This window comes from Crocuta crocuta, unplaced genomic scaffold (genome assembly GCF_008692635.1).
Source record: "Crocuta crocuta isolate KB4526 unplaced genomic scaffold, BGI_CrCroc_1.0 scaffold139, whole genome shotgun sequence".
In the NCBI taxonomy this organism is placed as follows: Eukaryota; Metazoa; Chordata; class Mammalia; order Carnivora; family Hyaenidae; genus Crocuta; species Crocuta crocuta.
In genome coordinates, this window is record NW_027533258.1 from 7617341 (window position 1) to 7687520 (window position 70180).

Genomic DNA, 70180 nt, shown 5'->3' on the forward strand with positions numbered 1-70180 from the left:
TCTGAATAAAACCTTTCTTTTAGCATCTCTTATTTTGTTTTTAAGCTTTTTATCTTGCAATAATTTTTTTAAAAAGTTAATGTTTATTTTTGAGAGAGAGAGAGACAGAGTGTGAGCAGGGGAGGGCAGAGAGAGAGGGAGACACAGAATCTGAAGCAGGTTTCAGGTTCTGAGCTGTCAGCACAGAGCCCTACATGGGGCAGGAGCTCACAGACTTCGAGATCATGACCTGAGCTGAAGTCGGACCCTTAACCCACTGAGCCACCCAGGCACTCCTGTCTTGCAATAATTTTAGATAAACAGAATGGTTATAAAAATGTCACAAAGCAGTTCCTGTGTACCTTTCACCTAGCTTCCGTTACTGTTAAAACATCATATAACCATGGCTCATTTAATCAAAACTAAGAAATTAAGATCGGTTCAGTACTGTTTTCTGAACTACAACTATATTTGGAATTCACTTAGTTTTTCATAGTGTTTTTATCTGTTTCAGGATCCAGTCCAAGATACCACTGTCTAACAGTATGAAAAGACTTAATTGTGGACAGATCTGAGCGTGGGTGGTATGAAGCCCTGAGCGTTCAAGGATGACTTAGATGTGGTCCAGCCACTGAGGAGCTCATGACAGGAAACAGACACAGAAGTGAGGGATTTCGCTGGATGAGTTCTCCCACGTCAGGGGGAAGATCAGGGTGCTCTGCGGGCCCAAGGAAGGGCCAGCCCCTCCTACAGACCACCAAGTACCAGCAAAGGGCCACAGACTGACCTTGGACGATGGAGAGAAATAGGGAGAATCTGGTCAGGGAGTGCCAGGGAACTGCTCTGGATTAGCATTTGATGTTCAGAAATTGTTTGCAAGAACTTGATATTTTAATGACTATGCCAGGCTTCTTAGGTTTGGTTTAGAAGTTTCTAGTAAGCCTTTAAAATATCACTTAAATCTGTTTTGGTTCTTCAGAGTCTCTTTTGAAGCCATGATACAAAGGATATGTTTAGATCTGGGAGAATTCGTAGGCTGTAGAATCTCAGCAGTAGGAAACCCGTGTTGATAGGCAGACCTGTGTATTTTATTGAGGAGATTTTCATATTCTAGTAAGAAATCGAGTTCCTTTAAGTTTCACAAAGAAAGAAAATAAGCCAGGAAACGTAGTGGCAGAGACCATTCTAGAATAACCAAGCTTTTGACTTTAGTTTGGAATTTCGCCTGCAATAATACTTGTTTTATTTTTTAAAAACCTATTATGAAACAGTTTTTAAAGTATTTCCAGAGGCACCTGGTGGCTCAGTGGGTTAAGTGTCTGTCCTTCGGTTTCGGCTCAGGTCATGATCGCACAGTTTGTGAGTTCAAGCCCCGCATCAGGATCTGTGCAGACAGTGTGGAGCCTGCTTGAGATTCTCTCTCTCCCTCCCTCTCTCTCTGCTCCTCCCCTGCTGGCACTCTCTCACTCTCAAATTAAATAAATAAACTTTAAAAAACTAAAGTATTTCTAAATCATTTGAGAGTATTTGCTGACATGGTGCCTCATCATCTCCAAATGCTCCCTCATGTACTGTTTACAGACAGGGACGTTCTCCACCGTAATCGTAATACAGCCACCAAATCAGAAAATTTACATCAACATGTTAACTACCATTCAGTCTTTAGACCGCATTCAAGTTTTCCAACCTGCTGTTCTTTATAGAAGAAGGTTCCGGTTCAGAACCATACCTTCGACCTACTCGTCTCTTTAGGCTCCTTCAATCTGTAGCAGTTTCTCCATCTTTATGGGACTTTGATGGCCTTGACAACTTTGACGGGTTACAGACCTGCCATGTCCCTTAGTTTGGGTTTGTGTGTGATTAGATTCGGGTCCTGTTCTTTCAGCAGGAACATCCAGAACTGCCGCTCTGTTGCATGGCGTCTAGTCTGGTAGCACGAGATTTTTTTTTGGTCCTGCTACTGATACTGTTCAGGTTGATTGTGTGTCTATCAGGCTTCTCTCCCGAAAGTGTAATTGATACGTATTTTGTGGGGTGTATTTACACGCATAAATACTCCTCCCAGCCCACATCAAACTCTCCATTTATTTATGTCCGCGTGGACTCGTGCTCTCCTACGTATTCAATGAACTGTAATCCATATTCTCCTTATTTTGATGCTCCGATGTCTCGGATTGGTCACTGGCAGTCTGAGCAAGCTCTTGTGCCTTTGGACGCGTCTCCAGGGTTCTTTGAATTCTGCCTTCAGTCTGACGGGACAAGATGTTTAGGCTTATCATGTACTTCCTCTGCCATGGCCCTGACACCTGCCATTTCTCCAAAAAGCCCTGTTTGCTTTAGTGGAGGATGATCCTTAGAAGTCAGGATAGGGGCTCGTTGCTGTGGGGTTGTGTCCGCTCCAGGGCCCTCTCGGTGGACAGAGCAAGAAAGCCCGGATGTAGTTATGTCTACATTTACTTCTGTGTGTGTAGAAGCCACACAGCCACAAGTTCACCCTCACACTTCCCGTTTCTGCACAGGATTACAGACTGCGTTCTGATTTTTTCTTCCTGTCTTTCTACCTCCGGCCGTGTGTAACTCTTAGCTTTAATATTCTTATTTATTTATTACTCCCTTGTATAGAACTGACGTCCCATCACTGCTGTCCACACCCCATTCAGACGCCCTCGGGACACTCAGGCGAAGATTCCTGGTGCCGGGCCACCCACCCTGCCCCACTTAGGCTCAGACAGCCCGCTCTGCGCCCCTGCGGCCCCTCCCAACCCCCATCATGGCCGCGCCTAATGACAGGACTGAACTATTCCAGAGAAGGAAGAAGGGTCTTTACCACTTTCTCAGAGTCCTCTCTACATACCATTCCATTCAATTTGATTTTGTTACGTTGTCCTAGGATTGTTTTTCTCAGAGGATTTTTTAAGCTTCTTGAAAATAGACCGTTTAGCACATTTTGTGCCCCCACAGTCATTAGTACCAGCATTTCAGTACCTGTGGTTTGGTTGACTTTTTTAACGTGAGCGTTTGTATCTCTTCCAGAGCTGGAGAAGGAACGGCAGCGAAGCTTGGGAAAGCCTCTCCTCGGGGGCCCGTTTTCCCTCACGACTCACACCGGAGAGCCCGTAACTGACCAGGACTACCTGGGTCAGTGGGTGTTGATTTATTTTGGTTTCACTCATTGCCCTGATATCTGCCCAGAAGAACTGGAAAAAATGATTCAAGTCGTGGATGAGATCGGTAAGGCACCACTAACTGTAAAAACGACTTTTCCGTGACGTCCTTCCCGTCACCACGCTTTTCACGTCCTCAGATTGCTTTTGGGCGGGTGTTGTAATTATCTGCTTTGTGAGAACATAAAGTTTCAGCATCAGGCCCGCTTGCTGCTTTGATTCCCGTGACCCCATTCTCTACCAGAGAGAGCTTGTTCTGATGCTGAATGTTAAACTGCTTAAAAATGTGGGTGAGGTCTGGTTTCCCATAGTGCTGTTCTGTGTCCCTTACTTGATTGTAGACGTCTGTCCCTGACACTGCCGGTGTCCGCGTGACGGACTAGAAAGTTGGCAGTCTGGCCTGTGCCGTGCCGTCCGCGGCATTGATTCGTCCCGGAGAGGAGGCAGGGTTCCGTCCTTAAGCTGGGTTGTTCGTGAGGATTCAGTCCTCACTAATAGTTCACCTTGCCCCTGAGATGTGGTAGGGGAACCCACAAACACTGCGTTGGATCAGGACACAAGATGCCCACGTGACGTGACTCCGGTTACCCGTGTGCAGCTGTGCAGGTACCCGGCAGGCCGTCTGACCCCGCCAGCGGTGCTCTGTGGGCCCGCCCTTCCTCCTCCTCCCCTCTCCAGGGTTTGGTGCCCCTGTTTCCCTAACGCCTTGCCATAGCACTGCCCACTCTGCTGTAACTGCCGGTGGTCGTTTTCTCCCCCGGAGCGTGAGGACTGACCAGTGGAACTTTCTTTCAGATGGTATTCCGACTCTGCCAAATTTAACTCCGCTTTTCATCACTATCGACCCAGAAAGGGACACCAAAGAAGCCATCGCCAAGTATGTGAAAGGTAGGTCTTGTTAATAATGCCTTCCATCTGTGTAGCTCTTAGAGTTTGTGAAAGATGGACTCCTTCGACCTTATGCGCCTGGTGGAATCGGGGGGACAGATGGTGTTATCGTCAGGTTCACAGGCGAACAAAAAAGGGGAGGCTCAGTTGTGACTGCGAATAAGCAAAGAAGAAACAAGTTTCTCAGTTCCCGATGCACAGCTCTGTGTATTTTGTCACAGGAAGGACCAGGCTTGGCCTCAGGTATCAACTAAGTTAACAGAACTTGAGAGGGAGGACACGTTGCTTCTGTTTATGCCTTTGTGTAAAATTAGGACCGACATACATCCTGGGAGTATGTACATTGGGAGATTAGCGACATTTTCTTTTTAGTGTTTGTTTATTTTTAGAGAGTGAGCAAGCAGGGGAGGGGCAGAGAAAGGGAAACACAGAATCCGAAGCAGGCTCCAGACTCCGAGCTGGCTGTCCTTACAGAGCCTGATGCAGGGCTCGAACCCACAAACCGTGAGATCATGACCTGAGCCGAAGTTGGACGCTTAACTGACTGAGCCACCAAGGTGCCCCGAAATCAATGAAATTATGAGATGTGAGCACAGTGTGAACTCCTACCCCGTATTTTATGAATCCAAAACATTTATTATGACAAGTACATTTATAACTTTTCATAGAAGAATCTCAATTGAAACATCACATCCAGTTAAAACCTATGAGAAGGCCGTTCTAAAGACCAGGTTCCCACGCGGCTGCCGGGAACCCACACCAAGCCTGGGGAGCACGGGCCGGAGCTGGAGCATGTCTCAGAACTGTATCTAAATATGTAAAAAACAACTAAATTAGGGGCACCTGGGTGGCTTAGTCAGTTAAGCGTCTGACTTTGGTTCAGGTCATGATCTCATGGTTCGTGGGTTCGAGCCCTGCGTCGGGCTCTGTGCTGACAGCTCAGAGCCTGGAGCCTGTTTCGGATTCTGTGTCTCCCTCTCTCTGACCCTCCCCTGTTCACGCTGTCTCTCTCTCTCAGAAATAAATAAAAATATTTAAAGTTAATTAATTAAAACAACTAAATTAATAAGCAATGTGACTTAAATAATTAGAATATATTCCTTCCAGATCATTACAAGAGGACTTCGAAAGGCTTTGACTTCCATGTTACAAAGAACTGGCTTTGGGTTTCAGTGATTTCCTGCTTTTAGCTTCATTGATGTCTGCTCCAGTTCTTTCCTTCTGCTCACTTTGGATGTAATTCTTCTAGCTTCCTAAGGAGGATATTAGATTCCTGATTTTAGGTCTGTCTTCTCCCATGAACAGACTCAGTGCCACAAATGCCCCTCAAAGCACTGCTTGGGCTGCGTCCCCCAAATTTTGATAAGTTGTGTCTTCCATTTTCACTTAGCTCGAAGTACTTTAAAAAAAATTTTTTTTAATGTTTTATTTATTTCTGAGAGAGACAGTGTGAGCAGGGGAGGGTCAGAGAGAGAGGGAGACAAGAATCCGAAGCAGGTTCCAGGCTCTGAGCTGTCAGCACAGAGCCCGATGCGACGCTCGAACCCACGAACCATGAGATCATGACCTGAGCCGAAGTCGGACGCTTAACCGACTGAGCCACCTGGGCACCCCTTAAAGTACTTTTAAATGTATCTTGAGCTTTCTTCTTTGACCCGTGTGTTATTCAGAAGTGTGTTTCATCTCCATGTGTCCTGGGATTTTCCAGTGATCTTTCTGTTTCGAGGTCAAGTCCACTGTGATCTGAGAGCACACGTATGGTCTCTGTCGTTTTAAATCTGTTAGGGTGTGTTTGATGGCCCGGAACGGCCTGTCTTGGTGAACGTGACTTCTTCATGACAGAGGAGAGTTTGCATTTGTTCTGTGTGCTTTTCTGTTCCTGTGAGTCACGAGGGAGGTTCCAGGATGCTCGGGGAGAAAGGGGCAGTGGAGACTCTTTATAACTGAGACTGGCGTCTGAAGTCAGGGTGTGGGGCGTGGTCTCGCTCGCTTCTCATTTTTCACCATCTCTCTCATTTTTTTATTTAGAATTTTCTCCCAAACTGGTTGGCTTGACTGGCACCAAAGAGGAGATCGACCAAGTGGCCAGAGCGTACAGGGTGTACTACAGTCCCGGCCCCCGGGATGAGGACGAAGATTACATCGTAAGTAGACGCTTGGGTGGCGCCGCAGGCCGGCGCTCAGGCCCCACACAGCTTGTGCCGTCCCGACAACGGGCCGCAGAAATGAGAGGAAAGCTGAGATCGTCACAAATTCCTCAGGAACTGGGAATATTTGAGAGGATGATAGAAGTATAATTTTTTTTAAGGATGCTGACTTGATGTGTAGTTACTGTCCTCATAATTGAATTTCTCATTTTCCTTTTTAGCGGCCCAGAAAATTACAGGAAAATATACAATGAGTAGGTATTTTAGATTCAGTAGAACATGGTACTTGGATACCATGTTGGAAATAAAGAGAAGTCATTGTTTGGGGCCAAAGCTTTATTTAAACTTAGAAATATAGGAGCCCTGGTGGCTCATGCGGTTGAGCGTCTGACTCTTGATTTTGACTCACGTCGTGATCCCAGGGCTGTGGGATCGAGCCCCGTGTCGGGCTCCACTGAACATGGAACTTGCTTAAGATTGTCTATTCCTCTCCCCAACTTGTACTCTCTTCCTCTCCGAAACAAAAATAATAATAATAATAATAATAATAAACAAAAAGCCCATTGTTCAGGTTTTCTGTGTCCCCAGTGAAGAGGCGCAAGGAGCAGTGTTAGGCCATGGGGAACTGCATTTTTGGAATGAGCAAGAGTTCTGAAAAGCAAGAGAAAAGATGGAAAGTTACAAGAAGGTGGACTTTCCATCAGGTTTATATTTATATGAACTGCTTGCTTTGCATAATTCCGTGTTTACTACTGGGTTTCTAATGATGAAGACCAGAAACACAGTTATTCCTATGCAGCTGTGTGCTCGCCGTCACTGCCCGCCGAGCCCTAGGAGAAAGTCCACGTCACCCGGTCCCCCTTACGTGGGCTTTCGCGGCAAAGCACCAAAGAGGGCATCGGCACCGCTCCACCCACCCGTTTTCTTTTCACACTGGACACCTTTTCCCGTCCGTTCATAGTTGGCCTTGCTGCTTAGTATTAGTTCAGTTCTTCCCCCTCAGCTGTCGTCCTCTGGCTTCTCTGGAACATTGGTCGGGCGGAGTGATTAATCACAGGAGCCTGTCTCCAAAACATGGTTTGGGTGGGATGCCCAGTTGTACTATCCACTGCCTTTCGTGTGGTCTTTAAAATACTCTGAAATGTTGGTTTAGCCTGCCTTGACCGTTTGGCCTGGAACTTGGCAAGAACACGTCATTTTCGTGCTGCCTGTAATCAGCAGTGACGGCCAGGCGCCTGCGAGATCATAGACACAGACACGCATTGGGCCGTGGAGGTTTGGATTCAGTCATGAGACAGTCATGTAGATAATCCAGAAAAGGAGTATTAACTTTTTCAATTTTAGAAATTAAAATGCAGATATTTAAGTCTTCTGGAGACTTCTTGGATATCCTAGACCTCATTTGGAGAAGTACTGGTCTACTGGCTTAAGAATTTGACCTTTGATAAGAACCAGTGAGTCGTACACTTGAAGCTAATGGAACGCTGTTAACTCCACTGAATTAATCATCATCGTGAAAAAGAACCAGTGAGTTCTTTGCTAAATCAACCAGTAGGGGGAGGCACTCTCCAGCTTGTTAGGTTTCTCGTTGGCGTGACTTCTGTCCCTTGAGGTCATAGATTTTCATCCTCAAAATGGTGTGGGAAACTTTAGTCAAGATTTAAGGACCTGCAGGGAGTGGGGGAATGCTTTCAGGGTCGAGATATGACAGAGTCAGGTTTTCTTAATCTCAGGCAGCAGCAGCAAAGGGGCGGCTTCTGGCTTGGGAGTGTCCGTGACATCTTCAGACTTACAGTACGTGTGAAATGGTGCTGGGGCACCTGGGTCGCTCAGTCGGTTAAGTGTCTGACTTCGGTTCAGGTCATGATCTCACGATTTGTGGGTTCGAGCCCCGCGTTGGGCTCTGTGCTGACAGCTGGGAGCCTGGAGCTGCTTCAGATTCTGTGTCTCCCTCTCTCTCTGCCCCTTCCCTGCTTGTGCTTTGTCTCTCTCTCTCTCTCTCTCTCTTTCTCTCAAAAATAAATGTTAAAAAAAAATTAAAGTAAAAAAGAAATGGGTGTGCCGAACATTTAGGGTCTATTGGAAGCTAAGTGCATACATCATCGCATTATATGTATATAATATTACATTCAAATGTAACTATTAAGTAGGAAGTATTTTTGAAAAACAATAGTGGCTTTCACACCCAAGAAAAGATGTGCAGTTCCACCCCTAATGAAAGAAGGTGAATTGAATAATGTAATGCCATTTTGTACCTGTTAGATCAGCAAAGGCCAGAAGTTGGAAATGTATTGTCGAAATCTAACTTGGGAAAAACGGGGCACACCGTTGGGAAGAAATCTGAAGCCACAATACTTCTGTGCATCGGTCAGAGGAGTTTACCTGATAGACCCTCTTCAGAGGCCCAAACTATCTGTCAGCATTTAAAATGGATACTGTTTGCTTCAGAGATTCTACCTTGAGGGACTCCCACACCTGTGCCCTACAGCGTCATCCGTATAGAGCAGCCAGGCAGCCACTTCGTAAAAGCCCCTCCGTGTGCACCAGTGGGGGACCGTGTCCCGCACCGCGTTAAATGAGAAAGCGCCTACGGGAGGTTGTTGCTTCTCTATAGAAAGAAGTGGGTAGGTATGTACACACGCTAACAAATGCGGACGGTTTTCTGTGGAAGAATCCAGAAGGGACTGGTGGCAGCAGCCCCCTCGAGGAAACCGGAGGGGCACCCTCGAGACCGGAGGGACCCCCACGAGTCTGGAAGGAGCGACAGGCTTCCCGGGTAGAAGTTTGCCCTGTATCCTTTTGCGCGTTTTTATGCGCGTCTGCTTAACCGTGGCAGAACCTAGGAAGTGTGCGCACGTGGCTGTAAGGCGCACCCACCTGGCTCTCGCGATGCTGCAACTTCCTCTCGGGCCTGTTTGGTTGTTTCTAAAGGAGTGGGATGCCTGGCTCGCTCGGGACGAAGGCGGCCCGTGACCAAGCCTGTCTGTGCACGTAGATCCCTGCGTCTGTCCCAGGACCTACTAGGGCCCTAAACTTGTGGGTCAGAAACATGACAGCTCGCTCTGCCCACAAGCCAGCCGGACGTTGAGACCTGACCACTCACAAGTTTGATACGTGCAGCCAGAACAGTATTCCGTCCTGTACCAGAAAGTAATTTCCAGGATAAGAACACTCGTAAAATAAATCCCCTGGAATTCTAGTTTTTTAAGGGAGTGAGAGAATCAAGTACAAGAAAGAAATAGAAAAACGGAAGCTGTAGATAGCATAGGCATGAAGTGCGAGCGGGGGACCCAGTTCTGACTCCACATCAGATGTGCGGGGAAACACGGACCCCTGTCCTGCTGCAGCGAAGTAGCCCAGGACACGTGGGCCCACCAGCTGTCTGAGCTCTTGGAGCACATTCTTTCCTCCTGTGCACGGGCAAGTGGCTCTCTCCATTTGCTCTGTTTACGAACGTGTGTATATAAAAAAGCAATAACCTCACAGACCTATAATGTGTGGCGGGTCTATTTGGGGGTGTCTCCGGTTCAGTATGTGTGATCACATTTCGGTCTTTCTTTTTGTCTTGCCAAATAGCAATCAAGCCTGCAGTAAATTCCAAGGGCTTCTTAAGCGCCAAGCCTTCTGCTCATTTAAAGTTGGATTAAGCGGAGGCATATAAATAAAAACTGTATGACTAATCCAAGCTTAGGTTAGAGCTAGGAATGTTTTCAGAACTTTGCCTGGAAAATAGATAATAAATGTCAGACTCCTAGGAGGGGCAGCATTTACGGCTCCTGAGAGGTCCCAGGTGATCTGCCTCGGATAGGATCATTCGGCAGAGTATATGCCACCTTCCTAGGGGAGAAGAACCCTTGTTTCCACGTTGCCATTTGAGTCACTAATATCAGGACTAAGTATTGTGCCAGAACGTATAAATCGTACACTTACAGTAGTGGTGGCTTTTCTGGATTCTTCTCGTATAGCATGGCAGGCAGCATTTGGAAGTAGTGAGGTACCCGGTTCTTCTGAAAGCAGCAGCCATTTTTTGGAAGTCGATTCTCAGTGATCATGTGGATGCGTATGTTATGGACAGAACCAGAAGAATCTCAGATTCTAGCTGATGTCTAAGGCAGTAATCACCGTAGAGTGCTGGTGGACAAAAGATTTTAGGTATCTGTCACCGTGAATTTATTAAAATAGGCTTAGACCCATTCTGTAAGCGATACTTGTTACAGAGGTTATTTAAGCATAATGTGAAGTTCTCTTCTGCAGCATGTAATCAGAAAAGTAAGCAGCTTATTTCAGTGATCTTTTTGTCCTTTCTCTCCCTCCCCCACCTTTTTCTCTGCAGGTGGATCATACAATAATAATGTACTTGGTTGGACCAGATGGTCAGTTTCTAGATTATTTTGGCCAGAACAAGAAGAATGCAGAAATCGCTGGTTCAATTGCTGCGCACATGAGGGAACACAGGAAGAAGAGGTAGCCTGAGCAGCGGTCCCCATGGAATGTTCTCTGGCCAAAGAGGAAAAAAGCTTTGTGTCCCACAGGAGTCAGCATCTACCTGTGTATAAAAATGCAACCGACAGAATGGCTTTCATACCACAAGAACATCTGTATTTTGGACATTACGGGTCCAATACAAATGGGTGTTTTGTTACCCTTAGGTTCAGCCAAGATCGATTGTTGGAACCGGAAAGATGACAACCAAATAGTCGCTTGAGACCAGAGGACCAAGTTACCGTGAAGCCTTGGGGGAGGGGGAACCTCAGGAGAGACTCGACGGGTGCATTTCCCCACATCAGCGGAGCAGCGCTGCTGCCTCTCTGGTGTCCTGGACCCGCGTCACCCGGGTCGTGGGACGGAGTCTCCAGGAAGAGTGTGATTCCCACAGTGCCCTTGCTTTCGTCTTCGAGTTCTTGGTGGCTGATGACAGTCAAATTAAAATCAGGCTCTTGGACGTCCATAGTTGGGTTTTTAGACTCGAAAGCATTGAAGTCCAGTCTTCTGTGCAGACAGATACCACGGTCAGGTTTGTACTGTGCTCCCCTGTCAGTACCTGCTGATGTTACTACCGATGAGGAAATCTGCTGTTTGGAGCAGACAGATCAGTTTCTTAGGGGCCTTTTATGTGGTTTTCACTTCAACGTGCCGGGTTGTCAGCAACCTACCAAATGGATAGAGGAGGGTCTTGAAGGTGATGGTGACACAGGGTTCTCAGCTTGGTTGCAGTGGGACCTGGAATAAATGTTTATTCAGCTTTGCAGCCTGGACACCATGACCTTGCTTGTGGGCGAAGGGCGGGTACGTCCGGGGCAGTGAACGTCCCTGTGCGCAGAGCGCAGGTGGGCCCCTCGGGTGCTCGGTAGGGCTCAGGCTCTGGGCCAGGGCTGGATTCACGGGTCCGGGTGGGATGCAGACCCCTACGCTCTTTTTTGTTTGTTTTCTTGGTTTTTAATTTTATTTTAAAAAGCGTGCAAGCGGGGAAGGGCAGAGAGCCAGAGAAGCCCAAACAGGCTCTGCACTGTTGGCATAGAGCCCAATGCGTGGCTCAAACCCACAAACCAGAGATCATGACCTGAGCCGAAGTCCAACGTTGAACTGACCAAGCCCCCCCAGCGCCCCTGGACCCCAGTGTTCACAAATAACATGTAGGTACCTTAGGTGCTGGTGGCCTGGGGACCAGGCCTAGAGAAACTTTTGTGGGGAAGCAAGGTTTTAATCTGCACCAGTGAAAACTTAACCCATCCTTTGATGTGTCCATTAACGTCACGCTGTGCGCACAGCCGATGGGGAGAATGCGTGGTGGCGTGAATGCTTTGTGAATTCAGCTTCCACGGGGTGGGGCTTGACTGCCCCGTTTCCCACCGGAAGCTGCTTCCCAGGGCCAAGTTCTCCCAAGGTTTTCAGTAAATCCTAACGCAACAGGTACAGCTCTTAGACGACACACTCTTGCCCCTCACTTAGGTTTTACACACACATGATACAGGCCTGTCGTGGTTTTTAAATTCGCAATACTTTTGTTACACCTACGAGAAATACATCCAAGTACGTGAGAAAGGAAAACCTTAAATTCCATAGCGGCTGCAGGCCGCATGGTCACCCTCCTGGGATTCGTACAGTGTAGTGGTGACGCCCCCCCCAGGACCTCAGAATGTGACCATATTGGCAGAGGGGGGTCTTTGCAGAGGTGACTCCATTGAGATGAGGCCATTAGGGTGGGCCCTCGTCCAGTGCAACATGTCCTTGAAGAAGGGGGTGGGCACAGAAGACCAGCTCCGTGAGAAATGTAACTGCTGACACCTTGATCTCAGGCTTGGAGGCTCCAGCCCGGTGAGAAAATGAGCTGCTCTGAAGCCCCCCTCCTCCTCCCCCGCCCCCCNGCTGACTCCTGGCCATTCCTGGGTAGAAGAGGAAACAGCCACAAGACTGAGTTCCTGTAAACGCCAAGATGGAATGACTCCTAGGAACCTGGTCAAGAGGCGAGGGGCTTTGCTGGAGGCCTAGTCCCATGTGACGAAAAAGATACCAAATACCTAACATGCCAGACGTGAGAGGAGCCAGTCTGCTTTAAGCCACAGGACATTTGTGTGGGTCATTTTGCAGCAGGCTGGCCCTGGATAAAATGGGGTCTTCGTTCTCAGCTGTCACAGGTCAGAGCCGATGCGAGGACCCAGAGAGCGATGGCGGCTTTTGAAGAACCATATAAGCTGTTTACTCCAGTGTCAAGTTTAAAGGCTCATAATCAGGATGTTAGAAGCAGGATGACGTCCAAATCTCTTTTTAAGCACGAGGGGACAGTCCCCAAGATGAAGCCGCTGCCCTTCCTTGTGAACCTCAATTAGAACCTGGGTCCCTGTGTCTGGCCAAGCTCCTGCGTGACCCACCGCCATGGGGTGCCGACCCGTGACCATGTGAATCCAGCCAAGCTTGGGGGTGTGGCGTGCCGGGTGGGCAACCTTTCACTTGTGAGTTTGAGGAAACCAGAATGAAGGCTGCCTTTCAACAAAGTATCCCTTGCAGACCCTTAAGTGTTCACACTGGACTCTGAGGGAGTTTGTGTTGTTAGAAATGCCGTTGCTTATTTGAAAAGTAGAAGAATCCCGCCAGCGCAGGAGGCACATAAGTCCTTCATGCACCCAGCTGTCCGCGAGGCAGCCGGTAACCTAAGGTCCAGGGGACGACATTCACAGAACACGCACCCATTTGGTCAGTCCACGGTAAAGCAGCCGTGGCCTGGGAGGCTAATGCAAACCCAGTACAGCAATTTGATGTCGTCGTCGTTTTTGTTGTTTATGTAAGCTCTACGTCCAATGTAGGGCTTGAACCCATGACGCGGAGATCAAGAGTGGCATGCTCTACCCACTGAGCCAGCCAGGTACCCCTCCCCCCGCCCCAGTAGAGTGATTTCAAATTGCAAGTGCATCTGCAGTGAGTTATTGTAAAATAAGTTTGGGGGCACCTGGGTGGCTCAGTCGGTTAGGCGTCCAACTCCTGATTTCAGCTCAGGTCATGATCTCACGGTTCATAAGTCACGGTCTTGTGACAGGTGCTCACGTGCTCTGACCCTCCCCATACTGGCAGGCACCTAAGCCTGGACCTGTTTGGTCATCCTGCCTTAATGAACTGTTCACACCTGCTTGCTTAAATGGCATTCAGATTAAGAGACAAGTTTTTTGGGGAAAAAACCCTAAGGTTCGAACCAGAAACTTGAGATATTTGGTCCTGGCACAAGAACACCAGGGCACGAGTATACGGTAAGAGCAGGTGGTGTGACAGGGTCCTTTCTCTAGGGCCTGGTGGGCACGGAGCCTCATGAAGTCCCGTCTAATCTGTAGTGAAGCAGATGGACTGTAAGCAGATCTATTAAATGGTGTCAGATAGTAAGCAGTGCTGTGAAGGAAAGAAAGTAAAGCTTTGGAGAGTGATGGGAAGGACAGGCATTAACTGGTCATGGACAGGTCCTTTGGGGGTGACCATCTGAAACCTGGGAGTGAGCCATGTGAGTACCTAGGTGGGGGGGGGGGACCTCCCAGGACAAGGGCCCTGACCCCAGAGTGTGCTCGGGTAGCAAGAATAGTAGCTCAGGGAGTCAGGGAGGACGGGAGGTAGAGGCCCAGGGATCACATTCTGTGCACGGCAGGGACCCTGGCTCTACAGTCTATGGAAGGGCTGAGAGCAAGAGCCTGACCTGACGCGTCTGCACAGAGCGCCCGTGGCAATTGTTGCTTTGGTTCATGTGGGACAGTCCGGGTGCTGATATCCCCCCTCATTGTGGGGTGGGGAGGTCTTAAAAGTCACACCCTGTGTACTATTTCAGGAGAACGTGTCTGGCTGTTAATCGAAAGAAAACGAATTTTCTTTTTTCCTTTTATCATGGGAACTCTAAAAGCTCACCCAAGTGTAGAAGAGTTTAATGGACTTGATAACGCCCGTCACCAGGCTCCCTTCATTATCCCCATAGGGCTGATCTCGTTTCAGCTACGCGCACCCACCCCTACCCACCCCAGTGCCCCACGGGTGTGCCTCTCTTTAAGATACCACCTCTGTCTTTACAGAACATAGCCAGGGTGCCATCATCACATCCGAAGAAGTTTGGGGGCACCTGGGTGGCTCAGTTTGTTGAGCGTCCGACTTTAGCTTAGATCATTATCTCATGATTCATGGGTTCGAGCCCCACGTCAGTCTCTGTGCTGACAGCTCAGAGCCTGGAGCCTGCTTTGGATTTTGTGTCTCCCTCTCTCTCTGCCCCTCCCCTGCTCACTCTCTCTCAATCTCTCTCTCAAAAACAAATAAAAATAATAATTTAAAAAAAAGAAGACGCTTGGGTGTTTGGTTTTTTTTGCTTAATATCAGCAAATAGTGAAAAGTTGGGTTTACAGTTGGGGCCTTTCCTTGCAAGGGGCCTTGACACCGTTGATCTCAGAGGCGTGCTCTGTCCAGGTTGCACATGGGACTCGGTCCCCATGTCTGTACTCATCCCAAGGACACGCAGGGTTTCGAGTGGCACTGCCCCCCCCACAAGCCTCCCTGCCATTTCCCCTCGGGAGCGATGGTGTTTGGCTTGGACCAGATGGGAAAGATGGCCCCCCACCCTGGTCTTGGTTATTTTATTTGCGCAGGAGGAATAACTGAGCACAAAGCCAAGCCTGTGAGAACAGGGGAGACTAAGGCACAGTCACAGACCCGCACTCCCACCCGGGCAGGAGCTGAGAGCTTACTGACAGCAAAGCGCAAGGGGACAGTGTGAGCCTGGTGATGACACTCACATCTAACACGTATTCAGCTGTATGGGGCCCCCGGGGGCTCAGTCGGTTAAGCGGCGGGGGGTTGGGGAGGGTGGACTGAACAGAGACGGCCTGGCTCTGAGAGGCAGAGAAGCTTGCTCAGAGGCTTCTCGAGGCTTCCGGGGCCCAGGACACAGGGGCTGCAAGCGGAAGGAGGGAGCAGGCATGTCCCCCACTGGCTGCTGCCATGCACAGCAGCTGGCTGTTGTCAGTCAAGCTGGGAAGCCGCTCAGATGATTCTTGCGCCGGTCAAGGCCCTTTTTAGGGATGGACCCAGGGACACTGCCTTGTACTTGAGCCATCTGAAGTATTCCTGGGCGGGGCTGCAAGTGGCGGCCCTTCGGCCATTTTCCACGAAGAAGATGACGCCAAAGCTGAACCTTGTAGACATGTGTGGCCTTCCAATCTCGAGAAGTCCCACCGGGGGCCCTGGGCTCTGTGTCCGCTGAGCCACAAGGTCTCCGTGATGGCCTTGAGCCCCTTCTGCCATCAGGCTATCGGTCTGGGTGCAGACCTTCCAGCACTTCCTCATCGTGGGGGAGGACAGGCCCAGTGTTGTGTCCCCCCCCCCGCCCCCAGGCTTAACTAGAAAACCAGGGTCTGAGGCTCCCCTCCAGAGCTCCTGAATCAAAAATCTGCATTTGAACAAGATCACCGGTGATTCTTAACATCAACCTCAAGGTTTGGGAACCGCTGCTCCTTGACCTCTGTCCCCTCTAGACCACAGAGCCCCCTCCTTTCTCCCCAGGAGGGAAGAGGGAAAGCCAAAAGTAATAAAGGAACTCATCTTCCCCCGACCAGGAAGCTCTCTCTTTAATTAATTTTCCTTTCATGAAACACATAATTTGAAAAAGTCTCCCAACGAAACAAATTCCATTTTCTGATAATGGTTGGATCGCTCCATTTTTCAAATTTTAATCAAAGACATAGATCACTCCCTGTCAGAACTTCTCTGCAACAGAGGATGCCAAGGGTTTCTCTGTTGATGTAATTACAGCAAAAAGCAAAAAGATGCACTGTTTGGTTAGCCTGTGAGGGCTCATCAGGGCTAAAGGCAATATTTCCACTTGGGCATTTTGGAGAATTGCATTGAAACAAGATTGAGGATCTTTGCCCTCCAGTCGGCCCGGGCGGATGAGAATAGCTGATGTAATTAAGTAGGTCTGGGAGAGACAGAATTTGCCTGTCTCCCGGTCAGCTCAGGCTCTGGTAAGACTCCGAAAGTGGGGCCACGGAGCCCTGAAAAGGATCACCCTCCCATCCTCAAAAGGGTGTGGCAGTTAGCATATAATGTAGGTATGTCCACGACACAACTCTCACGCATGCGCCTCAATAAATCTTACTTTAAAAAATTGCAGTGGCATTTTTGGGAAGCTCAACAAAAAAAGATTCTGAAATTAATCGGGAAAAAATGGGAAAAACAGCTATAAGAAAGCTATACAGGAAAATACAACAAAATACAAGATACAGGAAACACAGGAAAACACAAGAAGGAACTCAGGGAACTTAGTGAAATGAATGAAGTGAGATTCTTATTCTATAGCCTCCATTAAAATGGACGTAGGTAGATTAAGAAGTTAGAAATAAAGAATAATAATAACAGCCCTGCAGGCAATACCTGTGAGTAGTTAGCTATCCTATAGGGGTAGGTTTACCCCAGGGGACACTGCGGGGTCCTGCCCACAGGCCCGGGGACAGCAGCGGACTGTCTGCTGTACCACGCGGTCACACGAGCTGCAGCCCGGAGGCGGCCAGGTCACAGGCGGGGCCCCTCAGCGCCCCCTCGGGAACATCAGCAGAGGAAGGCTGAGCCCATCAGCCTCGTGAACGCGAAGACAGTATCAGCCAAGGGAGCCCATGGGCAGAGTAGGGGGCGGGCAGAACCCCAGAAGAGAGGCCATTCCTTGAGCAGCCACCTCAAAGCTTTTGGAATAACAATTGTCTAAATAAAAGAGTGCATCCTCCACTATCTGTACACTTACCTATTTATAAAGTATATACGCGTACTACTACACAAACACACCTGGCAAGCAGTTGGCAGAGGTAACACGTGGGGAAAAAACTTTGAAAGGCTGAGATAGCAAATAAACGCTACTTCTAGCCCGGGTGATGTAAACAAGGGTATTTGTGTTATAATTCTAACACTGAATGTGTATAATTGTGTATATCTCATGTATGTTTGCTCTGTTTCCCTATGCAAACTTAAAACACTTATGCAGTTAAGCGGAGGGGCTGATATGTTCTTCCCCCATTCCAAGTGACCCCAGAGACCAGGCTTCAGAGAGCCTGGGGACCTCCGGTTCAGCTCCCATCCCCACCCGCTCTTATAACGCCCGCCCTCCCCATCCCACCTCCCTTCCCTGGAGCTTCTGAATGAGCCCGTTCTCTGCAAGCATAAAAGGCTGAGTAAAATAGAGGAAGATTTTGTACACATGGCTCTAAAGGCCGAAGGCATAGAGGAAGTCACTGCTAGGCTTGATCAAAAACACATGTATCAAAGAGTTACCGTCACTAAAACATAAGAAATGTCTACAAGTCTGTTAGGCAACAGAAGATAAACACCCACGGAATAGTGAAGCGAAGGGAATTAATAGGCAGCTCAGAAAAGGAGAATATCAAATAGTTAACAGCCGTATCAAAAAAAAAGTCATCTCTAGTGATCAAACAATGAAAATTTAACAAGTAGAATTTTTGACAAATTTGACAGCTTTGACAAAATGCTAAAAAGAACGTTAACTGTGTGCGAGGGTACAGAGAAGTGGGCCATCTCGCGGAACTGGTGGATTACAGAGTGTGGCAGTCTCTCTGGATGACAATTTGTCATTCTAATAATATATTTTTTTAATTTTTTAATGTTTATTTATTTTTGAGGGAGAGAGAGAGTGGGGGAGAGGCAGAGAGAGTGGGAGACACAGAGTCCAAAGCAGGCTCCAGGCTCTGAGCTGTCAGCACAGAGCTAGAGGGCAGAATTCGAACTCACAAACCGGGAGATCATGACCTGAGCCAAAATCAGATGCTTAACAGACTGAGCCACCCAGGCACCCCAGCAATTTATCATTTTAAAGCAAGCCTGAAATTTCATCTTTATGCATTTATCTGCAGAAAGAACCATAGACACATACACACAAAGGCCTGTTCACTGCAACATTTTGTAACAATACATAATAGAAATAGTAAACCACAGAAGGCAACCTAGGCGACGCACCCTAGGGGATCTATAAGGTACTCAGCTACAGGGGATAAACTGTCATACATTAGGAAGGAGAACACCATGGACCCATGAAAGGGAATGGTTGACTAACGTTTAATGATATGGAAAGATATCCAATCTACACTTCCAGCGAGTAAGTAAGCCGCAAAAGTTTGATCTCACTTTTTGTATACACCCCCAAAATACATAACCAAAAGTGGTATTAACAATGATGGTATGTTTATGGAGTTTTTTTTAGTTTTCTTACTTTTGAGGATCTATTTCCTAAACCCGCTGAAACGAACATGTTTTAATTCTGTGATAAGAAAGTGATCTTGGGGCGTCGGGGTGGCTCAGTCGGTTAAGCATCGGACTTCGGCTCAGGTCACGCTCTCACGGTTCATGAGTTCAAGCCCTGCATCGGGCTCTGTGCTGACAGTTCAGAGCCTGGAGCCTGCTTCCGATTCTGTGTCTCCCTCTCTCTCTGCCCCTCCTCCACTCTCACTCTGTCTCTCTCTCAGAAATAAACAACAACAACAAAAAATACCAAAAAAAGTAATCTTTAGGAAAAACACCCTAGGATCAGGAAAACAAATAGTTTATCCCCAAGTCAATTTTAAGCAAATAGTTGCTGCTTCCTGTAAGATAATTCTAAGGATTATGAAGCTGTGACCGGGCTCAGATGGCGCCTGCTATGATATCTGCTGGGATCATGGGAAGAGGAAGTAGCTACCTTGACCTAGTACCCTCCAGCCATGACACAGAAATGCTGAAGTTTATCGATGTTGCCATCCATGTTTGGATTACTTTCAACTGGGGAGATAGAGGGCCAGAGTCACGTTTCCAGTTCCAGCCCCGGGGAAGGTCCAGGAAGCAAATGCTCTTGGTAACACACCATCACGGACACCCACCCTGCACTTCACACGCACACACATGCGTTGCGGGTACAGACAACGCCTTTCATCCCAGTAGATCTCTCCTGTGCTTCAAATCATGGAATCAAAAGAGGGTAGAGCTAAAGGGAAAGTAAGGGATCATTTGGTCCAACTCCATGTTTTTCTTTGTACAGAAGAGGAAACTGAGGACCACATATTTAAGACATTTTGATATGTCTAGGAGAAACGTTATTTGCCGTCAGGACCGTGTTGGACCAGGGGGACAGCTCCGTGCTCCGAGCAAGGAAACCCAAACGAGGCCACTGACTCATCGTTTCCACATCAATTAAGTGGGGATAATCTCACCCGCTCTGGGATTGCTGGGAGGGCTCAGATGAGATCAGGAGCAAATGAGGAAGATATTTGTAATATACACAAGAGATTACCAAAATCCTTGACATATGAAAGTCCTTAAAATAGAAGAATATTAGCATCTACAGAGAAAAAAGACAAAGGGCAGGAAGACTATTTATAGCAGAATTACGAGTGACCAGAGGTAAAGGAGGTTCAACCTCACTCATGACAGAGGGAAAGCAAGGGAAAACCTCAGGAAGTTACATTTTTCACCTATAAACCTGGCACAAATTGGGGGCACTTGGGAGGCTCAGTCAGTTGAGTGTCCGACTCTTGATTTCGGCTCAGGTGATGATCCCGCAGTCGTGGGATCGAGCCCCAAGTCTGGCTCTGAGCTGAGCATGGGGCTTGCTTAGGATTCATTCTCCCTTTCTCTCTCAAAATAAATAAACTTTTTAAAAAGTAACAATACAGTTTGAACTATCTTGGCTAGTTTTTTTCTCATGGAAGTTCCCACATTCTGGATTTGTCTGATGGTTTCTTCTTCACAGTGTCATTCATCTGTTCCTCACTCTACTTTCCGAAGACACTGATGCTGTGTCCAGAGGCTTGATCAGATTCAGGTTAGACATCCCAGCAAGGCTGCCTCATAGAGAACATCCTGGATCACCTTTGGGAGGATGTCAGGTTGTCCGTTATTGGTGGTGCCACGTTTCATCGCCCGGTTAGGGTGGTAAATATCCTTCTCCCTAACGCTTTCACCCAGTGGTTTTAGTATCATTAATGATCTCTGCTTGGATCAATTATAATGGAGGTAGATAAATGATATTTCTCATTTTCTCATTCTGTCTGGTCTGCTAGCGGCATTCTTCTGTGAGGAAGAATCCCCTCACTAGGACTCACAGATTATCTCGTATACAGTCTGCTGATATTCAAATGCAGTCAGTATTCTTCCAGATTCACACTAATAGGTCCAATGCAAATGAACATTCCTGGATCCTCCTCGCCTTCTTATTTTATAAGAAGAATCTTATAAAAAAGAATCTTATTTTATAAAGAAAAAAAAATCTTATTTTATAAGAAGAATGTATATATACATTATATATATTATATATAATATATTATATATTATATTTAATAATATAATTATTTAAATAATTTTAATTATTATTGAGAGACAGAGAGAGACAGAGCACGAGCAGGGGAGCGGCAGAGAGAGGGGGAGACACAGAATCTGAAGCAGGCTCCAGGCTCCGAGCTGTCAGCACAGAGCCCGATACAGGGCTTGAACCCACAAACCGTGAGATCATGACCTGAGCCGAAGTCGGACGCTTAACCGACTGAGCCACCCAGGTGCCCCAGCTTATTTTTAATGAAAATATTGTTATTTGCATTATCCAAAAACACCTAAATTGTTTCATATTCTAACCCGGTGGTACAACTTGCAATAAACCTATTGAGAAGTGTTCCCAATTCCTTCACAGTTCTTTTTATGCTTTGAATACATCTCCCTAACAGCATCCAAGTGTATTTTTCAGAATTGACAGGAATGAAGTCTTCACTATGTGTAGGTATGTTATAAATTTGATACACGTTAGGTTTATTTGTTTTGTTCGTATTCAATTTTGGGTATGTTTTTTTTCCTTCCTTTGTTTTAAAACTTTCTTTTTGAATATATAAACCACTGACATGGTTCAAAAGTCAAAGCCCATTAGAAGGCAAGGCTCCCATGACCCCATTCCCCCTCAAAAGTAGTCATTTTTATTGGTTTTATTGGTGGATCCTTTTTTTTTCCCCCCCAATTTGGGCATAATCAGCCTCTTTGTGATACTGAATCATCCTCATCGATAAGCGTCCCATCGATAAATCCTTGGGCTGCTTTCACTCTTTTACTATTATCAACAGTCCACAATAAATAATCTGGGACTTACGATGGTTTGCTCTTTGTGGACTTCCGTCTTCGGGGTGGATTCTTAGACGTGGTTCTGCTGGGCTGAAGGGAAACTGCTCATTCAATGCAGTGAGTTTGTAAAACTTCTCCTTCACCGCATGTGCGCACTTTCTCACCCTCCAGAAAAGCGCGAGAGCGTGTGTTTTATCACGGCTCCTCCAGAGAATCTGTTGCCCAGTATTTGGATCTTCTCCACTCCCACTGGTGAGAAAGTGCGATTTTAATAGATGCTTCCCTTAGAATAAGGATGGGTGTTTTTTCCTCTCTTTAAAGGCCACCTGCATATCTTTTTCTGTGCCTTGTCCCCTTGTTTGTTTGCCATTTGTTTCTGAGAGTTTTTTTTAAATTTTTTCTTCTTCTCAACCTAAAGAAATTTTTTGATATATTAAGGAGATTATTAGCCTTTTGCCATGTAAATTACAAATATTTTCTCCTAGTTTGTCATTTACTTTTCCTTTCTTTAAAAAAAAATGTTTATTCATTTTTGCGAGAGAGACAGAGAAAGACAGAGTGAAAGCGATCAGCACAGAGCCTGACATGGGGCTCGAACCCACAAACCATGAGATCAAGACCTGAGCTTAGATCAGGAGTTAGACGCTCAACTAACTGAGTCACCCAGGTACCCCTTGACTTGGTAAGTTTTAATTACTATGATACTGAATTTCTGTGTTTTTAAAAATTCTACCGCTCTGGATTTTAAGGCGTGGTAGACATTCCCCATTCCCAGACTTTATATGAAGGATTCCACTCATGTTTTCTTAGTGCTTGTTTCCTTTCTTTACATTTGGTTCTGATACGTATGTTATTTTATCTGGTGTGTGCCAGGAGGTACGGATCCAAATTTGTCTTTTCCCAAATGACCATCCAGCTGTCCCTCCAACACATATTAAAGACTCTATCTTTGCTCCACTGACTTGAAATGCCACCTTCATCCTAAATCACATTTTCCTATATATGTGGGCCTTTCCACTATGTTCCTGTGGTCCGTCTGCCTCTTCAGGCACCAGGACGACAGTTTTCTATTTTTTTATGTTTATTTTTATTTTATTTTGAAAGAGAGAGTGAGCAAGCAGGGGAGAGGCAGGAAGAGAGGGAGACAGAATCCCAAGCAGGCTCCACAATGTCAGTACAGACAGAATCTGATTTGGGGCTTGAACCCACAAACTGCACCATCATGACCTGAGCCGTAATCAAGAGTCAGATGCTTAACTGGCTCAGCCACCCAGACACCCCAGGATGACACATTTCTTTTTCTTTTGTAAGTTAATTTATTTTCAGAGAGACAGAGACAGCATGAGCAGGGAAGGGGCAGAGAGAGAGAGTGAGAATGAGAAGGAGAGAATCCCAAGCAGGTTCCTCGCTACCAACACAGAGCCTGATGTGGGGCTTGAACTCATGAACCGTGAGATCATGACCTGAGCTCAAATCAAGAGCTGGACATTTAACCGGCTGAGCTACCCAGGTGCCCCTGAATGACACTTTTCAAGATGTAGACTTTATAGTGTATGTTTTGGCATCTGGTGGAATGTTCTGCCTGTGGCTTGCTTTTCTCAGGGTTTTTTCCACTGTGCATACATGAAATCTAGAATTCACTATCCTGCTCCAGAAAAAAAAAGTGTTGGTATCTTTATTGGGATGGCACTGAATTTCTATAATAATCTGGGCACAATCAACATCTTTGTGATTTTTTTTTTATATTTTTATTTATTTCTAAGAGAGAGAGAGAGAGAGAGCGTGAGCAGGGGAGGGTCAGAGAGAGAGGGAGACACAGACTCTGAAGCAGGCTCCAGGCTCTGAGCTGGCAGTCAGCACAGAGCCCGACGCGGGGCCTGAACCCACGAACCACGAGATCATGACCTAAGTGAAAGTCGGACACTTAACCGACTAAGCCACCCAGGCGCCCCTCATCTTTGTGATTTTGAATCATCCCCTCCGGTAGCAAGGAAAATCTCCTTGTGTGTCCTTCACTGTTGCTGTAAGGCTTTGGCACGTGTGCTGTTAAGTTTACCCTTTAGCATTTTCTTTTCTCTTTTGCCATGAAGCCCCTTCTGCAATAGGAGGTCAGGTCTTCCAATTGCTTATGGCAAAGTTTTGTTTTCTTTTTTTCTTTTTTTTTTTTTTTTTTGAACAGCTTCCCAGGTGACTCTAAGCTACGGCTAACTTTGAAAACCACAATTTAAAATGAAAATTCAGTGTTACCCTTCGATTTAAAGGTTATGCCTTAAATCTGCACTGACTGCCACCGCACAAACCACCACCTTTCTTCCAGATTCTCTGTTACCACCGCGCCACTCTTTCTCCCTGGCATCCCATCTGTATGGTCTTTGAACTTTGCCTTCCACGCCCGACACGCAGCCAGTGGAGAGCTGACTGCCCCCCTTTCCATGGCATTGTTCTGACCCGCGCATTACCCTCTATTCCTATCCCCAAGTGCCCCGGCAAGGTCCTGGGCCATGCCTGTGCCTCCCGCTGGCATGCCCATCTCGTCCCCATCAGCTCAAGACATGCCTCCCCGCTTCAGTCATGCTCTGTGCTCCCAGCCACAAGGGGCCATCAATCACCGAGGTCTAGAGCACACTTGTGACAGCAGCACAGCAGGTATGGGGCTCATCCGTCACCCCCTCTTGGCTGGAGGCCACTCCCAACCCTGCCCCCGGCTCCCTCACTCGCTGGGTCCTTTCCTTATGCTTTGGGTGGAGGGGTTATCTCCTGATCTGCTCACCTTTTAGCACCTCCCTCCCCCTTCACTTGTAGATTCAGGTTTGACCTCTCTTGTTCACTTCACAACCTCCTGGCTCAAGTCCTAACTCGTGGACCATCCACGGCCCTGACCTCCTCCCGTGGGCACAGTGAGGCGATTTGTAGCATGGCTTTGGCACCAAACCCAGCAGCGTTACAGGCCTGAGTGTTCCTTTACGGGGCCTTGAACTTAGCTGTACGTTTGGAGGTTTTCCTACCAGAAGCCTGGGAAGAGTGGTTGAATTGGATTAAAGAATAGTTATGGACCCCCTCTCCCCCACTTAATTTTCAACCTGGAGCTCTGGGCATGGGCTCAGGATCCCCATCCTTCCCCACCAAGTGCCAGGACCGGCCTTGGCTCAACATAACGGAGTGCCTTGCTTCAAGTGACACCTAATCCCCACCTAAGCGGGGCACGGAGAAGGCACTTGATCTAGGAGGCACCTGCTTTCCACGCTGACTTCATGCTCTGGCAGAGAGTGGCCTCGACGGCGCTGTGCCGTGAAGCCGGAGCCCTGGGTCCCCTGGCACGGCGGGCATCAAACAGCAGCAGAGGAAGAGGGCTCAGGAGGAAGCGGCCAGGCTCCGGGGAGTCCAGCAGCCCTCATCCCGGCCTCCCGAGCCAGGGAGTATTCTTGGGACACAATGCACTTGGTTTCTAACTCACCAGGAATAAATGTGGCTCTCTGCCCTGGCTGAGGGGATTAATTCAAGCCGGGCGAGGGCTGAAGGGACAAGGATTCCTCCTGTTCCCAAAAAGCCAGCTAATAATATACTAAGTCATCTGATCCCCCCACCTTTCCCGATCAGAAGAGAGACTCCACGCCTGCAGACCATTAGCTTAGCCCCTGAAAGCCGCCCCTTCATGAGGGGAGTAGTTCTCTCCTTTAAGGGTTCTCTCTTCTTGGGTGGACATCTTTTAAGAGAATACCCATATTATATATGTCCTTCCCCCCCTCCTCATCTTAATAAACAAATGTTCAAAATGATCAACTCAGGGTCATCAAGAAAATCAGTCTTGCTGTACTAACGCTTGGAAGCCTTCAGATGCAAGGGAACATGTAAATACCATGTGCCTAACACAGCACTTGGCACCATGTGTCTGTCTGATAGTTTGATATCCTACCAAATGCACACACGTAGTCTGTGAGGCAGCCGTCGCATCCCCATTTTACAGACAAGGACACACAGGCTCAGAGCAGTGAGGCCCAAGGCCATCCCCTCCCTGCACTTTACAAGGTGACCTGTTATGGCCAAGGCTGTCGATGTCACACATGCACGCATGTGGCTCCTCCCTCTCCTTTAAAAAAATTTTTTTTTAATGTTTATTTATTTTTGAGAGAGAGACACAGAGCATGAGCAGGGGAGGGGTAGAGAGAGCGGGAGACACAGAATCTGAAACAGGCTCCAGGCTCTGGGCCGTCAACACAGAGCCCGACGCGGGGCTCAAACCCACGAACCGTGAGATCATGACCTGAGCCGAAGTCAGACCCTTAACCGACTGAGCCATCCAGGCACCCCAAGAGGACCAGATCCTTTAATGTCTAGAGTTTTTCATAACTTAAAAATTTAAACAAATTTTGTTTTCATTTTATTTATTTTTAGAGAAAGAGAGAGCACAAATGGGAGAGTAGAGCAGAGAGAGAATGAGAGAGAGAGAGAGAGAGAGAGGATCCCAAGCAGGCTCCACGCCCAGCACAGAGTGCAACTCAGGGCTCAATCCCACAATGCTGGGACCATGACCTGAGCCAAAATCAAGAGTCACACGCTCAATTCACTGAGCTACCCGGGTGCCCCCCTAATGTCTAATTTTTAAGCTGTTTTCTGCACGGGTGGCTCTTCTGTCACTTCTGTGTTCCCGGGAGCTCCTCCTGGAGAGCTGAGTCCATCCCTGACTCACATTCTCTTCCCTATGGCCCCCTGCCTCCTCATTCCACGTCCTCACATGCGGATGGGGCGTGTTTAGCGAATGGCCTGTCCAGCCATTCAGCTGACACTTCAGATCCTATGATCACGGACGTGATGGGGAGAAGGGAGAAAGGCTGGGTGNCAGCACAGAGTGCAACTCAGGGCTCAATCCCACAATGCTGGGACCATGACCTGAGCCAAAATCAAGAGTCACACGCTCAATTCACTGAGCTACCCGGGTGCCCCCCTAATGTCTAATTTTTAAGCTGTTTTCTGCACGGGTGGCTCTTCTGTCACTTCTGTGTTCCCGGGAGCTCCTCCTGGAGAGCTGAGTCCATCCCTGACTCACATTCTCTTCCCTACGGCCCCCTGCCTCCTCATTCCATGTCCTCACATGCGGATGGGGCGTGTTTAGCAAATGGCCTGTCCAGCCATTCAGCTGACACTTCAGATCCTATGATCACGGACGTGATGGGGAGAAGGGAGAAAGGCTGGGTGATTCTGGAAAAGCTGGGGTTGGAGGCCACTGACATTTTAGAGCATGTGACGAGTGCTCGTTCACAAGGCACTCGAGGGAATCCTGTGCGGAATACGGCCCCTCAAGTTACCTGGAGGTGAGTATGGATATGGTCGGACAAAGAGATGGCTACATGGGTGGCTACAAAAAGGAAACCCCAAAGCCCCACAAAGTCCCTCCCAGGCACTGTGGGTGCTTGAGACGGAACAGCAAGCACCCACCCCCAGCACGGTCCACCCTGCCTGCGCACGACCCAGAGGTCACCAGCGCCCCTGTCATGGGTGCTCAGCCCCCTAGTCTCACTGGAGATGGTCCTAATCCTAACCTGGCCTCCCGAGGAGATGGCCAGCCGATAGCAAAGGGATTTGGACTGACGTGTCACCGAGCAGGCAGGACAGGCCCCAAGGGGACCTCAGTCCCTGGAGGCACGCACAGACACTGGGAGGCCAGTGCTGTCTCCCCAGAGGAAGTGGGGCTGCAAGGACGGGGGTCCCAGTCAAAACTGGAGAGAAGGACCAGGGAAACACAGCGTCCCAGACGGCTGGTGCAGCAGGCAGGCAACTCTCTGGCCTGGCGGCCGCTTTCAAATATGTTACTACAATCTGAAATTGCCCAAATCTTGAAAACAGCAGACTCATCATGTAGAATAGAAACCCACTCAGTGTAAGGCTGCATTTGCCATTTCCTCTGTATGTTCCTGATGTGCCCCGTACAGAGACCAGCATAGAGTGGGTGTTTAACTATTGTCCCTTCATCACGGGGACTGGGGCCCAGCTTCCCCTTCCCTACTGCACGCCTCTCTGCATAGATTCCTTGTCTGGGCTCAGGATGGGAGAGTTGCCAGGTGGCAATTCCTATTCTCAAGTGGGAACGGGGACCCAGTTTTGGCTACAATTAACCGCAGGATGCCTACTGGGCCACCCTCCCAATGGTTTGGCTGGAGGGAAGAAAGGGGCAAGTGAAGGGGGAAAAAAGTAGGGAAATGGGGGAAATTTTCAAATATACCCTTACTCTTTTTTTTTTTAGTTTATTTTTTTAAATTTTTTAAAATGTTTTATTTATTTCTGAGAGGAAGAGAGAGAGAGACAGCGTGAGCAGGGAAGGGTCAGAGAGAGAAGGAGACACAAAATCTGAAACAGGCTCCAGGCTCTGGGCTGTCAGCACAGAGCCCGACGTGGGGCTCAAACTCACAGACCATGAGATCATGACCTGAGCCGAAGTTGGCCACTTAACCGACTGAGCCACCCAAGCGCCACTTATTTATTTTGAGAGAGAGAAGGGTCAGACAGAGAATCCCAAGCAGGCTCCAAACTGTCAGCGCAGAGCCCAACATGGGACTCAAACTGACGAACCGTGAGATCAGGACTGAGCCAAAGTCAAGAGTCCAACGCTTAACCGACTGAGGCCCCCCTGGGCCCCAAATACACCCTGACTCTTGTCCTGAGGTTTTAATTTTCCAACCTCGATTTGGAAACACATGCNAAGCAGCTGTTGCTGAGAATCCTGGGGCCGGAATAGCTCCCTGGAATTCATGTACTCGGTGGTCCTACTGAGGCTTCAAAAAGGATTAAGTTAAAAACGATCCTAATAGGGCAGAAAGTTACACAGTGAAGGGAAGGGGGTGGCGGAGGAATTACTATTATCGGTGTTGTTCTTGGTATTGTTACCCGCACAAACTCTACCGTCGCACAGCCCTGTCCTAGCCCTGTGTTATGACAAAAGTCTCGCTCACAGTTCCCAGAGGATTTTAATTTTTTGTTCCCTTCGCCTCGCGGCGGGATGGGCTGTGCTCTGGCCCCAGGGCCGGGCTCCCCCTGACGGCCGAGCGCCAGCAGCCTGTGGACCGGGCCCTCTGCGGCCAGACGGCGGGTTCCAGCCCCGCGAGTGGGGTGGTGCCAGGCCCAAGCTCAGAGAAAGGCATCTCAAACTTCCAACGTCCACAGCTGGAAAATGGTGACGGACCCTGCTCATTTCTATATATACCTTTCCCTTGGCAACGACCAAAAAAAACGTGAGGAAGGAGCTGGTTCTCGGCCCCTGGTGTCGGTCACTCTTTCCAAATATAGAGAAGGGCTGAGCCGTGGGCTTGGAGGGGGCCTATAAAAGCCCAGGAGGCAGCAGCCCCTCTGTAGCTGCCTCTCTCCCGGGCGGAGGTAAGTCACAGCGCCCCTCCTGCGGCCCCTTTTCCGTCTCTGTGCCCCAGGGGACACCAGCTCCGAGTGGCCAGGCGCTGGTGCGTGGCCCTGCCGGGCTTTGGGAAGAAATGAGATAGATGTGGCGGTCGATCTCTCCGGACCAAGTGGCCATCCACCTCTGCCCCCAGCAAGCCACCAAAGCAGGGTCCTTCCACCTCCGGACTCCCCCGTTGACCTTGTCATTGAGCGCTCTCTTGGGCAGGAACCCGCGGCACCCGCCATGGATGGTGGCCTGTCCGCCGCGGGTGGCTGTACTCCCCTGGCCTCTGATCCATGCAGACGGCCAGCGGGACTCGGCACCTTCCCTGCCCTCGCCTTGCCCACCTGGGCTGTGTGTCTGTCCAGTGCCCTGTGCCCTCAAGGCCATGCTGGCTATGTGGCAATGACCCAGTGTCAGGGACTTCTCTCTGCTCATCGAAGTCGAGGAGGCCTGCCCCTATAGGACCACATGCTCCCCAACAGGGATGTTGACCTTGTGCTGCTGGCAGGGGCCCGATTTGGGGGCAGCTGGGGTTTTTACCGCCTGATGGCTTACTTGTGGGTCACGTCTCACCTGCTCCTCCAGCTGCCTCTGGGGCAAGGCCCTTCTTAAGTTATGTGTCTTGAAGTCTTAGTTAGTTGTCCCATCAAGAGCCGTTTCAAAGCCAAACCGGATGCTCCCACGTGCCCTGACTTTTCCTTTTGCGTATTTATTGCAGGTCATCAGATTTTCCACGGCCACGGTTTCCTGCTGCCTTCCTGTGGGTGTAACTCTGCAGGTAAGAAAGATCCGGGCCCCTTGCGGTTGGAAGGCTCCAGGTAATTCAAGGTTACCAGTTCCTCCTGCCGCCCGGTGGCCTTGAGGGCTCAGAGCCAAGAGAGCTCAGACAAGCACAACTTAAGCTAGAGAGGAACCTTCCAGACGGATGCTGGCATCTGATGCCACTTCTGGTCTTAGCAATCGACGGGAGCAAAGGCTGGCTTCCTTTGTGTGAGGAGGTGGCCACCGTGAGTCCAAATGGCCCCCAAATTCCTTAGCTGTCTGCCACTTAGCACGCTCCCTTTGAAGAATGCAGTTTATTTTTTATGGTGTTTATTTGTAAAGCTTCCCTCAGCAGCACCACCAGGGCTTTGCAGAAGACGAAAGTGAGGTCTGGAGAGCTGAACTCACCCCTGGGGCCCTTTCCCAACCAAGCCTCAATGAGTCGGGAGCTTGGATTTCCTGTGCTCCGTGCACCTTGTGCAGAGAACCCAGGGGCAAATATGGGCGCATTTGATTTTCAGAGCCCCGGGTCCGTGGGTGGAGCCCCAGGGAGAGGGGCGGGACGTGGGCCTGGAACTCACTGGGGTCCCCTCCCGGGCTCACCCGCCGGTCCGCCTTCCAGTGGCACCATGAGTAGCGACACTGAGATGGAAGTGTTCGGCATCGCCGCTCCTTTCCTCCGGAAGTCGGAAAAGGAGAGGATCGAGGCTCAGAACCAGCCCTTTGATGCCAAAACCTACTGCTTTGTGGTCGACTCGAAGGAGGAATACGCGAAGGGGAGGATTAAGAGCACTCAGGATGGGAAGGTCACGGTGGAAACCGAAGACAACCGGGTAAGCCTCGCGCGTGCCCCCTGCAGGCCGCTGGGCCCTCTGCCCCCCCTCCCCGGGGTCCCAGGGTCTGTACCCCTGGCAGTGCCCCCATGATTTCCCTGGCGTCCCCGGAGAAAGCCTAGTGACGCTGGCCCGGGGTTGCTGGGCAGGAGAAGAACTAGGCTGTGGCAGATTAAAGCAATTCGTGTTCAGGAGCCCTTGCTAGTGTTCACATCCCTCTAAGGGCCTCGCAAGGGCGTGGGGTTGGGAGTCCAAGAGCCAGAAGGCCTCCTTTAGTAAAACTCTCTCCTTTGTAAGCCTGGGTTTCCCGACCTCCTTCTAGCTGTAGCCATCTGAGGAAGTATGGGAAGTATGAAGAACGGAAAGCGGGCAGGGGGTCTTGGTGGACCCCAGGCTCCATGTGAAATAGCAGCCTCCCTCTATGTGGCCTACTACCTTCTGGCCCAGAACATTGTGGGGGCGCTGGGAGAAATTCTGGACTTCACTCCTTTCTGGAATCGAGACCAGAAGAATTGGAAATGTTCCGAGAAAAGTTTAAAAGAAAATTAAAAGGAGAACGAGAAAATCTGAAAGAGAAGAGGAAATAGTGTCACTGGGCTGGGGAGAGGAAAACGGGCACTGAGAATCGTCCTTCGATGCCACCACACACCGGGGCTCCGGGAAGGTGGCTCTTGGGATGTGTCAGACGGCGGAGCTGAGAGCAGGTCTGCAAGGCGGCAGGGAACGTGAGAGCCAGACATAACTGAGACGGTCTGCACCCGTCACAAGGGGGGCAGGTGCACGGGATGGTTTCAGTAGATCCCAGCTTGGAGGCAGGAGAAGGTAGGTTCCCCGCCCGCCCGCCTTGCCCAGAGATGGGGCCACTGCAGAGACCAAAAGGCACAATCCCTGAGTGACAGAAGCAACCACATGCTGTCGCTGCCCCGTCTTCTCCCGCTGTCAGAGGGGCCTCTTCCCCAGGGCTTGCCCCTTGGGAGCCAGGCTCTTTGTGGGATCCAGACAGATACCTGCAGGGGCCAAAACGCACAGGGGACCCCACGTAGTCCTTGTACGTCTTCCCACGCAGACCCTGGTGGTCAAGCCCGAGGACGTGTATGCCATGAACCCCCCCAAGTTCGACCGGATCGAGGACATGGCCATGCTGACGCACCTGAACGAGCCAGCAGTGCTGTACAACCTCAAAGACCGGTACACCTCCTGGATGATCTACGTGAGCGACCCGCTTCCTGGGGCCTCTGATGGTGTTGGGGGGGGGCGGGTGGAGACACTTGTGTGGGTAACAGCGTCAGAAAGACTAGTGTTTGAGTAAGCTGTCCAAAAAAAGAGGGGATACGGGAGGAAAGGATGAGGGAAGACAGCAGGTGCTGGAGGAAGAGGGGATTAGGAAGAGAAGCCGGAAGCGGGGAGGGAGGGAAGCCAGGGGCAGGAAGGCCAGGCTGAGCTCCGGGTCTGGGCGGGGCCCCTTGCCGGAGGGCCAGCAGCTCCCCTCTGACTGTCAGTCATCTGCCCCATCTATAAAGAGAAATCAGTCTCTACAAGTTTAGCGTATACAAGTTTAGCATAAAGAAAGTGAGATATAAATAAAAAGCAAAGGCTTTTATACACACACACACACACACACACACACACACACACACGTTGTTTTTACACTCCACAGACCTACTCAGGCCTCTTCTGTGTCACCGTGAACCCCTACAAGTGGCTGCCGGTTTACAACCCCGAGGTGGTGGAGGGCTACCGAGGCAAGAAGCGCCAGGAAGCCCCACCCCACATCTTCTCCATCTCTGACAACGCCTATCAGTTCATGCTGACGGGTGCGTCTGTGGNAGGGTAAAGGGGCTTAGGCTGAAAGGGGCCAGATCCTTTAGGGCCTTGCAGCCGCCCTGCTAGGGAGTTTGGGTTGAATGCAAGCAATGAGTAAACCCTATGAAAATGACATGTTTGCGGAGCAAAAATGAAGATCGGCAATTTCACATGGTCCAACCCAGTTGGATGAGAAGCCACTGGCTGGTTTGAAGCAGAGCCTTGGCCTCCGAGGCTTACTGTCAAAGAGGAGGCTCTTCGAGCCACACCTGGGACCCCACAAAATGCTACAGGCCAGAGGACCAGCCTAGCGAACCTGGACACGCTGGGGAAGCTCCTTCCGCTGCCATCAACTCTTTTTTATTTTCTCCTCCCGCAGACCGTGAAAACCAGTCCATTCTGATCACGTAAGTGTCACGGCCGTGGCTCTTGGCCTCCAATGCAGGACGCAAAGATCCCTGGGGTGGGGCTCCTGGACGGCTCAGACTGTTAAGAGTCTGACTCTTGATTTTGGCTCAGGTCATGATCTCATGGTTCGTGGGTTCAAGCCCCACATTGAGCTCTACCCTGACAGTGCAGAGCCTGCTTGGGATCCTCTCTCTCCCTCTCTGTCTGTCCCTTCCCTGCACTCTCTCTCGCAAAATAAGTAAAGAAACTTTTTAAAAAATTAAAAACAGAAAGTACCTAAAGGAGAGTCTGTGATAAAAAAGACGGAGATGGGGATGCACAAGAGGGTGTGTGCAAGGCCCCAGAAAACCGGAATCCCCCTCTGCTGGGGCAGCTCAATGGGGACTAGCCTTCCCTGGGGCCTCTGCTTCCTCGAGTCCAGGCCTCTACGAGTCCAGCGTACGTCCAGGCCTCTGTGTGGCATCTTGGAGAGGCAGTTTATACTAATAGGACATGTTTCTCTTTCTCTCTTGGGGTCACAACAAACAGCGGAGAATCCGGGGCAGGGAAGACTGTGAACACCAAAAGGGTCATCCAGTACTTTGCAACAATTGCAGCCACTGGAGACTTGGCCAAGAAGAAGGACTCCAAGATGAAGGTATAGGGAAGGGGAGGGGTTTGCCATACTCCTGCTTGTGACCTTGGCCTCAGCTTCGCAGCGAAGGGCGTGGGGAGGCCACACTCCCCTCTCTTCAAGGCATGGAGGGCGGGCTTGGACTTGAAGTCCTCAGAGAGCCCGTGACTGCAGACAACCCAGTGTGGGGTCGATCTTACCCAACCAGATCCTGTGATTTCCTACAAAACAGGGCTGCAAGGCTTAACTGCGGGAGGTCATTTTCTTTTTTGATTTTTTAAAATGTTATTTATTTTTGAGAGAGAGAGACAGAGACAGAGAGGGAGAGGGCAGAGAGAGAGGGAGACACAGAATCCGAAGCAGGCTCCAGGCTCCATGCTGTCAGCACAGAGCCCAACGCAGCGCTTAAACTCACACACCGTGAGATCATGACCTGAGCTGAAGTCAGATGCTTAACCGACTGAGCCACCCAGGTGCCAGGAGAGCTTTTTCTTTTTATGGCAGAATCATATACACCAATTTAGGAAAACTGTAGCCACATGTGCTTTTCCAAACAAACAGATGACAACAGCACAAAATGGATGCAGATGATGCAACTAACTGCAGAACCAAGGGACTGAATGAAGCATTATGGGAATTTTACATCAAGACACCCACGTGTACCCAAGTACAGCAAAACCTTGGTTTGCGAGCATAGTTCGCTGGGGAAACATGCTTGTAATCCAAAGCACTCGTATATCAAAGCGAATTTCAAGAACCATTGGCTCAGTTGTGATCATGTAACATGGGGCGTCACGTACCACTCGTATTGCAAGACATCGCTCATTTATCAAGTTAAAATTTATTCAAAGTGTTTGCTTATCTTGCAGAATACTCGCAGACCAAATTACTCTCAATCCAAGGCTTTACTGTATTACAAAACAGTGAGAGGGTGTGAGGTGGGCCATGTTGAGGATTTGGTTGGTGCCTGAACTGGAAAAGTCAGGGAGGAAGGGACGGGCTCTGCCCTGGACAGCAAGGGGGGGGGGGGGGGGGGGGTGGGAGTGACAGAGCTGGGGAGCGGTATCCCCTGCCCTCTGCAGCGTCCCCCTCCCCCTGATTCCTTGCCTCAGGGGACGCTGGAAGACCAAATCATCAGCGCCAACCCGTTGCTGGAGGCTTTCGGGAATGCCAAGACCGTGAGGAACGATAACTCGTCTCGCTTTGTGAGTCTGAGTTCGGCTAAGCTGGGGTTTTCTCTGGGGCCCCCAGGAGAGGCAAGCTTCCTGCCCTCGCAGGGGCAACAGGCTGTGGAGGGGACCTGGGGAGACAGGCAATGATGGAATGAAACACAGCAACCAGACCGTTTCGGATAATGATGCTAGACAAATGGGGCGTGTGGTGGAGTGACTGGGGGCAGGATCTCCTTTAGACAGAAATGGCAGAAAAGGCATCTGGGGGGGGTCTGGCCCAAGAACCTCAAGATCTTCTGGATGAGAAAGGACAAAGGGAAACGCGAGCATACTCTCTGGGGCTGGGGAAGGCCTTGTGTAGTCAGGGGACCTGAGAGAGACCCCATGGTGGCAGCAAGGTGGGCAGGAGGTGGGTCCCAAGTGGTAGGGGAAGAGGAAGACAGAGGTCGGGTCACGTGGAGCCCACAAGAAGCTCCTGAGGAAGCTAGGAAGCTAGGAATAAGCTAGCTCATTCAGGAAGCTACTGAGGGATTCTGTAAGCAGGGAAGTGATACGGTTTGATTTGCATCTTGGAAAAAAAATCACTCTGTTACTTTATGACTAGATGGGGTGGGGGCCGTTTGGAGGAAATGTGGAGCAAAGGGCATGAAAGAAAGGAGGGCCCTCAAACTAGACAGAGAAGGGAGAAGGAAACATACCTAACTTTAAGTAGGGGCGGAAAGGTCGTGTTCACACTGCCCAAGAGACTAGCAGGAACACTTGGAACCACTTAGACCCTGGTGTCTGTTCCCCGCCCCCTCCCCCACAGGGCAAGTTCATCCGAATCCATTTTGGAACCACCGGGAAGCTGGCCTCTGCAGATATTGAAACTTGTAAGTAGATTACAGACAGGTGGATCGGGGTGGAGGGGCCAGTTTGGAAAACAGTGCCATGTCTGTGTTCGTAGATCTGCTGGAAAAATCAAGAGTGACCTTCCAGCTGAAGGCTGAGAGGAGCTATCACATCTTCTACCAGATTCTCTCAAATAAGAAGCCTGAGCTCATAGGTGAGGCCCCTGGGGCTCTGACGTCACTGGACCAGACAAGCTGCACTGTACGTAGGGGACCTAGGCAGCCAACAGAAGAAGTTTGTTTTAGGAATGGATGCGGCTATTTTGACAGTGATGTGTCAATTTGGGGGGAAAACAAAAACAGAAAACAGTGGACAGAACAAGACTAAACCCTGACTGAATTTGGCGCTGGTTCCAAAACGCCTTCTCAACTAGGCATTTAATAGTCCTTTCGCGCCCCCTAGTGGTGCTGACGTAGAATCCAACTTCTCCCCAAACACAGGCACCAGGCGACAGGGTATTCACCTGGTCCTTGTCCGGCACCCAACAGAGGCTTAGGTGAACAGGGTCTTTGCTCATTGGTTGTGCTTGGTCCCAGGTCAGGAAACAGGCTGAAGTCTTCCAATGGGTTTTGGAAAACCGCCTGTGCTTCCCCTCCCTGGGGGCTCCTCTCCTGACCCCCACTAAGCCAGTTTTCTGTATTAAATTTTCCCAACCTACGCCGATATGCATCTTTCATGTGCAAGGCAAGAGACCTTCAATGCTCTGGCTGGGGCTCCTGAACTACGTTGCCTGGCAGGCTGCAGAGTGCTGCCTGGGCTTTCAATGTTCAGCCACAGCCTGAGTCGTGGGAAGCTGTTGAAGACATTGCTAACTCTAAACTCAGTCTGGGCTCCAGCAGTGAGAGTCTCAGCCCAGGGTCTAGGGGCCCAAATCCACCGGGTGGATGTTCTCTTTGCACCTGGGGCACCTCTTGATGTGGAACCTGTCATTGCAGAGCTGCTCCTTATTACAACCAACCCTTACGACTACCCGTTCATCAGCCAGGGTGAAATCCTGGTGGCCAGCATTGACGACGCCGAGGAGCTGCTGGCTACGGACGTAAGTAGGATGGAGGCAAGACGTGCAGGGTGTCCCTCCTCCATCATGAGTGTCCGCGGACTAACATGCTGTTCTTTGAATGCCAGAGCGCCATCGACATCCTGGGCTTCACCCCAGAAGAGAAGTCTGGACTCTACAAGCTGACAGGCGCCGTGATGCATTATGGGAACATGAAGTTCAAGCAGAAGCAGCGGGAAGAGCAGGCGGAGCCAGACGGCACCGAAGGTACAAAATCACCAAAACAGGACCTATGCCCGAGCTGGGCGGGGCGTCACCGAGATCATTTGGTGCCTCATTTGAAAGCAATTAATCCCTCCACCTGGAGAGGTGAACCTCTCTGGGGCTCTGATGCCTAGTGTTACCACCCCTCCATTTGCTGAATCACTGGAATGGGCTCGTTTCCGAGGCAAGGAGACATGACCAGGGCTCTCCGGAACCCAGTCCTGCCTTTTCGTAAAACCTATCGTATCCTCTGACTCACTTAACTTCCATTGGCCACATACAAGCAGTTTAAAGACATGGAACGTGGGGCGCCTGGGTGGCTCAGTCGGTTGAGCGTCCGACTTCCGCTCACATCTTGATCTCATAGTACATGGGTTCGAGCCCCGCATTGGGCTCTGTGCTGACAGCTCAGGGCCTGGAGCCTGCTTCAGATTCTGTGTGTGTGTGTCTCTCTCTGCCCCTTCCCCGTGCTCTCTCAAAAATAAATAAATGTTTAAAAAAATTAAAGATATGGAGCATGAAACAAAACAAACTTCGCTGAGCTTTGAAACATCTGGATGATTTTCAGAGTGGTTCTTCTACTTTGCCAAGCATGAGGGGTGTCCGTCTGTCTTTCTTTTCCTGACAGTGGCCGACAAAACAGCCTATCTAATGGGCCTGAACTCTTCAGACCTCCTGAAGGCTTTGTGCTTCCCCAGAGTGAAAGTTGGGAATGAGTACGTTACCAAAGGTCAAACCGTGGACCAGGTAAGTGGCTGCTTAGAGGCTGGGAGAGACACGGGCACCCGACGGCCACCACCTGTGACTGCAGTGACCTTTCCTCCAACAGGTCCATCATGCTGTGAACGCCCTTTCCAAATCAGTGTATGAAAAGCTGTTCTTGTGGATGGTCACTCGCATCAACCAGCAACTGGACACAAAGCTGCCGAGACAACACTTCATTGGTGTCTTGGACATTGCGGGCTTTGAGATCTTTGAGGTTTGTGTCCCCGATGTTCACGTCTTCACGTGGCTGTGTGCAGAAGGATGGGTCATCACAGTGCTAGAGGGAACAGGTTAAGGGGAGCAGCCTGTCAGAGCATCAATCCCTGCACAAAACTGTAGGGTGGATCAGGTAGAAGAGAAGTATCCTGTGGGGTGGGGTGGGGTGGGGGGCTGTATACTTTCAAGAGAGGAGGAGATGTGTGACGCATGGAATTTTATAAAGGACATCATAAAATGAGTAAAAGAAAGAGCTCAAATGCAATTACTGGCATAGGAAGAGCCAGCCATATAGAGAAGTTGATAAGCCAGTCATGGGATTTTTACATAAATATCCTCATGGTTCTAGGTTCTCGTATCGCCATTCGTGAGAGCATCTGTTTTGTGTCTCCAAGAGACACAGGACATGCTGGCTAATGAAAGATGAGCTTGTAGTTTGTAGAGAAAGACAAGGTATGCACTGTACACCGAAGAGTAACTACAGAATAAGCAGACCGTGCTTGGTGCACAGGAGAGATCCGACCATGGAGACTCGGGAGACAGAGAAACACCTTCTAGCTGGAAGTTCAGAGAAGTCTCCATGGTGGAAGAGACGTGATCTGGGCTAGACTTTGAAGAACGTGTCCATGTTGAAGGGATGAATGAGTTGGCAGAGCCTGAGGCAGTGAAGAGGGAGGCTGATGGGTCTTCGGTTTTCAAAGTCTAACTCTGCATGTGAATGCTGTATTTCGGTATTTAGTACAACAGCCTGGAGCAGCTGTGCATCAACTTCACCAACGAGAAGCTGCAGCAGTTCTTCAACCACCACATGTTCGTGCTGGAGCAGGAGGAGTACAAGAAAGAGGGCATCGAGTGGACGTTCATCGACTTCGGGATGGACCTGGCTGCCTGCATTGAGCTCATCGAGAAGGTGTCCTGATCTGTCCGCTCAGTAACCTCTTCTCGTCTACTCTGCGGCTCACTGCTGCAGCTCCCATGTACCTAACGTGCATTTTGTTCTGCTTTAATCCAGCCCATGGGCATCTTCTCCATCCTGGAGGAGGAGTGCATGTTCCCCAAGGCCACGGACACCTCCTTCAAGAACAAGCTGTACGACCAGCACTTGGGCAAGTCCAGCAACTTCCAGAAGCCCAAGGTGGTCAAGGGCAGGGCGGAGGCGCACTTCTCGCTGATCCACTATGCGGGCACCGTGGACTACAGTGTCTCAGGCTGGCTAGAGAAGAACAAGGACCCGCTGAACGAGACCGTGGTCGGCCTGTACCAGAAGTCCTCCAACAGGCTCCTGGCGCACCTCTATGCCACCTTTGCTACGGCAGACGGTAACAGACTCCACAGAGCGCCTTGTATCCGTGCTGTCTCCTGCCCTTCGGTTCACAGGCCTGAAAGATCCCTGTAGATCTGATAAAAGTGTGCGCCATCTTTTATGTCTTTCAGCTGACAGCGGAAAGAAGAAAGTTGCCAAGAAGAAGGGTTCTTCTTTCCAAACTGTGTCTGCTCTTTTCAGGGTAAGAAAAATAGAAGTTTGTTTGCTTGCAGCTGGTTTAAGCGACTGCAACATGAGCAATGGAGAGGACCCCGGTTTATTCAAGAATAGGAATGTGGTCTTAACCGGATTACGGCTACTCGGCAAGGCTGAGTGGCAGTTTGACAAAACGTAAATATATATACTAATATAATAATTATATAAATATATATAATATGCAAACGAGGTGTAACAAATGTGGGTCCAGAGTTTCATTATCACCTCGTACTGTAAGGAGATGGGCTAGCTGGCCTGGGGGGTGAGACCTCAGCACAAACTTTCCAAGTGGCCTGAAGGACACAGGCAATAGAATCTCAAGCTCCCTGTGGAGCCAGATGCATTTCTGGAATTGATTCCAGAGAGCATTTTGTACATGCTTAGTCTCTGGCTCACAGTGAAGCAAAAGACTATTGATCAGTTATTTGCCTCTACCTCTAGCCATTGGGATATTCAAAGAAAGAGTTAAATGATTTCGCCCTTTAGAATTCATGGTAAGTTTAAAATAGATACCTCATTTTTCATTAAGACATATCTCAGCCTGTCAAATGTAAACTTTTTCTTTTAGGAAAACCTCAACAAGCTGATGTCAAATTTAAGAACGACTCATCCTCACTTTGTGCGCTGTATAATTCCCAACGAAACCAAAACTCCAGGTAAGACGCTTGCTGGCTCTCTAGACGGTGCCTAGTTTCTAGGAAATCCTGCGTGAAGCTGATGTCTCTCGCCTCTCTTCTCAGGGGCTATGGAACACAGCCTTGTCCTGCACCAGCTGCGCTGTAACGGTGTCCTGGAGGGCATCCGCATCTGTAGGAAGGGATTCCCAAATAGGATTCTCTATGGGGATTTTAAACAGAGGTGTGTGATAAAAATGTTGTATACTCTTCTTGCTGAGGTGTGTAGATGCTGGGATTCGAGAGGGAGAAATACTGGTATGAAAAGGCCCATTTCAACAGAGCGGGTGTGGAGTTTCATGTAAAATAATTGGCCCAACTCCTGGCCAAGTTTGTATACACTTCTTTCTTCCATGTTTCCTCAAGAGCTTGTTTGTATCCAGTATGGCAGAACAAAACCTGCCTTGAAAGTCAGGAGGCTTAGATTTCAGGCCACCACCCAGCAGTGTGACTATGGGCAGATTTCTCTCCCTCTCTGGACCTTGGCCTTCTTGCCTATTAGAAGGGAGGCCTGAACCAGTTGGTCTCCAAGGTTTACTTCTTGGCTGATGGTCTATGATTGTCTCTGTGTCTACAATGGCAGATACCGAGTGCTGAATGCCAGTGCAATCCCTGAGGGACAATTCATCGACAGCAAGAAGGCTTGTGAGAAGCTGCTGGCATCCATCGATATTGACCACACTCAGTACAAATTTGGACATACCAAGGTAATGCCTCAGCTCTGACAGGTGCTGGCCCGTAGTCCCTTTTAGACTTCTCCAGCCCACAGACTCATAATGCTCTTCTCCCCCGGAAGGTGTTCTTCAAGGCTGGCTTGCTGGGAACCCTGGAAGAAATGCGGGATGACCGCCTGGCCAAACTGATCACCCGGACACAAGCGGTGTGCAGAGGGTTCCTCATGCGTGTGGAATTCCAGAAGATGGTGCAGAGAAGGTCGAGGAGGGTCTCTGTTCAAATGTGAGCCCTTTGGGGAAAGTGGAAGGGGGTCTCTCCTGGAAATAATCAATATTTTCTTTTCAGGGAGTCCATCTTCTGCATCCAGTACAACATCCGCGCCTTCATGAACGTCAAGCACTGGCCCTGGATGAAACTCTTCTTCAAGATCAAGCCTCTCCTCAAGAGCGCGGAGACCGAGAAGGAGATGGCCACCATGAAGGAGGAATTTCAGAAAACCAAAGACGAGCTCGCCAAGTCGGAGGCGAAAAGGAAGGAACTGGAGGAAAAATTGGTCACTCTGGTACAAGAGAAGAATGACCTGCAAGTCCAAGTGCAAGCTGTATGTGTCTAGAATTTAACTTTTCTTGTAGATTTGATCATTTAAAAAAACTGGACTTGGGGTGGGATTTTTGCTTTTTAGTTGGGATGCTTCATAATGGACTTCATATATACCAAGGTACTGGAGATGTCACAAACCTTATCTCATCAAAGGAACTCATGGTTCTTTTTTTTTTTTCTTTTTAAGGAAAGTGAGAACTTGTTGGATGCAGAGGAAAGGTGTGACCAGCTGATCAAAGCCAAATTCCAGCTGGAGGCCAAGATCAAGGAGGTGACGGAGAGAGCTGAGGATGAGGAGGAGATCAACGCCGAGCTGACGGCCAAGAAGAGGAAACTGGAAGATGAGTGTTCAGAGCTCAAGAAAGACATTGACGACCTTGAGCTGACCCTGGCCAAGGTTGAAAAGGAGAAGCATGCCACAGAGAACAAGGTACTCTCTGTGGGTCTTTCCAGCTTCATGTAGTCCTTGCGAACCCGACTTTATTTCTTCTTCTAATTGCTTGTGGCCACCTCCTAGGTTAAAAACCTTACGGAAGAACTTGCTGGGTTGGATGAAACCATTGCAAAGCTGACCAGGGAGAAGAAGGCCCTCCAAGAGGCTCACCAGCAGACCCTGGATGACCTCCAAGCTGAAGAAGACAAAGTCAACTCTCTGAGCAAAATCAAGAGCAAACTGGAACAGCAAGTCGATGATGTAAGGAAATAGTGCTAATTGGGAGTCCTAGAACTTCAGGCTTGGAGGAACCCCCCAAACCCTCTGGTGCAGAGCATTTGTTCTCAAAAGGATCTGGTATCCTTTTCAGCTGGAAAGCTCCCTAGAACAAGAAAAGAAGCTCCGTGTGGATCTGGAAAGGAACAAAAGGAAGCTGGAGGGAGACTTGAAGCTTGCCCAAGAGTCCATATTGGATCTGGAGAGCGATAAGCAGCAGCTGGATGAGAGGCTCAAGAAGTAGGTCCTGAAACCACTGCTTTCAGTCTTCCAAGTCTCTGGCTATCATGTCTTCACACATTCCACATTTCCCTCCACAGGAAGGATTTCGAATACAGTCAGCTGCAGAGCAAAGTGGAAGATGAGCAGACTCTGGGCCTCCAGTTTCAGAAGAAGATCAAAGAGCTACAGGTAGGAGGCATCCAGGACTTTTCTTTCACATGAAGGTGGCCCACCGTGGGCTGGACACTGCCAGCCGTAAGCCATGGAGAGCAGGCGGGCAGGACCATGGGATTGCCCACCTCATTGGTTTCCTTTCTGCTAGGCTGACCCAGCAGCAATGAGCAGTTCTTCCATAGTTTAAAATAAGATACATAACGAAAGTGTTTGGGGTCAACATGCGGTTGAAGGGACAATATCCTGGGTTGGTCACTGCAGGGGTAATGATCTTGTTGTTGTATTAAAGGAAATGAGCAACAGTGCTGTTCCTCTAGGGGAAGCCTAAACTTTGGTTTATCTAATCAGAATGGAAGCTGGCCCGTGCTTGACATGCAGGGTGAGTCACTCTAGGGACTGGCTGCCCTCCACAGGCTCGGATTGAGGAACTGGAAGAAGAGATAGAGGCAGAGCGGGCGACCCGCGCAAAGACAGAGAAACAGCGCAGCGACTACGCCCGGGAACTGGAGGAGCTGAGTGAGAGGCTGGAGGAGGCGGGAGGTGTCACCTCCACCCAGATCGAGCTGAACAAGAAGCGGGAGGCCGAGTTCCAGAAGATGCGCAGGGACCTGGAGGAGGCCACCCTGCAGCACGAAGCCACGGCGGCCACCCTGAGGAAGAAGCACGCGGACAGCATGGCCGAGCTCGGGGAGCAGATAGACAACCTGCAGAGGGTCAAGCAGAAGCTGGAGAAGGAGAAGAGCGAGCTGAAGATGGAGATCGATGACCTGGCCAGCAATGTGGAGAGCGTGTCTAAGTCGAAGGTGCTCGGGCAGGATGGGGCCCAGTGCTTTCTCAGAGAGACACCTCTGGGTCTTTCCGGCTTGAAGAGAGACTTGATTCTCTCCCCTCTCTCAATCCTTTAGGCCAATCTGGAGAAAATATGCCGAACTCTGGAGGATCAGTTAAGCGAAGCCAGGGGCAAGAACGAGGAAATTCAAAGGAGCATGAGCGAGCTGGCCACACAGAAGTCCCGTCTGCAGACGGAGGCTGGTGAGCGATGGGATGGGAGGGCCACACCTGGTGGTCGCCTACGGTGGGGGACAACTGGTCAGCAGGAAAGGGCAGCACTGTGTGGGGGAGAATCTCTAGGAAAGTGTATTTTCCGAGAGAAGCAATCAGAATAACCCATTTCGCTTAGGTCATGATCTCATGGTTCGTGGGTTCGAGCCCCGCGTCGGGCTCTGTGCTGACTGCCAGCTCGGAGCCTGGAGCCTGTTTCAGTCTGTGACTCCCTCTCTCTCTGACCCTCCCCTGCTCACACTGTCTCTCTCTCTCTCCTAGAAATAAATTGAAAAAAATATTTTTAAAAAAAAAGGAGTCATTCAAAATATCATGAACAGGGGGACCATTGAGAGTTCAGTAAGAACAGGGGTGAAGAGAAGCAGACCTGAGTGAGAAGGGATCCAGAGCATCACTGGTTCTAAATGGCAGACATAGGACTAGAAACGAAGCCCGATGGCTCTTCCACTTCTTGCTGTGTATGAATTCAGACATGTGGTGTGCAGTCATGTGTTTCAGACAATAGAGCAAGAAACACAGCCAGTTTGTATAGGCTCCTGCTGGGTAGTAGTGGAAATACAGGGAAACATTATCTGGGTCTTTCACCTCGGAAGTGTGCCCCCCACCCCCACCCTAAGCCCTGCTCCTCCAGCCCATCGTCCCAGTGAATCAGTCAATCCTTTGCTAGCAGCCACGACCAAGACAGTGAAGAAAAGAGGCTTAGTTGCCACTTTGTATAATAATCTTGGGAATTTCTTGGGAATTCACCTCTGGAGTGGTAAGGCCTCTCCCCCCACCTCTCCCCTCTTACGTCTGCAGAAGTGTATAAACCTGAACCTACCACATTTACCCAAGAGTCTCCCATCCAAGTACTAACCAGGCCGGACCCTGCTTAGCTTCCAAGATCAGACAAGATCGGGTGCATTCAGGGTGGTATGGCTGTAGACAACATTTTCCCAAGAGTCTAACCTCAAATTACTAGCTGCAAAGTCCTAAGGAGGCACTATTTCTCTTTCATGGCCATCCAACAAACAGCTGGAAACAAAAGCCACTGGAGGTTCTGATGGGTGTTTTTAGGTGGCAATGTTTTTTTTTTTTTTTATTTTGTTTAATGTTTGTTTTTTGAGAGAGAGAAAGAGAGCAAGTAGGGGAGGGGCAGAGGGAGAGGGAGACACAGAATCTGAAGCAGCTCCAGGCTCCGAGCTGTCAGCACAGAGCCCGACGCGGGGATTGTGTCTTTGGTTTCCTTTCCATGGACGCCTCTCTTCTCCCCCGAGAAAGGACCACACCTGATCACTTACTCTCTCCCCAGATCTTAGCACAGTGCCTTACACACAGTAGGAACTTGACGAATGAATGAATGAAAAAAAAAAAAAGAATAAAATGAAAACATTTCCTTCTGGACACAGGTGAGCTGAGTCGTCAATTGGAAGAAAAGGAAAGCATAGTGTCCCAGCTTTCCAGGAGCAAGCAGGCATTTACCCAGCAAATAGAAGAGCTCAAGAGGCAGTTAGAGGAAGAAAGTAAGGTAGGAAGTTGAGGGAGTGTGTCCTCGATCCCCCCGTCTGTAACCATCACCACCTGCGGGGAAACACGGCAACTTGACTCAGGAGGCGATGGTGGCAGGGATGCACTTGGATGGGGTCATGGCGCAAGACACCAAACTGCTAATCCACTGGGGGCTCGCCCCGTTCCTGACTCTCGCAGGCCAAGAACGCGCTGGCCCACGCGCTGCAGTCCTCCCGCCACGACTGTGACCTGCTGCGGGAACAGTACGAGGAGGAGCAGGAAGGCAAGGCCGAGCTGCAGAGGGCGCTGTCCAAGGCCAATAGCGAGGTGGCCCAGTGGAGGACCAAATACGAGACGGACGCCATCCAGCGCACAGAGGAGCTGGAGGAGGCCAAGTACGCCACTCCGTTTGCCTTTAGGGGAATGAGAACTTTCCAATGATTCCGATAGAGGTCACTGACTTCATAACTGTGTGCTTGGGAATGGCTTTGTTACATTACTAGGTGTTCCCTCACCTCTTTTTTTTTTTTAATGCTTATTTATTTTTGAGAGAGAGAGAGAGAGACAGAGCATGAGCATGAGCATGAGCAGGGGAGGGGCAGAGAGAGAGGGAGACACAGAATCTGAAGGAGGCTCCAGGCTCCGAGCTGTCAGCACAGAGCCCAATGTGGGGCTTGAACTCCAAGACCGTGAGATCATGATGTGAGCCAAAGATGGATGCTTAACCTATTGAGCCCCCCCCAGGCGCCCCTTCCCTCACCTCTTTTAATGTGGCCCAGCACGTGCCATTGGAGGGATCTGGTGGCAGCACATTAAGACAAACAACCTTGATCTTTGTTGGAGATAAGGCAGGTTATTGATCGCTCCGCTTTAGCAGACAGGAAATTCTCCTGGGCTCATGGAAGCAGGTGGCTGTTGGAGTCACACAGATGAGTGCTTCCAACGTGATGAATAGTGATGTTCAAGAGGATTGAGCTTTAAATAGCATCTGCTTCTCTTTCATATTCTTTAAGGAAAAAACTTGCTCAGCGCCTTCAAGACTCCGAGGAACAGGTTGAGGCCGTGAATGCGAAATGTGCCTCCTTGGAGAAGACCAAGCAGAGGCTGCAAGGAGAAGTCGAGGATCTGATGGTGGATGTGGAAAGGGCCAACTCTATGGCCGCCGCTCTGGACAAGAAGCAGAGAAACTTTGACAAGGTGTGGGGTCAGCACCACGCAAGCCGCACGCTTGACGCGGAGACTCCCTCCTCCTGGAAGGAGGACACTGGGTCCCAGTCCTGACTTGCCCCCTCCCCCCCCCCACACGCTGGCGTTTCCTCCTGTGGAAAATGAAATGGGCACGGGCTGGGGGTGGAGGTCCCTCCCAGGCATTCTGAGGGTAGACAAACCAGTTGCTACAGTGTCGTTCTGTTCTAGACTCTGTTCCCCACACTGCTGGTGTGTGTGTTGGGGGGGAGGGGAGTTGACACGACAGAATTTGACTCGGGTCCCTTCGGGAGGCTCTCTGGAAGCCTCTCTTTTAGTATGACATTAAGGTTGACTTGAACCAAAGTTTTAAGGAAATCTTTAGAAGTTCAAGGCCATTCTCATATTAAGAAAAGGGCAGAGAATTCCTTCTCAAAGGATCCATGTGCTTTTAGAGATGGCAACCGTTGCTGATATGTTACTGATCTTGAGTATATTTGTGGGAAGAAATCCCCACTAGTCGGGTAATCAGGAACGAGAAGCAAAGGCAAGAGACGCCGAATGAAGCCCCAGTTCCCAGCTGGGCCACCTGCACGCTTCTGTTTAGTTGGGGGCCTGGAGAAGAGATGAGGAAGGGGACGCTTCCCCGCCTGTGTTCTAGGTGCTAGCCGAGTGGAAAACCAAGTGCGAGGAGAGCCAGACCGAGCTGGAGGCTTCTCTGAAGGAGTCCCGGTCTTTGAGCACCGAGCTCTTCAAACTGAAGAACGCCTACGAGGAAGCCTTGGATCAACTTGAGACCGTGAAACGAGAGAACAAGAATTTGGAACGTAAGCCGCTCAGGACAGCCTGTTGGCTCCCTTCGCGCTGTCGCCGGGGCGGGCGTGGCTTGGGGACGCAAATCCTTCAGCGCATGTCCAGCAAGCGTTCGTCGCTGGCGGGGGTGACTGTGAATATGGTGGCTTATCTCCGGGAATCAGCCACCTTAGAACCACGACGGGCTGGTTGCAGGGCCCCCGCAAGCCTGTGCCCAGGTACTCACGTGCAACCCAAACTGATTTCTTTGCAGAGGAGATAGCAGACCTCACGGAACAAATCGCTGAAAATGGGAAGACCATCCATGAACTGGAGAAATCCAGGAAGCAGATCGAGCTGGAAAAGGCAGACATCCAGCTGGCCCTTGAGGAAGCGGAGGTGAGCAGACGCGGGGCAGGCAGTGGCGGGGACACAGCCCCGACCCGGGCGCCCACCAGCCTCACCCCGTGGCTCCCTTCCTGTCTCTGTCAAGCCACAATCCTGATGCTGGCTCCTTCCCTCTCCACCAGCATGACATAACCCCTGTGGACTATCTTGGATTTACTGGGGAAAAATCATTACATCACAATAGGTCTGAAAGTGAGATCTTGCAGAATCTTAGATGAATTTTTTTTATTTTTTTACAAATAGTTTATTGTCAAGTTGGTTTCCATATAACACCCAGTGCTCATCCCCACAAGTGCCCTCCTCCATGCCCATCACCCCCCTTCCCCTCCCCCCATACCCATCAGTCCTCCGTTTGTTCTCAACATTCAAGAGTCTCTCATGGTTTGCCTCCCTCCCTCTCCCCAACTATTTCCCCCTTTCTTCTCCCCCATGGATGGACCTTGAGGGTGTTATGCTGAGCGAAATAAGTCAGGCAGAGAAGGACAAATACCATATGTTTGCACGTATAGGAGGATTAGGAGGAACTTAACGGAGGACCATGGGGGAATCTTGGATGAATTTAAAGTAACCATGAGGTGCTTTATGCTCCTAAGGGACAGGATGATTTAAATGTTATTACTGTTTGATTGGATAGTAAAAAACAAACAGCAGTGAGACAGGTATGTGGTTTCTGCACTGAAGTGAAAAATGGAATTTTTTATTTTTATTTTTTTTTAATGTAACTTATTGTCAAATTGGCTAACATAGAGTGTGTAAAGTATGCTCTTGGCTTTGGGGGCAGATTCCCATGGTTCATCGCTTATTTACAACACCCAGTGCTCATCCCCACAAGTGCCCTCCTCCATGCCATCACCCCCCTTCCCCTCTCCCCCACCCCCATCAACCCTCAGTTTGTTCTCTGTATTTAAGAGTCTCTTATGGTTTGCCTCCCTCCCTCTCTGTAACTATTTCCCCCCTTCTCCCCCATGGTCTTCCACTCAGTTTCTCAAGATCCGCATATGAGTGAAGACATATGATACCTGTATTTCTCTGACTGACTTATTTCACTCAGCACAATACCTTCCATTTCCATCCACGTTGCTGCAAATGGCAGGATTTCATTCTTTCTCATTGCCAAGTAGTATTCCATTGTGTACATAGACCACATCTTCTTTACCCATTTATCCACTGATGGACATTTAGTTTCTTTAAAAAGGGAATTATTTAAAAGACAGTTTTGAATACTGCTGAGTTACACTAATGAAATGCCCCTGCAAAGGGTGGTGTAGCGGGGCACTATTTCTGTGTTTTTCTTCTTCCAAGGCCGCCCTTGAGCACGAAGAGGCCAAGATCCTCCGCATCCAGCTTGAACTGACACAGGTGAAATCGGAAATCGACAGGAAGATCGCCGAGAAAGACGAAGAGATCGAGCAGCTGAAGAGAAACTACCAGAGGACGGTGGAGACCATGCAGAGCGCCCTGGACGCTGAAGTGCGCAGCAGGAACGAGGCCATCAGGCTCAAGAAGAAGATGGAGGGGGACCTGAACGAAATCGAGGTCCAACTGAGCCACGCCAACCGGCAGGCTGCCGAGACCCTCAAGCACCTCCGGAGCGTCCAGGGACAGCTCAAGGTGTGAGGCGGCTCGTTGGCGGGAAAGCCTCTCCCGTCCACAGGCGCCCCGAGACGTTGCCTACCTAGACTCGTGGCCCTAACGCCTCGATGCCAAGCAGCCTTTTCCTTTACCTCCCGGCCAGGACACGCAGCTGCACCTGGACGACGCGCTCCGGGGCCAGGAGGACCTGAAGGAGCAGCTGGCCATGGTGGAGCGCAGGGCCAACCTGCTGCAGGCTGAGGTCGAGGAGCTGCGGGCGTCCCTGGAGCAGACGGAGCGGGCTCGGAAGCTGGCCGAGCAGGAGCTCCTGGACGCCAACGAGAGGGTGCAGCTGCTGCACACCCAGGTGAGGGACTGGCGGGCGGGCAGAGGCGCAGAGGCCCGGGCCTGACCCGCGCCGGGTAACCCCGCCCCTCCTGTCCAACCTAGAACACCAGCCTCATCCACACCAAGAAGAAGCTGGAGACGGACCTCACGCAGCTCCAGAGCGAGGTCGAAGATGCCAGCAGGGACGCAAGGAATGCGGAAGAGAAGGCCAAGAAGGCCATCACAGACGTAAGGCTCTCCCGTCCTGTCCCTGTGAGGCGGCCAGAACTGCGGTTCATTGAAGCCCCTCCCCCTCCCGAGCCTGAGACTGTTCCCACCAGACGCAGAGTTCCTCCCCCGCCCCCCGGGGGGACACGTGGGTGCATTCTGCTCCCAAGCTGCAATCCGCCTCCCCTTCATCCGACTCAGCACGTCCCCTCCCACACATTTAAAAGGCCAGTATGATAAATAACGGGGATTGAAAAAAAAAAAAAAAGCCTAGGAAGGATTAGTGTCCCTCTCTAAGGCCCACAGGGAGAGATGCTTCAACATCTCCTTCAACATCTGACTTACTGCAGACATGAAAATGAGACTCTTAGATGTCAGTATGTCACCAAAGGTCACCTGGCCTGGCCTGAAGCTGGCGTCGCTCCCACCCACTTGCCTTGAGCAGGCGTGTCCCCGCCAGACACAGCTCCCACAGCGCCACCTGCTGCCTGGTGGGGACCACTGCAGCTCTTCTGCTCACCTGCGCCTCCGTTCCCTCCCCGCCGTCCCTTGAGCTCCCGATCCCCAAACCTGCACTGCTGGGTACCACCTCGGTCTTCTCCAGGTCTCAGGTTCCTTTGAAAACATACACTGGTGATAATGAAGCAAAGAATTCCCAGGGGAAGCGGGGAAAGGCCCAGGGAGGCCAGTGCAAGAAAGGGAAGAGATCATTTTCCATCCAGTCCACGGAGGTTGTGTTTGTCGGGTTACTTTCTGTACCTGGAATAGCTCTTCTGCTCCTTTGTGGAAGGGCGGGCTCAAGCACTGCCTCGCCCGTTGTCCTCTATCTCTAGCGCGGCTCTGGTCCTTGGGTACCCAGGTTTTGAGCTCCAGGGCACCTGACCTTCGTATGCACCTTAGCGGGCTTATGCTGTGATGCAATTACAGGCGGCCATGATGGCCGAGGAGCTGAAGAAGGAGCAGGACACCAGCGCCCACCTGGAGCGGATGAAGAAGAACCTGGAGCAGACGGTGAAGGACCTTCAGCACCGTCTGGACGAGGCCGAGCAGCTGGCCCTGAAGGGCGGGAAGAAGCAGATCCAGAAGCTGGAGACGCGGGTGCCTGCGGGATGAACCCCGGGTTGAGCCCCTGGCCCCAGCCCCTTGTTCTCCAGCCCCACACCGACTTCCCACCTGTTCCCCCAGATCCGGGAGCTGGAGTTTGAGCTCGAGGGGGAGCAGAAGAAGAACACGGAGTCTGTCAAGGGCCTGAGGAAATATGAGCGGCGGGTCAAAGAGTTAACTTACCAGGTAAGTGAAGGGAAGCCCAACAGGCATTTTCCCTGTAAAGCGCAGACGCCGCCCTGGGTCCCGGCTCCAGAGTACAGGAAGAAACCCACTGCCCCGGAAAAACCTGGCCAGACCTCGGGCACCCCTGCCCCTCCTCTGGCCACTCTCTGTCCTCGCTTTCAGAGTGAAGAGGACAGGAAGAACGTGCTGCGGCTGCAGGATCTGGTGGATAGGCTCCAAGTGAAAGTCAAATCCTACAAGCGGCAGGCCGAGGAGGCCGTAAGTCAGGCCCACGCTGTGATTCCCAGCAGATGCTGGCCTGTCCCTCACAGTGAGCTTAGGACAGGCGCACACTCACCTTTCCTGCCCGGGCTCTTTGGTTTCAGGACGAGCAGGCCAACGCGCATCTCACCAAATTCCGCAAAGCTCAGCACGAGCTCGAGGAGGCAGAGGAACGTGCGGATATTGCAGAATCTCAAGTCAACAAGCTTCGCGCCAAGACCCGCGACTTCACCTCCAGCAGGGTGAGTGGTCCCCACGGGCGCCAGACGGAGAAGAGCGGGTGTCTGCGAGGGTGGGGGCTCCGGGGCCCCCTGGGAATGCAGCAACGCAGACACTTTTGAGCCGGACAGAGCCTTGGAGGACCCCCTACTTTAGAACTGGTCAGCCTCAGGCACAGCAAAGGAAGGGATCTGCCTAAAGGCATTTAGCTAAGAAGAGCCTCACTGCAACACAAGTTGCACTAAAACACCATCCAGCGGAGGAAGGGGCGGTTTCCCGCTGAGATCTTTCCGACGCCCTCTGCTGGGCCGGTCTTCAGTCGCTGCGCCTGCAGGTGACTAACCACAGGCACCAAGCCCCCGAGGATGGGGCTTGTTCTCGGGGGCCAGTTTCTCAGGCTGTAGGGTGACTTCCGACATGGATGCAATCGTGTGTTCTCCTGAATATCCTGGGTCTTCCTGGAAACACCCAAGCGCGAGCACGTCCCCGATGCTTGCAGGGAGAGGGGTCAGGAGGAAATGTCTCTGCCGTCCGATGTAACCTGGAATGCCCCCTTTCCTTCCAGATGGTGGTCCATGAGAGTGAAGAGTGAGCGACCCTCTTCTGGGACAGGGCAGAAAATATGCACAATGTGTATTTTCATGGTTCCTGGCCATGACAGTTAATTCCCATGGACTGCTTCTTCTCTCACATTAAACTTTGCTGCATTTTCAACTTGAGGCTGTTTCATTGTATTTGTTTTCTCTCTCCTGTGTGGAAACGGTTCATCGCTTGGTGATTTCTGTGCCCGGTGTTGAAATCTCCATAGGCAGATGGCTTGACAAACTCCTCTGACGTGTGTATTTGGGGACAGAGGGAAATTGCTTTTATTTATTGTTTATTTGTTTATAAAAGAATTTTTAATGTTTATCTTTGAGAGAGAGAGAGAGAGAGTGTGTGTGTGTGTGTGTGTGAGTGTGAGAGAGAGAGCAGGGGAGAGGCAGAGAGAGAGAGAGGGAGACACAGAATCTGAAACAGGCTCCAGGCTCCGAGCTGTCAGCACAGAGCCCGACGCGGGGCTCGAACCCACGAACCTCGAGATCATGACCTGAGCTGAAGTCGGAGGCTTAACTGACTCAGCCACCCAGGCGCCCCAAGATTGCTTTTAAATGTGAGATCAGGTCATAAAGAAAAGATAGTCCTAGATTAACCACTGCTTTGGCAGGGGGAGAAGAACGGGGGAGGGTTTGTTAAAAGAGTTGCCCCTTGATATGATGTGAGGGCAACACAAAGGTTCAGGGTGGGAAGCCCTGCTGAGTAGGATTACAGGGCAAGGGACAGAGTCCCCCCTCTATGTCCTGTCAGGAAGGGCCCTGGAGTCTGGCGAAGGCTAGCTGGGCAGTCCCCCACGCAGGCGCCGTGTGAACTGTCGGCCACACACAAATGAATGAGCTAGGGTCGGGCCTCTCCAGGAGCTCAGTCTTCATCTGCCACCGAGTCCCTGGCTCCTTCTGCTTGACTTCAAAGCCGCACAGCAGAAAACCTCACCCTTTACCCAGAGTAAACCTGTCTTTACCTTAAGAGAGAGAAAAATGGCAGGAAGTCACAACTCTTTGGCTGAGCTGCTGCTGGAAATAGTGCCTTCCAACCTGGAATCATCCGTTTCTTGTCATAATTAAACTTCTCAGAAATAGTTGCCAAGTTCCCTTCTCCGTCCAATCCTAGAGGATGAGGGGAGACTCAGTGGGCAGCAAAGGCCCGGTGGGGAGCTCCCTTCAGGACCCAGCGTGGAGTTTAGCGCCTCCAAGGATCTGTCACTAGAAAGAAGGCCGATATAATGTCAGACTTGGCGTGTCAGTGCTTTCAGAGAATTTTGTCTCGAAGACCGTGTCTCTTCGACTTGCTTTCCATACTTCCTGGGAACACTGGGGCTGCAAAGGGTTGTGGCTCCCTGGGGTGGCAGCTGTCGGGAGGAAGTCACAATGGGAGCAAGTCCCGTGGGGACCCGGGCCCGAGGCTGGACTGAAAGGCTGGCGGTGGCTCAGAGCCGCTCAGAAGGGATAAGGGCTTACAGATGGCCTCCCGGGGTGGGGGTGGGGGTCCCCGGAAGCACACGGTCTCTCGGTGTCGGACGGGTAAACACAGAAGACGCAAAACAGGAACGTCACAATTGTGACATGGATCATGAGCCCCTGACGGCTGCGGCTAGTGGTGTTACAAAACCACAGACAACCGACATGATGCGCCTCCTGACGGAAGAGCATGGCCCTGCCCGCGGAGAATTCCTGCCCCACCGTCCAACCTGGGCGCGCTGACCACGAGCTTACAGGAAATGCAGGGGACAGGGACCCGAGACCCATAAACTCCAGGATGTGGGGGACTCAACAGGAAAAAAAATCCAGGTTTCTCAACCAATAAATTGCAAGGAAAAAAATACATAAAAGAAATGGAGGGAGAACTATAGATTAAAAGATATTTAACAGACCTGTCCACCAAGACCACTGCATGTGCCTCGTGAGGGACACACACACACGCACACACGCACACACACACACACAAACGCCTCTCAGTTGGTGAAATTTGAATATTGACTGGCTATTTGATAGTGTCATGGGGTTCTTGTTCATTTTCGAGGTATAATGTGATATTATGATTATGTTTTCTGAAATAGTCCTTATAAAAATACATACTAAAATACTTACAGATAAGAAAGGAAGAGGGAAGGGAGGAAGGAAGACATAATGGAAGGAAGGAAGGGAGGGAGGGAGGAGGGGAGGGAGGGAGGAGGAAGGGAAGGAAGAGGGAAGGGAGGAGGGGAGGGAGGAGGGACGGAGGGAGGAGGGGAGGGAGGTAAACTTATTCTATAGAACTTCAGCCTTCACGAATTTGTAGGCAAGGCCCTGATGTGTTCTGCACAGAACTGAGGCCACAAACTCAGAACTTCCAGGGCTGTAGGACCCAATAAGTCCTCTTATCAGCAAAGCACGGTATTTCCCACAAAGGAGACGGTGATGAGCAGCTGGTTCTGGAAGCGATCCGTGGCTCTGTCTAGTAGGCTTTAATTTTGAGAAGGGTAAAACGGAAGAGCGAATTTCCTAAGAGTTTCTGTTACGACCGACTTTGCCAGTGCATTTGCTCCACGCAGCAAGGGAACGTCAGTCACAGAGCCATGACTGCAGAAAACACACGCCTTGTTACCGCAGAGGGAAAATGAAAGCGCGCTCTCCTTCCAAATAAGGACTCGGCGGGCCACACAAGCAGGGGAGAGGAAGCCTGGCCTGGGAGCGGAGGCACTGTTTACCGTGGGCTCTCAGCACGCACTGCCTCACATCTTCCGTGTAACACTGAAACAGGATGACTTGCTCCAGGTCAAAATGGCAGAGCCGGGAATCTCTCTAGACCCTGAGACTCTTATGCTACACAGCGGTGCCTCCCTGAGCAGCCGGCAAAACCGACTTGAGAAACACTGGGGCGAGGGGGGCACGGGGCACAGGTGTGTTAAGACGGGGCTGATGAAACCCAAGGTGTGCATTTTCCTTCTTTCTGACCGCTGACTATTTGTGTTACTTTCCTCCAGGCATTCCACTGCGAGCCTCTCTTGCCCAGCAACTCGGCCCACCCCTTCTTCAGACAGTCTCCTCTTAGATGGGCCACTTGACCCTTCAGTGGGAGGGTGGGTGATCTTTCACCCATTTGCCATATCTAACCGGTTCTTCTGCACGAGAGCCGCAAAACAGGATGACAAAAAAGGGTGCAGGGTCCCTCCGCTTCTGCCTAACTTCTTTAGGTGGAACCCCACTCCCTCCAAATGAGGGGCCACTTCAAATTACTTTTCCTTTATCTAAACAGCCTCCCTTTTCTCTTTTATTATTTTTTTCCCCTCGGGTTTGGGCATGGAATTTATGTATTTCCTCCCCCTGTGATTCTTTTTTTTTTAATGTTTTATTTATTTCCGAGAGAGAGAGACAGTGTGAGCAGGGGAGGGTCAGAGAGAGAGGAAGACACAGAATCCAAAACAGGCTCCAGGCTCTGAGCTGTCAGCACAGAACCCGACGCAGGGCTCGAACCCACGAGCCACGAGATCATGACCTGAGCCGAAGCTGGACGCTCAACTGACTGAGCCCCCCAGGCGCCCCTGCCCCTGTGATTCTTATACTGTCCAGAAACAGTATAAGTATCTGACTTTCTGGATTCTTTACAGAGTCTCAAATCTCTTAGCAGTTTTCTATTTTTTATTACCTTTTATGATTTTTAATTACATGAGAAGTACATGCTTGAGCACAGGATTTTTTAAAAATCCATCAGCTATAAAGGGATTGCGAACTAAGATGGTCAACTCCTTCTGAATCTGGAACAGACAAGATCTTGATTTATGATTGGCAGATGGCCCCCTTCTTAAGGACATAAGAGGGACATGGCTTCTAATAAGAGTAACATGTCCTTATGGGGACAGACTGGGTGGTTTGCAGCCCGCCGACAGCTGGTGAGGGCTGCCTCTCCCTTCTCCACGCCTGGGTCCCCGGGACAGCTGAGGGCTTTAATCAAGCAAAGTGCGCCTAGGAATGCAGGGTGAGGAAGCCACCAGAACACGGAGGTCTATTTCTGCCCCTTCCAATAATCCCACTGTTAAAAACAGCTGAGGCTCAGAGGTTGTGGAGCCGAGTGGTGATCCAGTTACCCTGAGCAATGCTGAGACATTCCCGAAGCTCCCATGCGCCCCGGGGCAGCCGTTAGGAGCCTGGGGCCCAGGAAGGCACCGATTATTTTTAGCTAAGATGTCTCAGGCTTTCCACGGCGGTGAGGAGCCGGGAGCCCCCACCGCCTGGTGATATACCAGGGGAGCAGGCGGCACACACTCAGACCACCTTCAGTAGCTTGCTGAGAGAAAAGGCAGCTTAGATTTGGGGGGATAGAGGGGGGCCAGTTGTCACCAACACAGGGGTACCCGGTGACTCAAGCATAGAAAGATCAAAGTAAGCCAGAACCTCGGACCCCTAGGACAGTAAGGGAGATACAAGTATTCAAATAATGATGATGAAAAACGAAACACAGAGTAATGGGAAACTGAGGGAGGTGACAGGGGGACGTGCTTTTACAACATTATCAGAAACTCAACCCCTTTAGCAGTGAGCGCGTTGCTCCGTGAACAGCAGGGGCTCAGTGCGTTGGCTGAACCGAGTTCCCAGCAAGGAGAGCACAGTGGTGGAGACTGTGCCCTGGGGAAACGTGCTCCCTCCTTTCCTGCGGACTCTCTGCCTCCCAGGGTCAGGACCAAAGACACGACAATCCCCGAGCAGGGCCTCTTTACAAGCCCGTGAGCCATCCTAACCACCAACCTGATTTTCTTGGCTTTCACACCGGCTCAGGAGCCTGAAGGGAGAATCAAGTGTCAGAGAGGAGGCCGTGGGGGTGAGGTGTCAAGGCTGGAGGCTGGTAGCTCGTGAGCCCCAGGGCCGAGCCTTCACCTCCCCCAAGATTTGCCGCTAGAAGATTCAGGCCTGTATTGTGTTCAAGGCCCCTTCCTTCATGTGTCATTACCCAGCTGCTCACCAGGGGCCCAGGCACAGGGAATGGGAGAGCAGGACGGGGGGCAGAACGCAGGCCTTGAGGCCTGGAGGCTCAGAGTGGGAAGGGCAGGGAAGGGCGGGGGCGGAGGACACTCACTTCCAAATAGGGCTCAGCCTCAGCTCTGGGTGGGATGAGCCTCCGTAGCAGCTGCACCTATTTTGGGCCTGGGGTCTCTGTCCCCCGGGGAGCAGGTGCGGAGGCCTGAAGAACAAGGCATGCCACGTGAGCGCCCCTTTTGAGGGCATCTCGGTACCACCGCAGGGGCAGAAGCCAGCTCGTCAAAGAACTGTCTTCAACTAGAAACTTAAGATCTTCTCCCGTTTTGTGTCCCCGGTTGGGCCCACCAGCTTGTGGCCGTCTGAGCTGGTCACGCCTCCACCTGCAGCCTTGCTCCGGGGAACGGCCGCGGGTCTCCGGGAGGGCAGGTTTGGGACGCGCACCCCTCTCTGGGCTGCAGAGGGTGGGGTACACGCTCTCCTCACATGCACAGCCCACCCAGTCAGGAGGCAGAGAGAAGTCGGCACCCCTCTGGCCCCCCCAGGCCGTGCTGATGAAGGAATCACAAGGGCAGCCTTACAGGAGACCTTGACCTCGCCTGGCAGACGCGGAGTCGGGCGCTCGCCCAGCATCCTCTACGCAGCTCATTCCTACCACGGCCTCGGGACGCAGCAAAGACAGTGGCCCTTCAGACATGGTGATCACTTGTGGGAAAGTTAAAGTGACGCGAGTTTTTACCTTATAAGTGTCTTGCTTTCAGTCCTTACAGTGAATCCGGACCCTCACAGGGTCTTCAGTGTCAGGAGAGTGGTCAGTAAATAAATGCACCTGATAAAATCCGCAGCCACAGATAATCTCCCTGCAGCCAAAAGGGTGCAGCCCCGTGGGGCACTTTGTCACCTTCTGAGAGGCTCCGTGGGAGGGCACAGGAAGGCCGTCCCCAGTGGGAAGAGCAGCTTAGCGGGTTGTTGGCGCTCAGAGGGAGCGCTCCTGCCGCCTGTCTCCTCTCCCTTCCTCTGAGCCTCCTTAGGGACGGCTCCGAGTGGTGACACCAGCTGGGCTGCCCTCAAGCAGGAGTCAGTCCTGACAGCGACGAGGGACCCCAGAGAGCTCCGCAGGCTGGGACTCGAATTCCGCACCGTGGTCTCAGGGGCCGCCTCTGCGGCTCGAGGGGCCTGGTGCTGGGCACCCGGTTTAGTGCCCATGTGGCCTGGGTCCCGCCCACCTTTTTCCCTGAAGCTCTGAGCAATCCGCTGCCTCTGATTCACTGCCTGAAATTTAGGGCTGAAGATGAACACAGGCTTGCTTTCTTTTTTCTTTTCTTCTTTTGTGGCTTTAGCCATTTCTGTAAGGAAATACTAATAATACTTCTGTGTTTTAAATCACTCTGAGCTCAGGACATAAAGATGGTTTCACTATCAATCATTGCTCTACAGCCAAAGGAAGAAGCAAATTTGAGTCTCCTCTTGCCTTCCCAGTTTTGACTGAAACCCCTTTTTGGACTTTAATGGTTAGTGATTTGAAGACGTGATGACTTGAGGTACACGCGCGTCACAAGCCATTTGGCCAAAGAGTGTGTGTAGGGTTCGAGGCGACCAATGTCACAGCCCAGTCCTTCCACATTGGCTCAGACGGGTGTGGTCCTCTGTGGGCCTGTGGGAAACACAGCCCTGAGCTGTCCCAGCTCTGCCCAGACACCATCAACGGCCCCCGCTGTTTATGAGCTGAGCACACAGCGCCCAGACTGATGCCCACCTGACATTCCACGTGCCCGCGGCTGCGGCTGCCCTTCCTCCTCCCGCCGGGTCACCTCCATTGTCGCAGTCCTAACACATCTGGAGCTCTCTCTGTCCCCCCCCCGCATCCACCAGTGCTCACCCCCTGATCCTTTGTACCCAGTTCCGGGGACACGTCTTTATTCCTTGGATCCTAAGTAGGAGCTGTGACTTACTGCCTTACTTACCTTTGCACCACGGTTCCTACCCCAACAACCTGTGTTCTCAAATTTACACTCACACACATGTGCACACATGCACACACATGTACATGCATGCGCACATATACATGCATGCACACATGCGCACACACACGTGCAGAGTTTAGTCACTGTAGAGACAATGGGTACCCTCAGCAGTGAGCAAATCTGAGTTCTGGTCTGAACTTTGCTTCCAGTTTCCTTCATGGTGGTGGGCAGCGCCCCCTCCAGGTCCTCAGCTAAAGAGTGAGAGGGTAAGTGACTGCTTCGAGGTCCCCCCACTGGCGCCAGCTCTGCTGACTGTCACGGGAACTATTTGCCCTGGGGGTACCCAGCCCGCAGCCGGGCATACGGGCCCTGCCCTCCTGCCTCAACCACCCCCCATGCGAGGCCCCAGGTCGTGTCTGCCACGTGCGGGGCAAGCCTTGGGGTGGGGGTGGGGGGGTTCCTCCTTTCATGCCCAGAGTCTCCACTAGGTGGCAGCACTGCTCTCCCAAAGTTCTCCAGGTGCCACCCAGCAGAGGGGTGGCTCCGGCGAAGTGCAGGCAACGGAGGGGAGAAGGCTGCCTTCTGTCCTTTGCCCGGACTTCGCTGGAGACGCCCAGAGCAGGGCTGTGCTGCACATCAAGCCGAGGCAAAAGGAGGCCACGCTAATACCAGTGCAGCCTTCACGTAACATGTCAGTATCTGTGTGGCGCCTGGGTGGCTCGGTTGGTGGAGGGTCCGACTTGGCTCAAGTCATGATCTCACAGTTCATTCGTGGTCATGATCTCATGGTTCGTGAGTTCGAGCCCCACGTCGGGCTCTGTGCCGACAGCTCGGAGCCCGGAGCCTGTTTCAGATTCTGTGTCTCCCTCTCTCTCTCTCTCTGCTCCTCCCTGACTTGTCCTCTCTCTCTCTCTTTCAAAAATAAAGCATTGAAAAAAAATTTTAATAAAAAATAAAATGTCAATATTTTGTTCATCACGGACTCTTTTGTATTGATTTGGAAAAATATTATTGCATCAAAACATCATTAATTATCTTAATTACCAAGTGCTTTGAGGTCCCCTCAGATTTTGCACCCACTCACTTCACCTGGGTCCCAGCCTGGCCACAGCAACGTGGTTTGTGCCTCAGTGTCATGGGCCTGTGGAACCAGCTGTTTCTGCTGTTAGCCCAGTGTATCACCCTGCCTTCTAGAATATTCCCCACCCCCACCCCCACATGGCTTGGTTTAACTTGTTTCCCGAGGAAATCGACTGCCTACCGCTGCTTCAAGTGCACTGGCTGGGCTCTTGTTTCTTCTTTCCCTCTTGTTTTGGGAGGGACCGTTGTCTTTCCTCTCCCCAAGTGAGCTGCCTTTCTTTANACTAAACCAACAGAAATGCCAGCCTCAGCCACTCCTTCTAGAAGCACTTGGGAGCATCCCAAGGCCCGGGCCACAGCCAAGACCAGTAAAATCAGGATCTTTGGGGAGCACTCCTTCCCCCTCCCCTCGGCCATCAGCCGTCTGTAAGTGCCCTCAGGTGAATGGATACCTGAGGTCCCAGGCGAACCATGGGAGCTCCTGCACCCAACATGCTTGGGCTCTGACTGATCCACGGCTGCCACCTGCAGGCTAGAGCAGGAACTGCTGCCCGCTGGAGGCATCCCGGACTGGGCGACCGTGGGACGGCCTCAGAGGCTTTAATTAAGGACTTAGAACCCATCTTCTACCCAGCAGTGGTTCTCCTGTGCAAACTCGCCAGCGACCTCCAGTCCAAGGCCTTCCCAAGATGCCGCACCTCCACGTGCCACCATTTCCCCCAGTGGGGCGGGCCCTCGGGGCCAGCAAAGGGCTTTGACCTGGGCCGAAATCGGCCTTGAGAAATCCGCTCTGCTGGCCCTGGGTCTGCACCCTGGAGGAGCGGACAGAATAAACCTGCTCTCCTGACTCTTCAGGGGTCAAAAAAGAGCGACCCGGTTCCTATAGAACCATGTCTACCAATATTCACTATTAAAATATATTTGTAAAACATAAGAGAAAATGCAAGGGTCCCCGCCCCCTCCATTCCCTTCATTCCCACTGTCCGGGGTGGGGGCGGGGCGGGGCATCACGGGTAACAGGTAGGTTGCACCGGAAGCAAATGTCCTATTCTTGCAGCACGAGTGGCAACCTCTTCTCTGAGCCCGATGCGTCGTCTGCAACGTGAGTAATGACAGCAGCTCTCCCCTAGGACGCAACTAAAGGGCCAGCACAATGCTGGTCCCATGCGGTGTTTACTAACGGTAGTGTTTAAAGGCTAACTGAATTGTCTGGAACCAGACAGAGGCACGGAGTACATTTCTTCCCTGCTTATTGTACTCACATCACAGCAGGAGTGGGTTCATGCAGATTAGTTAAATTAGTCCCAAAGCCCAAATGCTGAGGGCATCTGCTGGGAAGCTGTAAACAAACGAGGCTCCCCCAGGAGTCCTCCTGAGCCAGTGAGCCGCTCATGGGCTTGGCCACCAGAGGGCAGTGCTGCGCCACGTATGGACGGCTGCTTCCTGGTGAGGCCAGTGCAGGCCCGGGTGCAGGCCCGGGTGCAGGGCGCCTCCATTCTGGCTACCTCCCCTGGGGCCTGGCCGCACCTGTCTGCTAGTCTGCCCGGTTCTGAGCTCAGCGAGCGCCCTGGTACCGGGTCATCCAGAGCTGGATGTACCCAAACTCCTCTGGTGCCCAACTCCACTTTAGGGCCACCTCCACGCCTTCGAGCTCAGGCTCTGTTCTCACCTCTCAGCATGTGACTCGCCCGTACATTCTGCTTCTCTCCAGTCACACCCCTGCGCCTGCGGCAGATCAAGCCTAAGTCACAGCGCCTCCCGCCGAACCTACACGGAGGATCTGCCTCAGCATCTGGTGTCAGCTGGTTCCTACCAACTGCTCAGACTGCACCCCAGAGATCTGGTCACTCGGCTGATCGTTACGAGTGTCCGTTGTGCGCCAGGCACTCTGTACTCATCACCCCTCTCTGCCCACGGCAGGCCAAGGCCAGTGGTTTCCCTGACACCGACAGAATTTTCTCCGGTCTCCAGATTCACAACGGCTCTGAGCTGCTCTTGGCCATGGGTGCCCCCGACTTCTGGGTTTATCCAGACACGGAGTATGGGAGAAGCCCTGGAACCTCAAATTCCCATGACACCTGCCCTGGTCAGACCCTGCCACGCTCCTCTAGCTAAGTTCAGAATGGCGACAGTTCCCTGCCTGCCAGATGGACGCAAACCTCAAGCAGCCCCTGCGAGAGACTGACCCAGACCCTAGGCTCTGCCCCACTGGACTCCATTCCTACCAAAAGGTAAAGGGAGTACTTACAGAGACTCCACTTTCCAGGACAGTTCAGATGTCAGATAGCCTCTCTCTGAGCCAAACATTCAAATGCTCTTGGACTTGGCAGACACGTGCGCTGCTGCCTTAGGGGCTGCCCGGCCCCACCCTGCCTGGAGGTTTGCATTCGAAAATGTTTCAATTATGCATGCTCTTCGAGGGAAGTAAGGGAATGCATTCTTTCACAATTATACACTTTTAGAGAAAGGGAAGTCAGTGAAATCCTTGACACAAACTACAGACTATTTTAAGAAAGGGGAGAGGAAGGATATAAGGAATCAAAGGCTTTAGCGCTGCTTAAACCAGAGAGATCATAAAATACTTGTGTGGGATTTATCTCCAAGATGGAATTTAGCTGACTGAATGATATGAGATGCTCAAGATAGCAACAAGAGAAGGGAAGGTTTCAGCTTTTTTTAATCACTCCAGGAGGAGAGAAATGCATCAAAGAGGTTCACGGCTGAGTTACATTATGAACCTAGGTCAAGAGAAAACATGTGGACCTCAGGTCGGACCCAGTTTATGCACTAATGGAGAACTTAATTTGCAAAAGTGGGACAATCAGGAAGGAAATGATTGTTAAAATGAGAGTCCAAGGTCATAAGGCAAGGTATTCCAGAGATCACCTGATGGCCTGGACAGCAGAGAGCTGACCAAGTCCCCTACATGGTAATGGGCCATGCAGTCTAGAGGCCAACAGCCTCCCTGCCTCTGTAGCCTTGAGGTTCTTGTGAGCACTGTGTCAATGATAAGGAGCTTATACTACCAAGAAATGATGAAATACTATTTACTCTGTTTGAGAGGATAAAAACCAAAGACCACATGTGATATGATCCCATTTGTGTGAAAATCCAGAATAGGCAAATCCATAGGGACATAAATAGTTTAGTGGGGGTGACAGATTAATGGTATGGAGTTTTCTTTTGGGGGTGTTGAAATGTTCTAATATTAGAGTGTGGCGATGTTTGCACATCTCTGTGGATATACTAAATGCCTCTGAACCTTGGATAGGTGAATGTTGTGATATGTGAACTATATATACCTCAATACAGCTGCAGAGAAATGGGGAAGATGGGAAGGTATGTCACACAGTTTATAGATATTCCATTAGAAGTTATTCCAAAGTTCAGCAGTGTACAGGGATTAGACTCATTTACCTAGAGAATTCACGGCATGGAAAATTTCATTCTCCGGCAATGCTGGGGAAAGGAGGTGTTTCTAAAATAACCAGCAGAGTTGAATTCTACTAAAAAGGTTAGAGAAAGAAATACAAAATGTACCGTCCATTCAGGAGAATTATACACTCTCAGAAAAGGGGCTCAGAAGACCATCTGACCCTTCAGATATAATCTCTTATTTAATGGACGGGGAAGTGGTTTAAAACTGCACAAAAGGTTTTTAAATTTAAAAAAATTAAGGCCTCTTTCCTACCGCCATTCGTCACGTCACGTTCCCTAAAGTAATCACTGCTTCCGGTCCCTTGTGTACCCTTCCATAAGTGTTGTATCGATGTGCAAGGACATGCATATACCTCTCCTGGTCCAATTAGACAAAATGGAGGGAAAATGTTCCTTAACTTTAAGGGAGAGTTTCCTTATATAAGAGCAAGTCCTCAGCGTTACTCTAACGTTTCTATACGGAAGAAGGACCTCCCTTATTCAAGCAGGGCGGCAAGTGCCAGAGCCCCGCAGATGCACGCATGGAATCAGGGATTAGCAACCCGCTGGCAGCTGAGAGACGCTGGGTGGCACTCACACAGCTCTCTGGAATCGAAGGCATGCAAAGATGGAGAAAGAAACCCACAGTTCCATGCTTTTCCTCAGACAGACACCAGCACACACACTACACAAGCACGTCTCTGCTCCTCTGGTCTTAGGTCCACGTGGGAGCTCACCGATTATACTCCTGGGACGGGACACGGTGGTGGTGCATGGCGGCGGGGGGTTGGGGGGGATCATGGCTGCCACAGAGGGATGGAAGCTCACGCTGGCTGGAGAAGAGTGAAGCATTGGCATGATGTACGGGGAAGGTGGCTAATTCTGTATGTTGAGGCTAGGTGGGCATGGTGCTATCAGGAAAATCATAGGCAATGTGGTTGTTGGATGCATTTGCAGGGAAAAGGCAACATATCACACAGCTCAGCATAGAAATGGGCTTCTCATCAACCGTAACACGAAATATTGGTCTAGCAGGTAACATGCAGCTTAGTACAATAAAAAGGCTACCGCCTTGAAATATGGTAGCAAAATACGAGGAATACAGTCCTTGTTGCTAAGTCCCCTTGAAGATTCTTTCACCCTCCAAAGTATTTTTAGTTGTGGTAACTGTAGACAGTGGACAAAGTGCTCAAAATAAGATGGGTCCCAAAACCAAAGCTCAGCAGATGCCATCGCTGAAAGTCAAGCCCGCAAGAAGGATGGGATTAGCTGTCGACAGGACAGCTTTCCAGAAGTAACCCATCCTGCAGAGTGCTTCGGAGTGACCTGACCGTGGAGATTAAAGTGCCTGCCTTGAGTATGCAAGCAGCCAAGCTCCACATGAACCTGTCCAGCACTTAGAAACTGTTGTGGCAACGGGTGTGAACGGCAGGGCGGTGGTCTGCACGAATATTTGCAAAGGGAAAATGGGGCAGTGAGCATCTGTCAATTCATCACCGGAAGGTCCAAAAGGCACTCTGGCTTTGCACGATTGATCTGGACCCTGTACGTTAAAATAGCCTTAAAGAAATGGAGGCCAGGCCGTTCGATCACCAGAACTTGATAGCAAAAGCACATAAGAAAATCCAACTTCTGTTCTGTGCTCACCGAGTAACCTTCTCATCCGCTTTGCCAGGAAGAGACTTCATTGGGACAAAGACTGGTTCCACTTCTTGAGCCCTGAGAGCTCCTTTTAGGAAAAAATAAGCTGGGAATTAGGCATAAGAACCAGTCTCTCTTGAGTTTGGTTACTAATTTCTAATGATTAATCCCAGATAGCCTAATAAAACATGTTCTTGAACTTCCATCTACCATAATTTCATCCAACATTTATTAAGCACCTACTCTGTACCATACACCATGGTGCCAACAGGTAAGATCCACATAAAGGACATAGTCCTGCCCTCAGAGAGCTTCCAGACCAGTAAGGACCAGGCTGGCTCAGTGGTTACATACCACACTTGCTATGCTTGAGCCTGAAGGGGGCGATGACTCTCCTGCACCGATACTGAATCAGTACCTTGTAGTCTACCCAAGGATCGGAAAATCAGCTCATCCTATGAAGTTCAGATATCATTATAGCCACTGATTCTCAATCCTGCCTATATGTAATCACCTGAAGAAGCTTTTTTAAAAAAATACTGGTATTTGAGGGAGCCTAGGTGGCTCAGTTGGTTGGGCGTCTGACTCCTGATTTCGGGTCAGGTCATGATCTCACTGTGAGATTGAGGCCTACGTTGGGCTCTGCACTGGTAGAGTAGAGCCTGCTTGGAATTCTCTCTCCCTCTTTCTCTCTGCCCTTCCCCTGCTCATGTGTGTACACGTTTTCTTTCGCTCAAAATATATATATATAAATAAACACTGAACAAAATACTGATGTTTGCCCGAACCCCAGAGATGTTCATGGAGTTGGTCTGCAGAGAATGCCAAGCATCAGTATTTTAAAATTTTTCCCAGGTGATTCAAAGGTGAGGGCAGGGCCGAGAACCACTGACCTAGTCCAACCCCTGTATTTTCCAGGTGCGTAAGCTGAGACTCAACTAAACTGAAGAGATGTGCCCAAAGCAACACTCACTGGGTAAAATGCTCAGCTGAGCTCAGTGACTTCTCATACACTGAGCCGCCTGCACTTTGGCTCAGGCCATGTCTCCTCAGTGTAGTCATTTGCACCGTATCTTCACAATATTTGCCCTAGACACATGCATCTTCACGTAGCTAATATTTTCTTTAAAACCAATGGCTTCATGATTGAACTTCAATGCAACAAAATTTATGAACTGTGCCTAAAAGTTAACAACTGTTACAAGCAACAGATTTAGTGGTAGGCCACCTTAGCTCACGCTGCATGTCATGCCTACTGCATGTGGCACACACTTTGAAACCCACAGGGCTGACTGTTCTTCTGACAGAAGAGGGAAGTCTGGGAAGGCCTGGGGCATGTGTTGCACACCTTTGGAGCAGGTGCTCACACGTGGGGCGGAAGAAACTTCAGATGACCACAGGTACCAGGCAGCACAGGCCCCATCTGATCCCCAGGGGGTGTGTCAGTCCTGGGAAGCACTCAGATCAGGAGGTCTGATTTACGACAAGGCTGGAGCGAGGCAGGAGGAGGCAACCTCAGGAGACTGATTTTACCTCTCCTGGAAAGGCCACAGGTCACCCCTGTGACCAAAAGACTCAAAGTGAAGCTGCCTATCCATCACCTGGGAATTTGCTGATGGGAACACACTGACATTGATCTAGAAGGAGGGGGAAAATAGCATTACGGCATTCTGGCAAGTGACAGCCCAGGGATATCCTTCAGTCTGGCTCATGATGGTTCAGGGTCTTGAATTTACCATTCCACTTAGCAAGACATTTTCTTTCTTGAATAAGCTCATGGGCCTTGATATCTTGTTTAACATGTTCTAAATCACTATGCAACAGAAAGTGAAAAGGAAGGAAAAAATAACACATCCGTGAGTTCCGCTCCAGGATGAGTTAGTTCTTTGAGTTCAGACCAACAAATTCTCCGCAGTCTGGATTCTACTGAGGAAGGCTCCCAGGTTTCCAATTCGAGAGAAAAGCAATGAAAAGAAGTGGGAACTCACCCTCAGGGGCAATGAAATGACCCAGAGTCCTTACTAAACTCGCCTCCTGAAGAAGACCTAGACTTTGGGTGTGTGTCTCCCTTTCTCTTAAATTTTAGAAGATGTTTCAATGACCCAGTGATTCCCCTTTGAGGACCATCCCTGGGACGGGCTCTGGTTCAAGCGTGCAAGACCACAGAGACGAGGATGTTCAAAGCGGCAGTTGTTGTCAGAGGGAAAACCCAGAAATGCCTTGGGTGTCCATGAGTAAACGAATGGATCAACAAATTGCAGGTCAGCTATACAATGAGGTGTATAAAGGCGATCCGGGGCTACGTGTATCAATCTGGATAAACCGCAAAAAAATGATGAAAAATAATTATACACACAGCACCATACTATCTTCGTACAGTACGGCAAAATATAAAATAATGGTGCATATTGTTTACGGATACACACATAACATGAAAGCATTAAACACTGGTCAGTAAGATGCATACCAGCTTCAGGGCCACATTTGCTACTAGAGTAAAGGCAGGATGTTTTTTATTACTGTTATTAATTGCGATGATTTTTAAAGATCTAAAGCAAATACGGAAAAATGGCATTCGTTAAACCAAGATGGCGAGTCGTGGATATTTGCTCAATGATTTCACTTTTTTTTGTCAGCTCAAATAAAACTTCACAGTTGAAAAAATGTCATTTGAGCTACCGAAGCTCTGAATTAAAGGCTCATGCTGAATCCATTTGGTGGAAACAGTTGCTGGTGACAGAAAGGCCCTTATGGTCCATATTGAGGGACAAATGCAAAACTTTCGCCAGGTGGGCTGAGACATGTAAAATTGGCAAACAGGGTCTGCGGGAGAGTTAAGAAAATAACATTCAATTCACAACATTTTATACAATCTTAAAAAGTGAATTGAAAGTTTCACTTAATGAAACACATTGCTTTTGAAAAACACATGGCAAAAAAATTTTTTTTTCATTTTCCTTTCTTTCTTGAATTTCCTTAAAAAATGGCAAACGTAACATACACTCATTTGAATGATCTAAGCAAAATACAGAGACAGTGTAAAGTTGACAAGCTCCTACCCTTGTTCCCATTTCACTCCGTCCCACAAGTTCAACAAAGCCAACGATATGTATCCCTTTATCCTATCCTCTGCAAAATTAAGAAAGAATTGTCTTGTCAATTTTTTTTTCAAACCGATTCAATTTTTACAGCTGGAAATAACTCATTCTGATCATTGCCAGCACAATTTTAGAAAAATATAGGACATGCAAATGAGCAAAAACAAGGTAAAATGAAAACATTTAAATGAGTATGCATTTTAATTTGCTGCTTGAGAAACTTCACACACATGCAGATCCTGACTCGAAGGTTTAGGACAGGCTCTCTCGGCCGCTTGCAGACGGCTAACTTTGTTTGTAACCATCGCTGGCCACGAGAGGACATTTGCGACCCTGGGGGAGTCACCCAGAATGGTTCCCTCTTCAGGCAGGGTGTAATTGGGGTTGGTGAATCACTGATCACAGCCTGAGGTTCAAGGTGGGAGCCACCCCTGTCCCCCAAAGTACAGCAAGGGGTACAGGCAGGGACAGGACTCCGCTCCTTGCCCTGGACTGCCCGACTGTGGCCCATGGCATCCTGCTTCACTCCCCCCACAGCCTTCTCCTTCCTTTCTCCTCTGTTCTTCCCTCCACCGACTCCCCGGCCCCACTCCTTTCCTTCTCCAACTGGCGAAGTGTCTGTGTCACTCACCTCATAGGTAACTGGAGCCCTTCAGCTGTTTGGGTCCTTGTTTGGAAGGACATCTCAGCACTCCCCGGGGCTCCTGGAGCAGCCAACTTCCCACAAGCATTCATCTGTCAGAGCAAGAAAGCTTACTTAGATTTCCTTACAAGAACTTTACCAGAGCAGCTGAAATAAGTCGTCTTAGGTGCTGAAAGAAATCTCTCCAGAATTGCCCCTGTCCCTTTCTGAGAGTTCTAGTTCAAAGAATTTTCCTCTATCACAGTTTGGGAGGCCCCATCACATAGCCCTGGAAGATATGTGGGGGGAAAAGGCTGTAAGGAAAGGCAGGAGTTCGCTCTCCAGGAAGAGGAAGGCCCAGGGACAGATATGGGACAGGAGAAACAGATTCAAGAAACAGGAGAATGTGGACATTTTAGGCAAGAACTGTCACTAACCTTTCCTAAGAGCTTTAGAGGTTGGGGATGAAACTTGTCTGGGTGAGCAGATGGTCCTTTTTCTCCTCTACTTCCTTCCTTCATGCCTTTCTTACTTTTGTGTGTGTGGGGGGGGGTGGTATTTCAACTCAATCTTAAACGCTATTCTCCAAAACAAGTCATTGGAAAAGGCATCACCAGCCTCGCCCCAGATTATTTGGATACGCCTTCTGGGGACAGTTGCTGGTGTAAAAAGTTAACAACTCTCACAGAAGGTGCACCACCAGGAGTGAACCCTCATGTAAATTATGACATTGGGTTAAGATGACGTGTCCATGTTTGTTTGTTAAATGTCCCAGATGTGCCACTCTGCTGGGGACGCTGATGGCTGGGGAGGCTGTATGTGGCTGGGCAGAGAGGCAGGAAATAGGGCAGCTCTGTGACTTTCTGCTCAGTGTTGCCGTGAACCTAATACTGCTCTTAAAAAATAAAGTCTAGTAAAAAAACATCTCTTTTAAAGGCAACTACTGCTAGGAAGTAGAAACCCACCCTGTATCCACCTGTGCAAGGCAGCTATTAAACACGCAAAGACCTTTAAAAGGGGGAAGAAACAAGGACTTTACAGATAGTCCCCAGGGTCTAATATCGGCAGCACCTGGTAATCGTGTGGGGACAAGGAGCCTTGGATGGGGAACATATTCCCTTGCTTGGTGCCAGGGACCTTTGGCATTATCGTTTTACACAGGGAGATGCAAGAATGTCTTCATAATCCAAGGCTTGGGCTCCCTCTCCTTGATCCCTGTGGGGGAAGAAACCTGAGGACAGAATGAGCCTTCTGGGTATGTCCTGACCACACTATAAATGTGGCTGAGACATGGGGCCCAAGCTGTAAATCCCACGAGGACTGTTCTCAGAAACCGAGTGATGGGGTTATCTGACCTCAGTTGATCTTGACCCTGAGCTTCTCTACTGACCCTGACCAAGGAAACGTCACTATCAATCATATGTTATTCATCAGATATTATGAATCATGTGTTGTTATGAACTTAAAATTTGTTGAGCACCTGCCATAACATTTGTTGAACACCTGCGGTAATCTGGCCAACAATTGTTG

The 70180-nt window shown here is 50.2% G+C and overlaps 2 protein-coding genes and 1 long non-coding RNA gene across 3 annotated transcripts in view; 2 read left to right on the forward strand and 1 right to left on the reverse strand.

The window, feature by feature from the left end:
- SCO1 (synthesis of cytochrome C oxidase 1) overlaps positions 1 to 11426 on the forward strand; it is a 13166-nt gene extending 1740 nt beyond the window's left edge. The window contains exons 3-6 of the mRNA XM_077746679.1: positions 3013 to 3210; positions 3939 to 4031; positions 6060 to 6175; positions 10512 to 11426. Coding sequence (XP_077602805.1) covers positions 3013 to 3210; positions 3939 to 4031; positions 6060 to 6175; positions 10512 to 10646 — 542 coding nt within the window. The 3' untranslated portion in view covers positions 10647 to 11426. The remainder of the gene's footprint in view (positions 1 to 3012; positions 3211 to 3938; positions 4032 to 6059; positions 6176 to 10511) is intronic.
- Positions 11427 to 30547: 19121 nt separating this feature from the next.
- Positions 30548 to 52004, forward strand: LOC144217151 (myosin-3). Its single transcript, XM_077746692.1, has 39 exons — positions 30548 to 30751; positions 31818 to 31961; positions 32409 to 32565; positions 32934 to 32961; positions 33491 to 33599; positions 34688 to 34780; positions 35556 to 35619; positions 35694 to 35792; positions 36574 to 36677; positions 36764 to 36902; positions 37528 to 37646; positions 37729 to 37878; positions 38620 to 38790; positions 38893 to 39199; positions 39315 to 39385; positions 39968 to 40055; positions 40140 to 40257; positions 40657 to 40780; positions 40870 to 41006; positions 41094 to 41349; positions 41536 to 41778; positions 41866 to 42042; positions 42152 to 42297; positions 42378 to 42468; positions 42867 to 43256; positions 43359 to 43485; positions 44904 to 45022; positions 45202 to 45398; positions 46017 to 46200; positions 46850 to 47015; positions 47255 to 47379; positions 48691 to 48999; positions 49124 to 49327; positions 49411 to 49536; positions 50443 to 50613; positions 50701 to 50805; positions 50968 to 51063; positions 51171 to 51308; positions 51851 to 52004. The coding sequence occupies exons 1-39, from the start codon at positions 30548 to 30550 to the stop codon at positions 51875 to 51877; spliced, it is 5823 nt and encodes a 1940-aa protein (XP_077602818.1). The 3' UTR covers positions 51878 to 52004.
- Positions 52005 to 67533: 15529 nt separating this feature from the next.
- The window catches only part of LOC144217066 (uncharacterized), a 206018-nt gene continuing 203371 nt past the window's right edge, over positions 67534 to 70180 (reverse strand). The window contains exons 4-5 of the long non-coding RNA XR_013330830.1: positions 68660 to 68763; positions 67534 to 67753 (exon numbers count right to left, since the gene is read on the reverse strand). This is a non-coding gene — a long non-coding RNA (uncharacterized LOC144217066). The remainder of the gene's footprint in view (positions 67754 to 68659; positions 68764 to 70180) is intronic.

Bases quoted from the DNA above. Each gene is read 5' to 3' on its own strand.
- LOC144217151 (XM_077746692.1), top strand. From the start codon at position 30,548: ATGAGTAGCGACACTGAGATGGAAGTGTTCGGCATCGCCGCTCCTTTC. The intron at 47,016-47,254 runs GTAAGCCGCTCA...ATTTCTTTGCAG, and splicing joins AGAGAACAAGAATTTGGAAC to AGGAGATAGCAGACCTCACG. The intron at 49,537-50,442 runs GTAAGGCTCTCC...ATGCAATTACAG, and splicing joins CCAAGAAGGCCATCACAGAC to GCGGCCATGATGGCCGAGGA.